Source organism: Armigeres subalbatus, chromosome 2 (genome assembly GCF_024139115.2).
Source record: "Armigeres subalbatus isolate Guangzhou_Male chromosome 2, GZ_Asu_2, whole genome shotgun sequence".
In the NCBI taxonomy this organism is placed as follows: domain Eukaryota; kingdom Metazoa; phylum Arthropoda; class Insecta; order Diptera; family Culicidae; genus Armigeres; species Armigeres subalbatus.
The window spans coordinates 220942447-221009016 of NC_085140.1; the positions used below are offsets into that span (position 1 = coordinate 220942447).

General features: G+C 39.2%; 2 protein-coding genes across 3 annotated transcripts; both read left to right on the forward strand.

The window, feature by feature from the left end:
• The first annotated feature begins 1139 nt into the window (after nt 1-1139).
• LOC134211692 (nuclear factor related to kappa-B-binding protein) lies at nt 1140-47521 on the forward strand. 2 transcript variants are annotated; one of them, XM_062688825.1, is made up of 11 exons: nt 1140-1428; nt 1491-2268; nt 9790-9960; nt 10091-12907; nt 27813-28833; nt 44583-44647; nt 44711-44811; nt 46045-46246; nt 46318-46596; nt 46960-47128; nt 47193-47521. In XM_062688825.1, the coding sequence occupies exons 2-11, from the start codon at nt 1507-1509 to the stop codon at nt 47390-47392; spliced, it is 5787 nt and encodes a 1928-aa protein (XP_062544809.1). In that variant the 5' UTR covers nt 1140-1428; nt 1491-1506; the 3' UTR covers nt 47393-47521. The 2 variants fall into 2 exon arrangements, with proteins under 2 accessions (XP_062544809.1, XP_062544808.1); XM_062688824.1 differs by having other exon boundaries at nt 1141-1428; nt 44583-44811.
• Nucleotides 47522-60937: 13416 nt separating this feature from the next.
• Nucleotides 60938-64636, forward strand: LOC134209562 (uncharacterized). The gene has a single exon (XM_062685559.1). It carries the CDS (start codon nt 60938-60940, stop codon nt 64634-64636), a length of 3699 nt encoding a protein of 1232 aa, XP_062541543.1.
• Nucleotides 64637-66570: the final 1934 nt, after the last annotated feature.

Genomic DNA, 66570 nt, shown 5'->3' on the forward strand with positions numbered 1-66570 from the left:
CTCACCCCTTGATGCATTATGTAATTTGTGAATGAGCCCTAACCTAATAAAAAGTGTTCTATACTTGGCGTTATCAATATTGTCGGCGTAGCACCAAGTTAGAATTCGGAAGTCGGGACTTCCGAACCGAACTTTCTTCCGAAGTTTTATTTGTCAAACTAATTGATGCGTTGTTTAGCGCATCTTTAGACGAATCCAGCGCACTACTTCCGAAGTTGGGAAAGTTGCCTGTATCTGGAGAAAAATCCAACTTCGGTATAAAAAGCGGTATAAATTTATTCCGGATAGACAATACTTTGTTCCGGATAGACAATAATCAAGTTCAGTCCCGGCAGTCCCGGATAAAAAATACAATAGAGTTGCAATAAAATATCATAAAATCATAATACATTTTATTTATGAACATTAAATTCTATTGTTTTTATATCATACCAATTAAAGTGCCATATTGTTGTTCCATTAGACGTACAATAGACTCAATTGCCAGTTAAAAGTTGGCAATAGAATCACAATAAATTCAATTGTAATCGAGATTGTAATGGCAAAAATTTGTTCGAGAAAAAATTAATTTTTTTATTGTAAAGATACATAACAACCCCTATTTTCTATTGTAAAACTGCCATTTACAATAGCCGTTATGGTGGAAAACAATATTCTTCAATGTTATTCTATTGTGAGCCACAATAGAGTTTACCGTAATTACTATTAGTTTCAGCGTAATGTTACAATAATTCAAGACAAAATTTTCAAAACGACTTATCTGCTTTTGTAAACAAAGATTCAAACGACGATTTGACGAATCTGATTGCTCTCCCACGCAAACCAGCACCACCAATAGGTAGATGAAGGTTTCCGCTACCTGGTGATGGTGTTGGTTTGCGTGGGAGTGCTATCAGATTCGTCAAATCGTTGTTTGAATTTTTGTTTACAAAAGCAGATAAGTCGTTTTGAAAATTTTGTCTTGAATTTCTGTTGTAATTTTTTTGGAATTTTTTATTAGGGGTGTCAAGGGCAGTGTCACATGAAAAGGCCTATTCGCACGATTCGTGCACCAGCCAGATTTGAACAGGACTTTTTTGATAATTTGCTTTAGTTGCATTTGCCGTGCATAGTATAAAACTCGACAACCTTTGCTCCTTGAAGATCTTGTTGTTTGATTTTGAAGTTTTCGATTTAAAAAAAAAAATAAATAAAAAGTTACTTCACTTTGTGCATAATAATTACAGTAAGTGCGGATTAAATGTAGATTTTTCGATATTTTCTGCCAGTAAATTTGCTTGATCATTACTTCATTACACTGTTGGTCATGGCGATGTGACTTTCCATCATAAAGCAAAAAGTTCTACTCAAATCATTTAGCGGACATCAAAACAGCGTTTTGTGGGCTGCTGGAGCTACTGATATCTGTTTTGTGAAGTAATCATTTAGGTATGTGTTATTTACTTGTATTATAATGACCTTTGTTAGTTAAAAAGCTCATTTCGCTCTAGTTGTTAGGATCCAAATATGGACCAAAGTGCTGTAGAGGATGACGAATATTCGAATCTTTCCGGAGATACATCGTCTTCACAAATGTCAACAAGCTCAGACTCCAGTGCCTCGGTCAAGGAATCCGCTCGAAGGCAATTTGAATCGACCAAGATAACAACCGAAATCATTAATCTTCCTAAGGAATTGTGCGAGGATAAAGAGGTTTTCAAGGAATTTTTCTCAATGGAAACATGGCACAGTCTGTCGGATCCGATACGAAAACATTTGGGCATGTATCTGCCCATGTTTACCGACAACATTGAGTTTGAAAAGAAAAGCATTATAGAGTCTCTATTCAATAATCGACTAACTCGATTTGACTCTTGTCCGCTGGAGCGACTCCAGCGAATGCTAGAAGAGGGCAACTGTAGACCAGAAATATCTACTTTGAACAAAAGCATTGCCAAAGCTGAAAGACGGGAGCAGCGTTTTCAGGAATGCGAGAGACTAACGGAAGTAGCCCGAAAAGTGTCTATGTCTCGAGAAAGGATTCTTCGAACTGTGTGCCAAAGCGCACCTCGAAGTTACTCCTCCGGCCAGCAGTTTGTGTACTCATCGAGGTCTCCGCTGTTTTCGTCGGCGAATGCAATGCGAGCCAAAAAGAGATATCTGCAGGAAGTCGGTTCCATCGCCGAGCAACTCAATCTACCGGACATCCTCTCCGACGATGAAAAGTGCACCGAAGCAACAATGAACTACATTCCTCGAAAGCAGCGTCGACTGTTTGGCACTGTACAGGTGCGTTATTTGTTTTTCCTTTGCTTAGTACTTTTAAGAGTCCTTTTGTCTGGAATATTTAAATTATCGGTGTAGGTCATGAGGTCAGAGAGTCCATTTCTTGACAATTTTTCTTGATTTGGGATTCTGTCGGAAATTTTCAGGATTTATATTTGCACATTTTCCCTAGCGTTTGTGCTGGGAATATAATTTGCGTCAAAACACGTTTGCGTCATTGTTATTGAGGTTTTATTTTTTTTAACATCCGGTAAACGGTGGATTCAATGTTTCAACTGGATCTTTAATGCTTAATATTTGATGGCCCGCTAGCAAGTGTGAATTTTAAAAATTGCCCGTGGCTTGAAAAGGTTGGGCAGGACTGCGTTAATCAATACTAAACGAGATAAACTGGAGTAATCAACGCTTCCGAAGCGTTTCCCAATGAAAACAAATCCTATCCTTCTCATGCGCTTGAAAGAGAAGGATGAGTAAACGTCAGCAAGCTCTATGGGGTTTCCCATAAGAGGGAAGAGCAGAATTTGCTTCGACTTCGCGAATTTGATTTCAAGCTTTGCTCAGGCTGGTAGCGGGTCACTTCTTTCGGATCAGTAACTAAAAAGTCTCTTCTTTCGGCCTCAAGTCACTATTTTCAATTATTTTGAAACTAAGTTTGGTTAAGAGCATCTTCGCGGAATGAAATAAAATAAACTGAAGTTTTATTTGTCGGAAGATGCTTTTCAACAACAATGAATTCAAGGCTAATAGCAGACCCAGATCCTACACAATTTTAGGTACATTTCCTGACAATTTAGACATCCGAAACTGCATAAACTTTGGATATTCTATCAAGAAAAATTGTTAATTTTTAAAGTTTTTATTATTTTGAGTTGATTTCACAGTTGGTAACTCTAACTTTTATTATTGTCTCTATTAACGAAACTTTCGGCCCTTGGCCGGCTCATCTCGTATCTCAAATTTCTTGTTTAGGCTTTTTGAAACCTAAACAAATTCTTTAGGTTTCGAAATGGTTCTTGGGTTTCAGATTTATAAACTTTATGAGCCAAAATCTATGTCGTTAAATCATTTAAATAAATTTCTATCATTGCAAGTGCCATTTTCACACACAAGCAAAGATTCCGAAAAAGTTTGAACCCATATTAAACATTATTGCATTTTATTCTGCATAACTTGCCTAAAAATTGTGTTTTTCACCACTGGAGCGGAAAATGCAAAAATAAATATAAACAACTTTGTTGTACGAGAAAGGCAAAAAGAATGAAATAAAACAAACTTATCAGATTCCACTTAAGTCACAATTGTCATAAGACGAACAATTCAATTTAATTCCATTCCACTTTGTAAACTTCGATCAGTGGATTTTTTGAAACATGTTGCAAAGATTTTGGTGGTAAGTTGAATTCACACGATCAAAAATACGTGCGAAAAAAAATCACGTAAAAACAGAATCCTGTGTACCTACTTGTAAAGATTATTTGTATCATATTTCATCTGACTGTGTTGTCTACATGAAAACTTAAAGCTAAACAGTATCAGTTGTTATAAAATCTTAACAGACGTTGCCGAAATTCGAATGAGCTGATGTCAAAATCGAATACAATGTAACCTTCGTTAAAACGGCGAATCATGACGAAGAAGCAGCTGTTAGCTGCATAGTTGGTGTTTTGTGCTGATTCAAACAGCAAAGCTCTAGGTCGAAGTGTTCTAGAAGGCGCATAAAGTTGAATCTTACCTAGCAAATCGGGCACGTCATACTCCGATAGCAGTAGTTTGGCAATGAAAGCTGCTTGCCCCACATTCCTCCGTTTGGCAAGGCTATCCAGTCCCAGCAAGCGACAGCGATCAGCGTATGGTGGCAAATTTAGCGGGTCACTCCAGGGTAGATGGCGCAGTGCATATCTGACGAACTTGTGTTGAACAGCTTCCAACCGAGCGATCCATACTGCTTGATAAGGATTCCAAACAGCAGAAGCAAATTCCAGTAATGTAATAAAAATAAATAATAGTGACGACATTCTACTAAATAAGCACACATATTTCTTTTCATCGGTTTTGTTGACACTTTTCAAATTTCAATATTGGCAATTTATAATTTTTGTGGAATTTATTGCTCCTTTGAAATTTTGAAAATTGAAATTCTCTACCAAGATATATTAGGAGACTTTTTTTGAAAATTAATTCTACCGGCCTTATTAACTTCATATAAAATTCAGTTTTTGTCACTGCAAATAAAATAAAAAGTCACTAGGGGAAAGTGGGGAAAGATCGCCAACAGCCAACGTTAATTACAACTTGAGTGAGCATCATATTCACATTACTATTACGAGGGATGGTTAACAATAACTGAAAAACGCACCTCGACAACCTCGCTTGTTCTTGAAATATTGATTTTAAGACGGTTTAATTGAAATTCGAGTTTCTTATAATTTTGTAGTTACATAATTTAAGGTTTAAAGCCTAAATGACTCATTTTTCACCATAAATTGATATTTAACAAAACTTTTATATAACTAAAGCCTATCTACATGAATAATTCCAGGAAATTTACAGTAATTATGATCGATAGGATATAAATCTTTGGATATATGTCGGCTTGGGACGGTATTGCCAACTGTATAAAGAACAAGTTCATCTCAAGGTTTAAGCATCGCCTAGCCCTTAAATGCATTTCCAAAATCATCGAAATAGTTTCAGCCTGAATCAGACGTGATTTGAAACAACGGATATGGTTTTAATCGTGGTTTGAATCGTGAACATTAGTTATAGGCAAATTCAGTTATTGCCGTAGATCCAGTGCTCAGCAAATCAACATAGAATACATTTTCAAGCGAAACAGCATTTGAGCATAATCCCTATAAGTGCAAGAAATGTGTCAACCGTTCTAAATAAACACAGCACACTTTTGACATATTTTTTGATCCATGCTCGTCTTGCCCCGAGCCATATCGCCATATCGCCCCATATGGTAAATATAGGCATCATAAAAAGACATTTTTTAAAACCAGTTTAGATACTGAAACACCATTAATCAATGTTTATTGATACTCATAAAGGTGTTTCATGGACAAATCAGCAGGATTCGAAGAATTTTCACTACTTTACAAGGGTTACCGCTTAGGGTGGCCATCTTGCCCCACTTTCCCCTATTTGTAACTTTTTCTGCAGCCGAAAGTCTCTATTTGGTCCCTTTATTCATCACTAAAGTCACTATTTTGAGCGGCATTGACCGCTAACTTATTTGTTTTTATTCATTATTTATTTATTACCAGACTAAGGCCGGAGTGGCCTGTGCAATACATAAAAGTCTTCTTCATTCAGCTCGGTCCATGGCTGCACTTCGCCAACCACGCAGTCTGCGGAGGGTCCGCAAATCGTCCTCCACCTGATCGATCCACCTTGCCCGCTGTGCACCTCGCCTTCTTGTTCCCGTCGGATCGTTGTCGAGTACCATTTTCACCGGATTACTGACCAACATTCTGGATACGTGCCCGGGCCCCCGCCGTCTTCCGCTGTGAACCATGGTGTGGACGATGGATGGTTCTCCCCAGAGACAATGGTATTATATAGAGACACGCGGAGAGAATAAAAGCAATTCTGGCTTCACGGCCAGCAGACAAAAAAATTCTGTGCGATCGGCAACATAAAAAATTGTGAGAACTTGAAGTGACTCTCAGTGTGAGCAGTTATTTCGTTTGCTCCAACTGCATATTTTCTCTTGTTTAGCACCATTTCCTTATATTCAACAGTAAATATGATTAAATACCATATATAAATTTGCTATGAGAACTCTGAAAACATCTTCATTCACTGAACTTTTCAAACTTTTTTATAATTTCTATAATGTTGATCACAATACCTATCTTGCATTTAGTACCGATTGGTAATGTTTGTTTACTTTGCTCGTTTGGTACCGCGTTTGACGGTTCGTTTGGTACTTTCGGCTTCACTGTTTGCGGGTCTCTATCTATAAACAACGTCTCTGGTTCTCCCAATAGCTGATGAACTGAACTCATGGTTCATTCGCCTCCTCCACGTACCGTCCGGCATCTGCACCCCACCATGGGTGGTACGCAGCACCATCCACGAGCATCGTCCAGGTCTCGTGTCCGTAGAGAACTACCGGTCTAATAAGCGTTTTGTAGATAGTCAGTTTGGTACGGCGGCGAACTCTATTCGATCGGAGTGTTTTGCGGAGTCCAAAGTACGTACGAGTTCCTGCCATGATGCGTCTCCGAATTTCTCTGCTGTTATCGTTATCGGCGGTCACCAGTGAGCACAAGTACACGAATTCTTCTACCACCTCGATTTCGTTACACCGATAGAAACTCGTGGTGGGTGGTCTTCATTGACCTCTTTTGAGCCTCTTACTATCATGTACTTCGTCTTCGACGTGTTGATGACTAGTCCAATCCGTTTAGCTTCGCTTTTCAGTCTGATGTAGGCTTCTTCCATCCTCTCAAAGTTACGTGCCATGATATCTATGTCGTTCGCGAAACAAAATACGAACTTCGACGAACTTCGTGAAAATCGTACGACTCATGTCAATCCCTGCCCTTCGTATTATTCCTTCCAAAGCGATGTTGAATAGCAGACACGAAAGACCATCACCTTGCCGTAACCCTCTGCACGTTTCGAGGGGACTCGAGAATGCCTCTGAAACTCAAACTACGCACATCACCCGATCCATCGTCGCCTTGATCAGCCGTATTCGTTCATTAGCTGCCATAGCTGATCCCGATCGATTGTATCATATGCGGCTTTGAAGTCGATAAATAGATCATGTGCGGGCACGTTGTATTCGCGGCATTTCTGCAATACCTAACATACAGCGAACACCTGGTCTGTAGTAGAGCGTTCACCCATAAATCCCGCCGGGTACTGCCCCACGAACTCTCTTGCAACTGGTGTTAGTCGGCGGCGGATTTCCTGGAGAGAGCCGGAAGTCGCATGTCCTACGCGCTTGCTCCTAGGTTCATTAACATACCGCCACCGTTGTCTGCCATATTACCATTCAGGTGCTCTTCGTAGTGCTGCGCCACCTTTGGATCACCTCACGCTCGTTTGTAGGGAGGTTCCCGTTTATGCTCTTATACATATCGGGCTGTGGCACGTGGCCATAGAACTTTCGTGCGTTATTAGCGCTTTTTCCTCCGAAAAATCGAGTTTTGTCGGTCGGTATTTTGCCCGTTTGTATCCTGCCTCGTTCGCCCTCGTGCGGTGTTGCAGCAATTCCTCAATTAACTGCTCACATTCGCCGTCATACCAGTCGTTTCTCTGATCCGGAGCCATCGAGGCCTAGTGCAGCGGTTGCGGTGCTTCCAATGGCGGATCGAATATCTCTCCAGCCTCTGCGCCTAGCTGCTCTTCCGTTGGGAGTGTCACTTAAAGCTGCTGTGCGTAGTCTTCGGCTATTCTACCGTCTTGTAGCCGCCCAATGTTTAGCCGCGGCGGACGACTCCGACGCGTGTTGTACATCGTAGAGTGTTTTGAGCGCAGACATACTGCAACGAGGTAGTGGTCGGATTCAATATTTGCACTGCGGTAAGTGCGTACGTTCGTGATGTCGGTGAAGAGTTTACCGTTGATTAGAACGTGGTCGATTTGGTTTTCCGTTACTTGATTATACTTGTGACACATATATGATACCAATATCACTGTACAGCATAAAATCATATGTCTGTCACCCAGAATCACGCTGGTATCACGATAGCACGATGATTTCCGTACCCTGCCCTTCGACCGTTGTATTGTACGAAACAGAACATAATTTGTTGTTTTGAAATGTCAAATACGCCGTTTGACATATGAAATAAAAACAAATATTTGCAAGCTGACTGAGTAAAATTCGTTTTTCCGCAATTCCGGATTATATTGGCAAAATAATTATTCGTAAGCCCATTATTTGCTACAATTACGCTCTGAAGATGTCTTCCTATTGATTTTGCCAGTTCTTGGGTTGTTTCCGGGAAGATCTACCGTCATTTTTGCATGATACTCAATGGTTTGAGTTCTGCATCGTGTGATTTCGAACATTTTGTGCAAGGATCCCATTGGTTCTAATTGGAATGATGTCTGGGGATTGGGAAGTATGCGGGATCTTTGATTTGCCATTAGTCAGCATCTACTTTTTTAGATGGGAAGAATGTTTTGTACAAATTCAAAATTGGATCTGTAGTGTTTGGAGAGGGAGGGAGGAGAGGAGAGGAGGATCTCGTGGAGATAAAAGTGGAGTGCAGAAATAAACGGTAGTCAGCGCGAAGTAAATAAGTGTTTGAAAAACCCGGAGTTCCGTGTCCGAATAAACCTGTTACAGGATTTATGACCCAATTGAACGGTGCTGGCTTTATCCTTCAAAATGTCCAAATGAATTAAACGATCAGTGCCGTTTGCACTGAGGGAAGATCCGTTAATTACATAACGCAAAAATTTGCCATTTTCAACCCCTCTAAAAGTTTTTTGTAATACTCATAAAAACTATATTGTGTAATACTCATAAAAACTATAATAACAGTTTATGATTTTTCAAAACAAACTGTCAAATAGATACTACAGTAGAAAGAAAAGATGTGTGTCATCTTTTCACTGTACGCGTACAGCGTGATACGAAAATCATTGTACGGAAATCATATGTCTATCAATAGTATTAGATGACTTCCATCCCGAGCAAAGTTTGAAATCAAATTGAAATCAAAATTTGCTGTTATGATGTCAATTATTTGATTACTTCAGTTGATCTCGTTTTGTATGGATTAACGGTTAACACAGCAGGAATGAGAGCATATTTTTACACTGTGAAATCATACTGAAAACACATTTTGCTATCAATGAAATCAACATGATTACTAAATTTGATATCATAAGATTTTTAATTTGATAACAAAATGAGTATTCAATTAGATTATGTTTATGAGCATTCATAACAACAACAGCATATTTTGTTTGCAGATTGCTTTTAATCTTCGTAAAACACATATTAGATAATCGACAGCATAATTTGATGTAAAGCTGCTATCATTATGATAACTGAGGAATGCATATTGAAAACATGTTGCGATACCAATTTGTATTAACTTACAAGTGACATCAAATTTTGTTTTCAATATAATCTCAACAGCAGAGCTTAATATCAATTTGATCTCATTTTGTTAACCGACTTTGCTCGGGATGTGGCCTTGTGGGTATTCTTGCGGGGGAAGAAAGTGCTTTGGACTACCATTCTGCGGAGGCTGCAAAGTTTATGCATCGTTGGCCGTTGTCGTTTGATCCAAACCGAAAATTGCCTAGTCCGGCACCGGGAATCGAACCCAGCCACCCTCAGCATGGTCTTGCTTTATAGCCGCGCATCTTACCGCTAGGCTAAGGAGGGCCCCTATATTAACATATTTTGATAAAAACCTCAGTCTACGGTTTTAGACGATGCACCGAATTAGGACAGGTCACTGCACAGACAACAGGACAAGAGAGAAAATTATATTTTTACGGTCTAGTACTAATTTACTGCCTTTGATTCTTTGTGCGAAATAGGGAGGAGCGGCTAGTCCAGGCGCTGATGTACGCATCGTGAACACGCTGGGTTACAAAGATGAACAAACAACAACGGGGTACTTAGTAGGCCCGAACGGTAAAATTTCCATCTCCGACAGCCACTATCGAGAGCTTTTAGTTCAACATAAAAGGCGAAAAATCACAGAACTGGTAAGTAGCTACTGTCCAATAGACGAACAACATGCTAGGGAGCATAGGCAAAAGAAATAATCATTCGATTTTAGTTGACATTGTCAAAACAATATAAAGTAATATTTTTTTTTAACTTGTACATTTGTAGGATCACCCCGAGTTGGATTGTCAGGAAATTAAACTCAAAGATGTAGTTTCGAGGACGCAAGCTTCTTCAGGGTATCGCCGTATTATGCCACTGCCGAAAGTGAATATAACCGAAGATGCTTTTGTACCGGAAGGAAAGCTGCAAAACCAATTGAATATAATGACTCCAACAGCTTATCCTGAGAGTTCCACTTCGAATGACGTAAAAGCACAAGTCGCTAATCCTTTAGCGCAGGACATGGTGAGCAGCGCAGACCAAAATACAATCGATGGCGGTAATTCTGACGAATCGCTCTCATTGAATAACACCGCTGAATCATCCCGAGCCACCAGCGAAACAGAAGTCTACATCAAAACAATTCGTTTCGATTCCGAAAAGAGTACTGACGAAGGCAACACAGAAGTCAACTTGACAACACCCCAGGATACTGGAAACAATAATGACGCATTGCGGTCGATGGCCTTAGTGGCAGATGAAGTGAATAGCAATGCGAGAATTCCTTATGAAACGATTAATGTTTTCAAGCCAATCAACGAGTCTACAATCTCAGAAAACATTGAATGCGAACAAGACGTGCCAATAGGACGTTCAACTCCCCATATGGATCGCATTAGCATTACAGAAGAGGAACGGAATCAATCTGTGTCGATGAATCCACAGTTTAATTCGGATGAGAATCCTCCATCAGTTAAAAGTATAATTGAACAGAGTAATGAGCAATTACATTCAATTTTGCCTGGCATTGAGAAATCATCATATGAAAAATCTATGCCAGAATTGATGCAGGAAACTCATAAATGCTTTCTTTCTCTTATACGGGATATGTTTTGTTCTACACCGGATCATCGATTGACGATCGATGAACTAAAAGTGAAGCTAAATGTATGGCTTAAGACTCCCATCGCTGCTCTCAATGACTGGTACTTGCAAGCAGACGACAAATGGGATGAGATGTTACATTCTGCAATTCTGTTTCTTTCTGGTGAATTTTCCGATCAGCCAGACGACTTTGTTCCATACATCGAGCATAAGATCCAGTTGAACATTTATCAATGGATAGGAGCTTCGCGGGATTCAGATCATCGTCTATTGGACTTGTGCCAGTATTGGCTCCGACGGAGGTATGAGATGGGTATTAGAATTCAGTCAAAACCGATGAAAGTAACTAGCACTAAGCAAAAGTATGCCTCACCAAATAGTAGCACAACTATTGAGGATGATGATGGATCGTCCGAGAGAACTATTTCGCCTCCCCCACCACGCTATCCAACCGACTGGTCGGTGAGGAAAGCAACTGAAGAAGAAATGCAATTGTTCCGTGAACAGGAAAGGCGACGGTACGAAAATCCACACATGGCTTTCACTTACAAACAGCATTCCTATAACAGCGTAGTTGGGCCCGTGAAAGGCATCTACACACAGGTACCGGGAATATCAAAAGCTCGGGGTCACAACATGTTGGTTGCAGAACGACCAAATTTTGTTACGATTCTAACATTAGTTCGAGATGCTACTGCTAGATTACCCAATGGAGAAGGCACCAGAGCCGATATTTGTGAATTACTGAAATCTTCTCAGTACATTTCGCCAACAGCAACAGATCAGGTGTTACAAACAATTGTTAGTGGAGCGCTGGATCGCATGCATACTGAACACGACCCATGTGTAAAATATGACACCAAGAGAAAGATATGGATTTATCTGCATCGGAATAGGACAGAGGAAGAATTCGAAAGACTGCATCATCAGTATCAGGGCGTCGCGAAACATAAAAAGCCAGTCTACAGAAAGACTAAATCCAAGGAAACACCAGGTACAACGCCCAAGAAAGCTATATCGGAGCCTCTAATCAAAAGCAACTCGCAATCATCTATGGAGAATGATAGCATACATAGTGAACCCACACTAGATATAGGCAGCATTTCAATGCCTTCTGTAGAATCTCCTGTTACGCTGGCCCCTACATCAATACTTGTCAAATCAAATGTAACAACGGTCCTAGCGAATGATAAGGCTACCAGCAGTACTTTACCTTCACTGATCTCACCTCAAAAAATTGGAATCCCACCTATTACTACAGTTGAACAGAATACACAGATTACGCAACCTGAAGCAACAGAGGGATCGTTTATAAAAATTCAAGCAATGGAAAATGTTTCTCCGAAAATAACTGTGTGTACCAATGCGCCACTTGTGTCACAAGCCAAAGAAGCTGTACCAATCAGAGTCGCCACACCATGCAAAATTCAAGCTGTTCATATCTCAACCACGCAACCACAAGTTATTGCAAGGCCAGTTAAAACGATATTACCTACGGATAAAACCGACCCAACTGCTGCCAAATCAATTCTCACAAAGAAAATTATAACCACAACGGTTCCCGCTAAGCCTTTAGTAATAACATCTGCACCCGCGACGACATCCAACATTTGCAATATTTCAGGTGCAATACCAGTACAAGTTTCGATGGCACCCGCAGATGCAGAACGTGGTGTTGCACACAGTTTTATTGTCCCAGTGTCACTTGGCGCCGAAAGTGCAAGTCCGGCACGGGCAAGATTGATTCCGGCCACCAGTAGTCATGTTAGCATTTCGAAACCACCGAATCGAGTACAAACTGTTCCTTCGAACACAGCACCCGTTAATGTCGTGAAAGCAGCAACTTCGCTGCTCCAGCCAAAGAATCCGATGTCGCTGCTAACGCAGGTTTCCAATGCAACCGTCAAATCAGTAGTTCAACAACAGGAATCGTTCGTAATGGCGACAAACAGACAGCAAAAAGTAACCTGCGTCAGTGCTAGTGCCAGCAGCTCTTTGGTAAGTGTCTGTTGATAGTTATAAGGTCATTTGCGATGATCGATTTAATTGCCGTTTCTCGAATAAATTGTTTTTGGTGTCAGTTACAATTTGGGTGTCGTACGAAAGCCAGAAACACAAAAGGCGGAATACGTGAGGCAGAATTAAAAAAAAATGTCCGGCTGACGTGAACCAACCTCAAGTGAATTCCGTCTAGCATACGGCATCTTCTTGTCTTAGATCGGTCAGATAAGTGATTAGACATATGACAATGCACACTTTGCCTAGGGCAGGGCTGGTAGCAAGTCACTTTTTAGTGACTTGGTCACTATTTTGAGCCTAGTCACTAACAAGTCACTATTTGCATCCAAAAGTCACTAAAGTCACTATTTTCCGGAAAATGGTCACTAAAGTCACTATTTTCGCACCACCGTTTGTAAAAAAAAAGTTCAAAATAAAAATCATTTGTATCTACCATTATCATCAACCAAATTAAAAGTAAATCTGTTAGCAAAATATATAAAGTTTGAAAAATTGCACAAGGCCGTCTTATGAAAGGCAGAGTGGGTTCGAACCATGGACTTCGGGATCGACAGACACACAGACAGACCACTCAGCGAAGCTTGGGCATACGTTTAGGCAGCGTAGGATTGTTACGACTACGAGGATTTAGTGATTTTCGCGGTTTTTGCTATTCTCGCGGATTTAGTTTTGGGTGAAAGTTTAATAAATAAGGAGCGTAGGGTTTTGTTTTCGATAGCAAAATGTCGTTGAGAACTCCACATTTGAAGTCTATGCTTACCCAATTTTTTTGGATATTTCCAAGCCATTATTGAATGCATTATACTCTCGAGCACTCGTTTAACAAGCATTTTAACGGTAAGAACTTCACTTGTTGTCGTTTTTATCGTTTCTGAATATCCATTTTTTGTCACGTAAATTTTGACATAATTCCAAGATATTTCTTAGTTTCTGATTACGACGAATCACACAGCATGATATTGTCGACGTAGCACCACATTAGAATTCGGACATCGGGACTTCCGAACCGAACTTTCTTCCGAAGTTTTATCTGTCAAACTAATTGATGCGTTGTCGATGACCACATACATCTTTATGTAAAATTCCGTAAAAAATCCGCCTTGAATTTGAGAAATAATTTTCGGAAGGTTTTTCTTAGGAATTCACCAAACAATATCTGAAGGAATTCTCAAAAAGATTTCTACCGGAATTCATGAAAAAATCCCCTTGTATTTGAAGGAGATTTTTTTTTCAGGGATTCGCGGAGAAGTTTTTATAGTAATTGACGTGCAGTTTCCGCGGAAATTCCTGAAAGACAGCAAGAATGTCTACAAAATATTCTGCCTTGAATTTATGGAATGAAAGAATTTCCGGAAGTTTTTGTGCTGACATTCACCATCGGATTTCTGTTGGAATTTCCGTTTGAACTCCTGGAGAAAGATTTCATAAGGATTGAAGTATTTTCTGCACAATATCAGAAAAAAATCCTAGAAATTTTCACAAGGTTTTCCACAGAAAATCAACTTGCGCTGAAATTTCTGAAAAAATTTCAGAGTTTTCCAAAGCAATTTCTGCATCAAATTCAAGATTTTGGATCACATTTTACGATGTGATCATGTTATATCGACACGGTTGTTTCATAAGGGCCAATGTCGCAAACGTAAACAATGCCTTTTCCTGCAAATTCCTCAACAACTAGGACCGCTCCCAGCTAACAACCACTTGGAACTGGTAGCGCTCCGCGCCTTCTATCGAACGGAAGTGGAAAATACCGCCAGAAGTCTCTAATCTTCCTGAAATCAAGTCAATGTTTACCTTTGCGACTTTCGCCCTTTTGAAACAACAATGTCGATATATGAGTTAATGTTTTTAATGAAACCGAGATCAGGGTCTCGGAAAAACAAATGGCAAATGGACTCTATATGTATTTAAATTTGTTTCAATTTTAGTTATTAAAAATCGTTTTTTAAAAATATCATCATTATTTTGGATTCTTTAATTTTTTTTTTAACAATTTTTCCTTATAAAGATTCATAAGCTTTGTGATTCCAAATAATTCTCTGTCTAGTAATTGATTAGATCATTTTATTTCTTTTTTGCCGGAAAACCGTGTTAATTTTTCAACGTGCCAACGAATGAAAACCCAATCCAAAACATCGTTCTAGCACTTTTTCATACTGTCTTGCAGCTGAATCATCTATATATGGTGAAACTTTTGGGAATATATTTTGACGAGACAATATTTTTGATCGATAGTAAAAGACAGCGCAAAATTTGTTATACTTCATTCTGCCTTTTTCATACACGAACTGCAGTTTCACGAAAAACTTCGAGCTCATGTTAAACTTTATTACCACAATGCTGTAGAACTTGCTTCAAAATCGTTGTTGAAATTATAAGCATGGTTTAGTGTAACAACTTGTAACTCGTTACCTGCTCCTGTGTATTACGGAATAAGGTTTACCACGGAGGCTAGCAATATGCCTCTGGATGTCCCAACGAATACCTTCCTCAATATCCAACTCTGTGGTCCTCTGTGGTCATCTGTGGTACTCTGTGGACAAGTCGGTTGTCCTCTGCTAAGATCTATCCTCTCCCTAGTTACGATGAAGATGCACTCGGCCAACAGTAGTAAACCTCATGATATTGTAATTTTTGTCTTCTCTTGATTTCTGATAGAATTCTAATAAGGATTTGAAAAAACATGATATCCCAAGTTTCCGATCTACTACGAGTTACACATGAACAATACAAATGCAACTCAGCTCACTACCTGGTTAGTACTTCATACAAAAGTCACTATTTGGTCACTTTGTCTGCTTCTGAAAGTCACTATTTGGTCACTTTTTTCGTCATCATTGGTCACTAAGTCACTATTTTGAACGGCATTTAACGCTACCAGCCCTGCTAGGGTGGCTGAATTCCTATTTTGATACGGTCTAACACTCGTTCAGGTATGAAAAAATCCAGACTTTTGTGATTCCGCCTTTCGTTAGGGGGCAAATTGATACATTCAGAAACGCTCTGCAATGTATTTTTTTTTGCCTTTCTCGTACACCAAGGTGTAACGAAAAGGCTATATATTATAGTGGGGCGCAGTTGTATGGAAAAACGCAAACTTCGTCCGATCAAGTGAGATCAAGGTTTTTCTGAAACGTTTTGAGACCCCAATCAACTGTGCAAAATATGGGCTCGATTGGTTGCAACCTCGCATGCCGCATCGCGTTTTAAATTTACATGGAGATTAGTATGGGAAAACGTACTTTTGTACATTTTTGCTCTTAGCGGCTTCAATTTATCATCAATCACGTGACTCAATACGTTGGCTTATAGTCTGAAAGATGCCGAAAGACTTTGCTGAAGAAGGTACGTAGCTTGAAGGTCTACAAAAATGTTATTACGTTTTGAAAATTGATTGTTCAAACCATATGCAAGAAATCAATGTTTCTGCCAGCACTACCGGACAACCTATGATTGTCGGAGGGCAAAACCCATCTTCCTTATAATCGGATTTTTTTTTCTTTGTGAAATAATTCCAAATAGCTCCCATTAGCTCAAAAGCCCTATAAGATCAATTATTTTGAAATAACACTCAGTTAAATTAATATATTAATGAATAAATTATTGGTCTACGTAGTACGGCAGTGCTGGCAGAAAAAACGATTTTTTGCATATGGTTTGAACACTAAATGTTCGAAGCGCTTTAACTTTTTTCGTGGACGTTCCAGCAACGTGCCTTCTTTAGCAAAAAAATTCGGTCCCGAATTCTGCACAGTCGTTCAGGACCTAGAAAAAAAAAACGGGAAAAAATGTTTCCAAGCTTCGTTTCGTATATTTAGTACTTGGCCGTACTCCTGTAGATGATCACGGATTACGGCATTCGACATCTGTGGGGGAAGATCGTGGATGTCCATGATAGCCAGGTTCTGATTTTTGATGAAAACCACGGTATTAGGTGATGCGCGGAATTAGGGCTGGTCACGGTAAACATTTAGCGGAACGAAAAATCTACTATTATAGGACGATTCAAAAATATGCAAATGGGTCGATAGATGGAAAATAACAATTATTCAGAAAAATTCAACAATATAAAATAAAACTAATAGAATGGAATAAACGACTGCTTTTTACGGCTCCCAATAACTGGTTTCTCGCTGCACGAATTCTCTAAAGAGTAAACTAAAAACGGTGAAGAAACGTGGTCTCCGAAGCCAACAAGCATGTTAACATTCATGCCTAGTTTGTCAAATTTGGCAACTGCAATTTCATGATTCATTTTATCAAATGCCGCTGATAAAACCGTGTAGATGGCATCAACCTGATGACCTATTTCAATTTGGCGAATCAAATATGAGGTGAAGCAAGTCTAATTGGTAGTTTTTGAGCGCTTAGGCATAAATCCATGCTATTCTGGTAAAATATAATTCGCGTAGCACTGAACTAGCTTATGAAGTACGATTAGCTCCAGCATCCTCGAGGTGGCACTCAACGCGGCCATACCACGATATTTAGAGACAGTTCGCCTACAGCCTATTATGAATACTGAAAAAAAAACAGCCTGGGAAAACTCCTGTGGTCAATGCTGTCATCGGACGCATAAATGTCACATGTTACAAACGAGAAAAAATGAGAAAAACGCATTTGAAGTTTCAAAATGCATTCATCCTATTATCGCAAAATTTTGACTCCAACGCAGTAAACTATAGAAATATATTCATTTTTGTGGGGTGTACTCAAACATTGCCAAAAACAACTATTTTTTCCACGATTTTTCAATCAAAACCCGAATGTGACATGCGAAATTCACTGGCCAGGCGAAACATGTACGCATATTTGTCACACCGTGACAAAACATCGTTTTTCATTGATCTTCCGACTCCTTTGTACTTGTTTCATACTTTGAATAAATTCTATTTGCTAAAAGGTTCCTCTTGATCACTTTTTTACAGGCCTTGAATATTTTGATTATGTCACAGTTTCATATCGCCTTCACCCAAGATGCTGTTCACGTTATACTTGGAGAAGTTCTAGACAATATAATACTCTCTCTCTCTCCCCCTCTTCTTTCATGGACAACCGTCCATATTAATTCTGAAAGTAGGGAAAGACCTTGCATACTTACCAGCCACCCTTCTGAACTATTCACGTGGATTGTAGATAACCCTAAAAGCATAATATATTTTATGGACGTTCCTCAGGACACATCACGCCGTGTTGTGTATCTTTTTGTGTGATTGTTATATGTCTTTTTTTTTTGTGGCAAATATGCGTCCATTTATCCCGGTGTGACAAATCTCCCTGTCCATGGATAAGGGGCTTGACGTTGATATTTCAAGTGTCTTAAAAAGATTTTTATTTTATTTTTATTTTTGTTGTTTAATAGAGTGCTTTTTTCAAACAAAGGTTAAGTTCAACACTAAATTTAAAAAATTAGGATATTTTTCCATTTTTTATATCTCTTTCACAAGAATATCGTTATTTTAATGGTAATGGTTTGAAAATAAGCTCCGTAGAGAAACTTTTATCACATCTTACTTAAATAAGGTCAACAGTTATACCAAACACTTGAGGTACCATGCCTCCAAGTTAACTAATGGTTAGTGTCGCACGATCTAACAACAACTGCCTATTGGTAAATTTGGAGGTGCCGGCAGGGCTAAGTAGGGGTCTAACTAACATAACTCTAATACTAACAAGACCCTGAAACAAACGCTTATCCAAATAGCATACATCTATTTATACTTGTAGTAGTAGCTAACAATAATTCATTTTGTACCCGTATAGCTGAAGTAGAATTTTAGTAGTGAAAAGTAGAATTTGTAGATTTACTAATTTGGCATTGGAGATAGTGAATGTATCTATTATATCTTCTCGATAATCTTTTTATTTTAGTCTCTCTAGCTGCATGGATCAACGCAAAAAAACTGTTTCTCTCTTCCTTCTATTAGGTTAGTTAGAAAAATTAGCGGATATATGGACATGACTTAGTGTTTCTCGTATTAAGACAAATTCGCTGACCTTTACCTTATAATAAAATAAATGACCGATAGTAAAATAAATGACTGAAATTTAAAGATATCAAATAAATAATAAAAAACGAAAATAAATACATGACCATCGGTGGACAGAAAGACAAGAGACAGAGTTCTGTTTAGAATAGTTAATTGAGACCATTGCACTCACAAAATAGAGAATAACTAGTACCACTATTATTGCTACAAGACTAATAACTTGACCACTTACGGAAATGAGGATAGACCATATGATGCGTTGAATATTGTATACCCTGAATCTGAATAACTGAATTTTAGACCTCATTATTTTAATAAATAATAAAGGTTTGAATATTAGAAAAGGGAATAGAACTTGACCAAAAAAGCAATTACGGAACAACTGGACAGAAATTTTGTATAATGATCACTATTAGACTACTGAAACTTTAACATATGACATTACTGTGACTGATAGGATACAATTAACTCGACGACGTATTGACAAACATCCGATACTCAACCGTGTTAAAATAAGGGAAGCTCTTCAATGTGTCCATTTATTACAATAGTACTTAAATTAATCTATTTTGAAACTACCCTACCAGAATGATATCATTACATCTTTATTCGAAATTGTTACTTGGAATTGGCAACAGTACCACCCGTTGTCAACATAGACTACTATTAGGTATTGAATGTCGGCTCCAAGTAACTAATAATTAAATTTACATGTTAACTACTTATTCAGAACATCTATGTACATGTTGAGCTTCCATTATTTGTTCGGTTTATAATTGACAGACTGTAGATAGAAAGAATAATGTATCGGTATGATCACAATACAAACCCAGGCCGCAGTGACCTAGTGAGCAACATAGCTTGAGTCGTCTGCTAGTATTGTGTATCACATGGGTAGCCCAGCCGAGATGCCGGTCTATTAAGACTACAGCTGGTCAGCTCTCGAAAAAAAAAAAATTTATCCCGGTGTGACAAATTTATTTATTTATTGACAAATTGACTTCAGATTTTTTTTCAAGTTTTCTAGAATAAAACCTCTGTTTTGACCAAATATTTCAAAAATAGGTACCAAATTATGACGTTAGACATCAAAACCTCAATATTCAGACCGGCGATTGACTGGTATGGAATGATTTGACTCGCCTTGCTCCAAGAACTGCCGCCATTAACTCCAAGCGAGGGATGGATTGTCTTTTCAACGGTGCTACTTTGGAGCGCGACATCACCAATGCACATTTACATCCCATTTACAACTGCTCTGAAGTACCCTACAGTTCCATAAGCATGCTCACTTGCATCAGTAAACACGTGTAGCTCCAGCGAATCGATTTCATCCGAACGAAGTTCGCCAAAATACGCGCGTGGGATGTGTATTTCTGCAACAACTGGCAATAACTCGGTCCAGCGCTTCCATTCTGACCAACTTCCGTCATAAATAGCTTCGTCCCATTCATAGCCCAGCCGCCAAAGGTTTTGAACAATAAGTTTTCCAAGTACCGTGAAGTGAGAAAGCATGCCTTGAGAGTCGAAAAGCCCCATAACACAACTCAGGACCACTCGCTTCGTTGGTCTTTCTGTACCACAGAGAAATCTTCCTAGATGAGGATGATTTGTAGAGAATGACAAGGTGTCGTTACAAGTGTTCCATATGATTCCCAAGACACGCTCTGATTCTGTGATTTTGTCCTGGCTCAGACTAACTTCCGTCAAGGACTTCTGCTCACCGAGACTTCGAAGCACTTCCTCTGCGTTGGAAACCCAATTCCTTATCTGAAATCCTCTTCTAGCATGTACGTATTTTTAGTTGGTGGTACATCTCGCGGATGTCTGCACCGAAAGCGATTTGGTCGCTCTAGAAAACGGCACACGAAAGCAGTTAGCGAAGTAAGCATGTCAGGTCCTTTGAGCAACTGTGAATTCAATGAAACGCCTTCTACTCGTGCGGCGGCGTCCCATACTAAACGAACTTTGCCGGGCTTTTTCGTGTTTAGAATCACATTTAGAGGCAAATACCACATTTTCCGACGATCCATTTTAGCCAATTCTTCCGCGGTTGCCACATGCGCATACTCCTTCTGGAGATACTCGACTACTTGTTGCTTAACATTCTCGTACAGATCGGGTGTTTTTTCTAAACGACGTTCCAGATGTTCCAGACGACGTAGAGCCATCGGTAGACTGTTAGGGAATTCGATGAGGTTGTTTGTTGTTTGTTCAAGTATATCACGGGCTCTTTTCTCTTCCTTGGATTCTTGAATAGTCGCCACCACAGATTCTTTTAGTGCGTAATGATCTTTTATGAGATCATAGATTTTCTGATTGCTTACTGCTTTGTGATGATACAGAAAAGATTCTCTCAATACTTCCCTTGATTGGGGACCATACACGGTCCAGCCCAGTCTTGACTTAACAGCGATTAGTTTGCCAGGTGAACCGAGCTTGGTTTCTACTGGAGCAATGACATGGATGTTGTTCAATCCGATTAGTAATCCGGGACGATCGCCTGCATATGAATGGAAAGGTACATCACGGAGAAAAGCGTATCTTTTCCCAATCTCCGTAGCTTCCAATGACTGCCAGGGGAGTAGTAATTCCTTCGCAGTCTGTACCGCCTTCAGCAGCATCTTGTCGCCCTCCCCAGGAGGTGAAATCCACAAGTTTGTACATACGGAGTCGTTCTCGCTTCTGGAAATATCCGACGTCCAGTTGATGGTCAGTGGTAGATTTATCCCTTTTGCGCCAATTTTATCCGCTAAATGCCTTTCGAGATCGAAGTATGTTGTGGTCGCGAATAGATGTGTAAATTTTTCATGGCCGTGTTCTGTCAATAATGATGAAAATAAATTATGAACAAAACTTTGTGAAGCGGAAGAAGAATTGAAAATTCATCAAAAATATCAAAATTAAATATCAAAAAAGAATCCATCGAGTGCACAAGTTAAATTAGTTCTATCAAAAATTGAGGTTGAAGCAGTAGATGAAACTGGATCGACAAAATAGATGCGCAGGAAATAATCGCCGCTTGAGATGTGTATTTTCCATCGAACACTCTGAGGCTGATCTGGAGAACTCGCTCATTACAGGCTACATACACAAAGTAAGAGCGGAAGTAAAAAGGTTTGGTACAGTCAACGCTTTTATAGAAGTAACTTTGGTAAGTTCGATCTTTATCATTCTATATTTGAGCAGGGCCAACACAACCGCGGAGTATATCTATATAGTACATAGTGTCGTTTACTAACCAGTGATCATACCAGAAAATAGTTCCCAGGTAAACAACCAAGTTTTATAAAAATAAGTTTTTTACTTAGTTCAATTGTGAATCAGTTTATTCATTACAATATTTATGTGAAACAAGTATTACCACCATTAAATTTGTCAGCATGTTGTTATTGTGCAGCGCTGTCATAAATTTATTTAAGACACACAAATGAGTGAAACATTCTGGAGATTATTTTACTTCCTGGAACTATTTAGTAGTGATATAAAAACTAGTATAGAGTATGACAGAAAATTGAAAGAATACGATGGAGTAGAACAAAATATGTTGTTGAGTGACTGATCTCCATCCAATGAATCAATATGTTGGCAAAAAACAATGTATATTTTGAACAGATGTTTTGTACAGTCCAGACGCACTTTTTTGATCAAGGTTTACGTGTGAATATAATAGACACACTTTGTCAGAATATACCTGGAACATCGCCACGTATAATCGCAATTGAGGGGGATAGAAGCAGAGGGATGTAAGTGACATTTTGGTCAAAATTGAGTTGAGTACAGCAAAAAATACTTTGGTTCTCGAGCTTTGCGGCAATATGTTGATATAGTTTGTATGATGTTTATAAAAAATGTGAAAATTCACAGAAAATAAGTATTTTTTGATCTTCCATACAATTTGTATTAAACAAAAAAATATTGAAAAACTTTGTACCCATTTTTCTCAAAACCAACTTTTTCTCACTTACACCCCTTTGCGTTTGACTCCCTTAATTCAAAATGTTTGGCCTGGAAGATGTTTGAAACCTATTTGTATTCGACAGGGTGTCTACTCATCTGTAAAAACAAAATTCCCTGATTTTTTCCAGGAGTTTTACATTAATTCCCAGGTAACGAAACGTGCCATATATAGATTTTAGCAGCAAAATAATCTACTCAAAAAAGTAAACATTGCGATTTTTTTTTTTTTTTTAAGATTTTTTGGTAGCCAAACAATGTTGTAAATTACTTAAGAAATTCCTCAAGGAATTCCTTCGCAAGTTCACCCAGAATTTGCTTCAGCCCATTAATCGAAATTCCTCCAGGAATCACATAGGAAATTCCTCCAGGTATTCTTTTGAAAATTTCTCCATAGATTCGGAAAATCCTCCGAATTTTAAGAATTGCTTCAGAACTTCCTCCAGGATTTTATTTGAAAATTTCTTTGCTAAAGCATCTCAAGGAATTGTTCCGGAGATTCCTTAGAGATGCATTTGCCGATTCTTTCACGATTTTTTTAAATTCCTTTAGGTGTTTGTTCGAAAATGTCTTGTGAAAATCCCTCGGAAATACCTTTATAAAATACGTTGCAGATTTCTTCAGATACTCTTCTAAGATTGTTTTAGAAATTTCTTTGGAAATTTGATTAAGAATTCTTTCGGAAATTTTTTTGAATTTTATTTCAGTTTTTTATTGAAGGAACTTAAGAAGAAAAATGTTCCGGAAATATGTTTGGGAATTTCTTCAGAACTTCTTGAACACTCATTTAGGAAATGTGTTGATGAAAAATTATGAGATTGCTGGGTCCATGACGTTAGGCATAATACCTTCTTTATACCGTTGGCTGTTTTTGGTGCATTTTGTGTTTACCATCCTTTATGCCTGAGGTCCTTATATCTGTTCGCGTGACCAACATCTAGTTTGTTCTAGTTTGTGACTAATATCTAGTTTGCTTGGACCTGTATGCCATGGTTAAAAGTGGAAGTGACTTTTTGTTTCGATGCGTCATTTTCCTTGATTTCTAGATTTCCAATATTTTCTCGATTTCAAGTTTTCCTAGTTTTCATTAAAGAGAAAATGATACCAAAAGATTATACAGTGTGACAGTGAAGTGCCTAGATACCTGAATAACGTAAAAAAGTGCCTAGAACCGTGTGGAATCGAAGAATTCTCCAAGAAATACACTATTTCCCCTTGAAAATTTTCACGCTAGCTTCCCTCACGAAGCGTCGTGCAGTAGTCGTCTCAACTAATCTGGCAATAGTTCGACTGCAACTCGAGCTTCTCCGCAAAATGGACAAGCCCCAGCAACATCAGCAGTACGTCCGGATCTAGCCATTCTACCAGCAGCAGATAGCATCTCGGAAAGGGCGTTAACAGCACTGGCAATTAATCTGGTAGCAGTTCCAAGTCCTCCATCGATTAGTTTACCGCTTGGGGACAAAAACGCACCAGCAACTGGATCTTATCACGCAAAATTGCAGCAAACCAAGTCGGACATATCACCCAAGTATCACTTTATTTTACTTAATTAATTTAGAATATCCAATTAGTTCGTTTTTTGGGCGTTTATGATTTTATCCTTACTTAATCTATAATATAATACAATTGCTTTGCTCTTACCACGTTTATGCATCATATAATTTCTAAAAACAATATTTTTAAAATTGGATGGGCAAAATCAGAGTACACAAAAATCTAGTGTTATAATTTTTGATACTGCTTTTATTCTTCAGGATTCAAGAACTCTATTCTAAATTTACAATTCAAAACGAAACATATTTAATGAATTCAACAAGGATATTCCTCGACGAATAATTGGCTTTTCCATCCTTGAAGACAACTACTTATATAAAGGCATGACGGTCGATCCGGGACAAACATGTGGAAATTCGGTGAGAGAATTCCATTATATATATTCCATTGTGTATATAACATCGCAACTATATGATTATATAAAAGTACCATCAGGGCACCCGATTGAAGCGATTTGGATAGGAAGAGTGGAATCGCCAACTTCCTATTGTTAACATCTCGTGGATAAAGGGCGGGCTCTTCTCCCCATCTATTGGGTCAATCTGGGAAACGAGGGCTAGATTATATTATTGTATGTACGAACTTTCTTCTGGAAGGAGATTCTCTATTCATCCCGTGGATTCGCATAAGTGTCTCTGCTTATGGAACCACCCCACCCATTTTTGGCCCTTCATACAGGAGTTTGATGAAATATAAACAATAATATAATCATGATCAAATCGTTTGTCAGATATGGCCAGTGCTATCGGCAGGTGCCTTGCTACAATAGATGGTAGTATCATCATCATCATCATCATCATTTTATCCGCTAAATGCCTTTCAATTAGCGTCACCGACGCCCCTTCGTCCAGGAATGCGAGTGTGTGCACTGATTTTTGTCCGCAGTGTAGAACGACAGGTAGAATCCGGAAAAGAATCGAGTTGTTTGAATGAACGTGCGTATTCATTGCGACGGTGGTACTTGTGGGATGCAAAAGTGGATTATGGCGTTGCTGGCATTCACCAACGCTGCAACGGAGCTTAAATTTGCATTCCGCATTCCCATGGTCAAACTCTACATAGCCTTCTCTGCTCTACCAGCTTGATGCGATCGCTCGACGATAGTTTTCTGAAATCTTCGCAGTATCTCAAACGATGGTCCATACGATGGCAGACTACACACGGCTTTTGGCGCCTCTCAGCACCCTCGTTCCTTCTTGAGTTTTCGGCAATGCTGTGGTTATAAACTCCGCCTTTCAATGCTCCTCTCGTGCATTTAGTTGACGCTACCGTTTTCTGATCAGATTTAGGGTCCAGGGACACGTTTGCCTCACACGCTTCGGCTACGATTCGCGAAAGAAATTTGGAAAGTGTACACAATGTGAATAGCTGCTTCTTCTTCTTATAACGCACCCACTCGCGCTTGTCGTTGGCCAGTAGCTTATCTACCAAATCTTGCAATAGAAGAGGGTTCATCATATGTTGCTTCAGACCAGCCATCTTTAGGTGCTCGCACAGTTGCTCCACCGCGTTGCCAAAGGGGACATAACTGGCAAGTTTTTCTGCTTTCGGTGCGTCCAGTTTTCTTATCCGATCAAGATGACACTGGAGTAGCTGTTCCGGTCTTCCGTACATCTGCCGCAGTTTCTTAATAACTCTTAATAACGCTGAACCTTTTAGGCTTTCTTGTAAGCATACAAGGTTCTCTACATCACTAAACCCACAGGCTTCCGTCGATGCTTCAAACGCTCCAATGAATAACGGCCATTCCTCTGGTCTGCCGGTGAACAAAGGTAGTTTTCTTGTGATTCCATTTCTTGCTGCTAACTGAGCTTTAGAAGGGCCGTGCTCTCTCGTTTCTCGCCGGTTGTGTACCATCGGATTCCGTTCCCTCCTCGTCTGACACATCCTCTGATGTCTCGTCTCCGGACGACCGATCGCTTCCATCTTCGTCGCTGGCGTAGCCATCTAGTGGCATCTTATTATGTAAGACAGGAATTTTCAACGTATCAATCTTAACTGATGGTGTTCGAGACGATTCTCCCAAAAATGTGGAGTTCACATTTTGACGTGCTGGTCTCGGCTGGTTTACATCATCAGACGTTTTTAGATGCTTTATTTCTTGTTGAACAACGTCGAACTGCGATTGATATTCTAGCATCATCTGCTTCAATCGATCCAAGTGGTCCTTCTCCCGCGCGAGTGAATCTTCCAGCAATTCTTTTTCCAATTAATAGTGGAATTAAATGGAAGAATAATAGTCTTTTAACCTTATATTTTTAGAATTTGTTCAGACAGATATCAGAAGCACTATATTTTTCCAAGCAGCTTTTCTAGCAGCTAAAACTAAATATATTTTTATTAGTTGTCGATTGTACATATAGTTATTATTCTAAATGTCACTTACAAGAAGTAGTTTTATTTGCCAACCTCGTGCTATGAACGGTGTCAATCTCTTGTGATTAGTTCCTGGCCTATTTAAGCTTTATTTTAATTTCAACATATTTTAATAACTTTTTAATTTTGTTTTACTTACTATAGTTCCGTTTTTTTTCTAGATAACGAACTATGCCAGACATAATAGTTTTATTACGATTAGATTCGACTCAAATGCGATCCACTAGCACTGTAGAGAATAAGTTCAGGATTTTAGATTTAATTTTATTCTAATTGAATGCTAGGCATAAGTTTCAATTGCATGACTTACGTGATTCACTTATTTGTTTCAATTCACTTTTATTTAATTTAGTTTTAGAGAAATATTTTTAAGAAATTCAATTATCCACAACAATTATCATTTTCTTTCATTTCATTTTGCTTTACCATTGTCCCTTTTGATTTGACAGATTTGTCATCTATTCCTCACACACCTAGATCCTAGTTCATACTTCAGTGTTGCCATCACACTCAAAATTGTTAAAATGTAACATGTGACATTTATGCGTCCAACAGCAGGTAGTACTTGCTTCAACATTTTTGATTAAATTATAAACATAATTTTGTGTAACAATGTATAACTCACTGCCTATTTACGTGGCGTTAGGTAGATACATTTACATGGTGTGTTACGGAATCAAATTTACCATTGTTTCCTATTGAAATTTGGCCAGATCGCGCTATGGGCTCAAAAGTTATGGTCAAAATACGATTTATTAAATGCACGAGAAAGGCACCAACACCGCTAGGTGAGTTATTCAGCTGCCATAAAACGAGTTAAGTACTTTCCATTGAATTCCAACCGCGTTTGTAATTGTTGCAGATACATATTTTGACCTCAACTGTGAGGTCGTCTTCAGTGTCTTGTACTTTACTTGAAGAAAACAGTCACTACACTAAGTTATTATTCAGGATTTTTTTGTTAAGTTAACTTATGGATTAATCTCTTTTTTTGTTTCTTGCAGCCCACTTCGTCGTCGTCTGTCTTACTCAAAGCAGAAAGTGCTACACCAACATCAGGGGTGGAAATTATCAACACGATTACCGTGCCTAAAGGACAGCAATCTGTGTTAACACCTGCGCAACAGAAACAAATTTTGCAAAATTTACTTGCCCAGCAAAACAAGCAAGTTTTCACTTCGAAACCAGTTATCCTGGGACAGTCTGTTAGTTCAGGTACCAACACTGCCTGTATAATAAATTCCGCCAATATTTCAACCAATGTACAAAATATACAACAAATAAAAGGAGCCCGACAGATACAAAAGATCCCTGCTCTTACTCTTTCATCGTCTAGTACCAGAGGCACGTCGACGGTGTTCCAAACGATTGGATCAAGCGTCGGAAGTCCTCACGTAATACAGATAAAATCAGCAGGCAACGTACTGAGCGGAGCTGGTGGTGCTAAAATACGTCCAATTGTTGCGACTGTCAAGGAGCAAGCTCAGATCAAACAATTGTCACAACAATCGTTAATTACCAAAGCTATAAATTTGCCATTGAAGAACGATGGCCAAGAAATTAATGTGGTCAAACCAACAACAAATATGAATGTACTGGTGGATGTGCCCAAGGCTTCTCCCAGTTTGGTCCACACTGCTATTCCAGGAACTTCGGTGACACAAATCATCAAATCATCAGCTCCTATCATTCACCCATCTTCTAATGTGATACGAACTGTGAACGTCAGTCAAGGCACCCCACAGGTTGTAGCTAAAGTGGTCAAAAACGTTGGAGAAAATCAAATTTTATCACTAGACAGCATAATACCCCGGCATCAGCAGATAACAGATGCAGCAATACGGTTGGCAGACCCTAAAACGATGAAGACGCAGCTAATCCACTTGTCAAGTAGTGGTCCCTCTGGTTCGCCCATCGCACAGTACGCAGTAGTGCCTCAGAACAGAAGCATTATTTCAGTTGCACAATCTTCGGCCCATTGCCACACGCCTACGATCTTAACGACCACAGCGAACAGGAGTGCAGGTATGTAGACATGTTTGAAATTCGATACTCCACCGGACTATTCTTTTCTTAAGCTTAATGTTCATTAGGCAGTTTTACAGTTAAGTTAATATATTCATGTGGGTAGCACGATCACCCTATGTGTCAATCAAAAATAACGTCAAAGGTTTTAGGAGGGGAACGGGTCTAAGATTTTGTGGCACTATATATACTAGGTATTCAATAAAGCGAGATAGAGGGGGAGGGAGGGTCTTGAAAGTAGCGGACGTCTTACTTGAATCACCCCCTAGATGTTCAAGCAAGTTTGGTAACGATTTGTGGTAGTCTTTTGAACTTCGTGATGTTTGAATTCTTCTTACGAATGTATTAGATAATTATCGTTTATACTGTGGTATTTAGGCTAAATATCAGGATTGGTTTCAGGCTATCCGCTTATACAGGTAAACTTCGATATAACGTACATATCGATTTCAAAGTTGTACGTTATATCGAACATGAGTAATCATACTTATTTTACACTACTTAAATGTTGTACTATTTTTATATATAAAGCTTAGCTAGCAGTGTGAAACAGCTTTTCTTGTGAACGTAGGAATTGTGGTTCGTTACTAAGAAAAAAGACCCGAAGAATTGAATTCTTCATTTTATATCTATATAAAGCGCAAGAGATAAGAGGCTAAGAGGCACATGAAACACATGAATATTCACTGACTATCCGCGATCTTTAGAGGATGTAAACTAGGGTACGATGGGGTACGTGACTCGCCTAATTGAATATTTTCACTGAAATTTAATTATATACGCCAACATTATTCCGAAAAAAAATTCTGATATCACGCCAATTTTGACCAAATTTATTCGAATTCCGATGGAATTTCTAGAGAAGTTCCTGAATAAAAGTGTGGAGAAATGTAGGATTTTTTCATTTTTTCAAAGGGATTTTCCAATACATTCCAAATGGTATTTCCATTGAGTTCCTAAAAAATCGAAAAAATTCTCCGAAGGATTTTTCGCTGGTATAACCGAAAAACATTATAAAGGAACTTCCTCAGAAATGTTTGAAGAAATTCTGAAGAAAATTCCAGAGGAATTTCCGAAGAAATTTCTGAAAGAGTTTCTGAAAAAACTGAGGAATATCCTAAGCAATTTCCTGCAGAAAGTTCTGAAAGATTTGCTGGAAATAGTTCTAAAGGAATCTCTGGAGGACTTTTTTGAAAATCCTGATTTTTTTGTAATTTTTATTAACGTCTTTTTTAATTTAGAAATTAAGTTAAACGCTAACAGGAATCTCTAACAAAATTTTTGAAAAAAAATCTTGAGGTATTTGCGAAAGAATCTCCAAAGGGATTTCCGGTGGAATTCCTGAGGCAACTTCCTCAGAAATTCTACGCGAATTTTCCCTAACCCCTAAACCAAGATGAATACACTACTAGGTGCTCCAATCTGGCAAGTTTATGGAAGAGAAAAAGGCGGGGGTGAAAAATTAATTTTCAGTGCAAAACGAAAACAAACCCGCTGGCTCTCCCATACTAAAATCCAAGATGGCTGAATAGTGTATTTGGCAGATTGGAACACCTAGTGGTGTATTCATCTTACCCTTTCATCTCTTTCTGGCTACCCATTTCTTTCATTCCTCTTTATTTCTTTGGAGCAGGGAAAAGCCCGTTTGAGTAGAGCACTTTGCGCTCTTTCTCAAATGGGCGCAAAACCTCCTCTTCTTTTCATATCAACAGAAAATACAATGTTTCCAAATGATACAATTTTAGCTTAATACTACTATTCTTAACTATTATATAACTACTTCTGTTTACAATTCCATCTACAATCTATTTCACCAGTTCATTTTGATGTTACGTGTGGCGAGGTGGGGATAATATTAGGAGAAAACTTCTTCGAAGTGCAGAACGAGAAAGAGAAAAGTCAAAAGCAGTATACTATAGAACATTGATTAAATATACGACACATGCTTATAAAGGGCTCATTTTATTTTTTTTTTTTTTTTTTTTTTAAACTATTTTTATTTGCTAATTATCTAATACATGCATTCATCTCTTAGACTAGGTGTTCCGTGTTTTCTTAACACTATCATCCTTATTTGCTATGTTACGCTTTTAGTTATTATTAATACATTTCAATTGCCTCTAGCAGTTAGAATTTTTTCCTCTGGTTGAATTGAACCATGTAGGAATTACAATGTTTTCTACTTAAACTAAACTTAACCTATTTTATACTAAGGGTACAAGAGTTAATCGTTGCAATAGAAGATTGCAACGATTTTTGTCTAAAATTGAAATTATTTTGTTGGACATTTGTTGCAATGTCTCAATATTAGAAATTCTATGAAGTTCATTGGTACTATACCACGGAGGCAACTTCAGAATCATTTTCAGAATTTTATTTTGAATCCTCTGAAGTGCCTTCTTTCTGGTATTGCAGCAACTAGTCCATATTGGCACAGCATACAACATGGCAGGTCTAAAAATTTGTTTGTAAATCAAAAGTTTGTTCTTAAGACAAAGTTTTGATTTTCTGTTTATAAGTGGATATAGACACTTAATATATTTGTTACATTTGGCTTGAAGGCCTTCAATGTGATTTTAAAAGTTAATTTTTGATCTAGCAGAAGTCCTAAATATTTAGCTTCGCTAGACCAATTAATTGGAACCCCATTCATAGTGACAATATGTCTGCTAGAAGGTTTCAAATAAGAAGCTCTCGGCTTATGTGGGAAAATTGTAAGCTGAGTTTTGGAAGCATTCAGGAAATTTTCCATTTTGCAAGTAAGTGGAGAAAATATCCAAACTTTTTGCAATCTACTACAAATGACACGAAGGCTTCGCCCTTTGGCTGAAAGGCCCGTGTCATCTGCAAACAAAGATTTTTGACACCCTGGTGGTAAATCAGGTAAGTCAGAAGTACCATGTTATACAAAATGGGCCCCAGTATGCTGCCTTGGGGGACACCAGCCCTTATAGGTAATCTATCAGATTTAGAATTCTGATAGTTTACCTGCAGTGAGCGATCTGATAAATAATTTTGGATCAGTTTAATGATGTACAGAGGAAAATTAAAATTCATCAATTTTACAATCAAACCTTCATGCCAAACACTGTCAAATGCTTTCTCTATATCAAGAAGAGCAACTCCAGTCGAATATCCTTCAGATTTGTTGAGCCGAATTAAGTTCGTAACTCTTAATAACTGATGAGTGGTTGAATGCCCATGTCGAAAACCAAATTGCTCATCAGCAAAAATAGAATTGTCATTAATATGAACCATCATTCTATTTAAAATAATCTTTTCAAACAGTTTGCTTATTGAAGAAAGCAAACTGATTGGGCGATAACTAGAAGCCTCAGCTGGATTTTTCCGGCTTCAAAATTGGAACAACTTTGGTTTTTTTTCATTTATCTGGAAAGTATGCCAATTGAAAACATTTGTTAAATAAATTAACCAAAAGGATAAAGAGCTCTCAGGAAGTTTTTGATAAGTATGTAGAAAATACCATCATCACCCAGGGCTTTCATATTTTTAAATTTTCTAGTAATAGATCTCACTTCATCCAAATTAGTTCCCAACGAAGGGTCAAAACATTCTCTTGATTGAGAATGTCTTCGAAGCCCGTGTAACCTGATCCTCAATTGGACTAGTGAGACCTAGACTAAAATTATGGGCACTCTCGAACTGCTGAGCAAGTTTTTGAGCCTTTTCGCCATTTGTTAATAAAATTTTATTTCCCTCTTTAAGCGCTGGAATTGGCTTTTGAGGTTTTTTAAGAATTTTGGTTAATTTCAAAAGGGTTTCGAACTGGGATCCAACTTCGAGACATTATTCTCAAAGTTGGTATTTCTCAGAATAGCGAAACGTTTTTAATTTCATTTTGCAAATCTCGCCAATAACTTTCAACGCGGGATCGCGAGTTCTTTGGTATTGCCTTCTTCTCACATTTTTAAGACGGATCAGTAGCTGAAGATCGTCGTCAATAATAATGGAGTTGAATTTAACTTCACATTTCGGAATTGCAATGCCTCTGGCTTCGACAATTAAATTTGTCAAAGATACGAGAGCATTATCAATATCACTTTTGGTATCGAGAGGAATATCAACATCAAAATTCCTATCGATATACGTTTTATATAAATCCCAATCAGCTCTATGATAATTAAAAGTAGAGCTGATTGGATTATAAATGGCTTCTTGTGAGATTTCAAATGTCACAGGAAGGTGATCAGAGTCAAAGTCAGCATGAGTTACCAATTGGCCACACAGCTGACTAACTAAACTAAATCAATTGTAGAAGGATTTCGACTGGAAGAAAAACAAGTTGGTCCATTGGGATATTGAATAGTATAATATCCCGCAGAACAATCTTCAAATAAAATTTTACCATTGGAATTGCTTTGAGCATTATTCCATGAACGGTGTTTGGCATTGAAGTCACCAATTATGAAGAATTTTGATTTGTTGCGAGTCAGAATTTGAAGATCAGCTTTCAACAAATTCTTTTGCTGCCCATTGCATTGAAAAGGCAAGTAGGCTGCAATGAAGGAAAATTGACCAAAATTTGTTTCAACAGAAACTCCCAAGGTTTCAAAACTTTGGTTTCAAACGAAGAAAATAATTTATGTTTGATACGTCTATTAATGACAATGGCGACCCCACCACAGGCGCTGTCAAGACGATCATTTCTGTAGATAAAATAGTTTGGATCTCTTTTAATGGAGAGTCCTGGTTTTAAATACGTTTCAGTTATAATGGCAATATGCACATTATGAACTGAAAGGAAGTTGAATAATTCATCTTCCTTACCCTTTAGAGAGCGGGCATTCCAATTTAGAACTTTCACACAATTATTTGGATCCATTGAAACGGAGTCCGATAGCAATTTTTTGTGTGTACTTTATACCAACCTGAACAGCTTCAGGAATGGTATTTGCTTTGAACATTGCATCAATCATGTTATGCAATTGTTCAGTTAAAAAATCAAAATCGGAAGCAGTCATGCTACCTGAATCGGCAACATGACCATTATTTTCCGTTGGGACATGGGTATAAACTTCATTTTGAGAAGAGAAATTTTGTCTACCAGCAGCGATGTTTGCATACGTAGGTACATTCGAAAAATTGGAATTTACTGAAGTGCTTGCTACCCGTTGACGAGCGGCAAAATTTGTTTGTGAATTGTGGTGGGTATGAATTGCTCGACCGGTAACCGGTTTCGAAATTTGAGCGTTTGAAAAATTTCTACCCGTCGAATCTGGGATCCGATTGGAATTTCCGTCATCAATTTTGCACGGGAATTCAAAACTTTTGCGTGAAGGGCATTCCCAGAAATTGGATTTATGATTGCCCCACAATTTGCGCACTTAAATTTATTGGAATCTTCTCTCACAGGACATGCGTCCTTGGCGTGAGAGGTTCCACCACAAATCATGCATTTAGCATCCATGTGACAATGTTTGGTTCCATGACCCCACTTTTGGCACTTACGGCACTGGGTAGGGTTTTGGAAATTTCCCCAGGCCTGCGGAAATGTTCCCATGTAACACGGACATGAGACATAATACAGGCCTTTTCCAAACTTTTCATATTATTTAGTTCACTTTTGTTAAAATGAACTAAATAAAATTCTTGAGAAATGCCCTCTGGGAAGTACCAGAATGGGATTTCTTTTCATCTTAATTACTTGGACTGGTGAAAATCCAAGTAGAAACCGCCAAATGTTGAACGGCTAATTTTGTCGCCTATTGTTGAACTCCCATAAGAAATGCACGTGGGTTCAACAATAGGCGAAGAAATTAGCCGTTCAACATTTGGCGAATTACCCTAATTGAGATATTTCAATTTTAATCTCATCCAGTGATTTGTCATCACTGGGGAGACCTTTCAAGACGACTTTGAACAATCGCTCAGTTTTGTCGTCGTATGTGAAGAATTTATGGCGCTTCTCAGTTAAATAGTGAAGAAGACGTTTGCGATCGTCAAAGGATCCCGGCAAAACGCGGCAGTCACCCTTCCTAGCAATCTGAAATGAAACCTTGATCCCCTGAAGGTTACTCAAAATCTCATTCCGGAAGCCAGAAAACTCGGCAACAGATACCACAATTGGCGGAATCCTTTGCTTTTTCGCATGAATCGAATCACCTGGGCTAGAGGTAGATTCGATTTGCTCAATTTCATCATTAATCAAATCGAACTGATTGCTCAGTTCGATTGGAGAAGAATTATTTCCGATATTAGAGTTAGAAGGAATATCTGAATTCTCCAGCTACCTTCTATTTTTTCCGCGCTTGGGCAGGACGGTCTTGAAACCTTGTTTCTTTGAAGGAAGTGGAGAATTCAGAGACTCCCCCTTCCTCTTGTTTTTGTTAATACTCATTGCTGAGCGTGGAGACGTGACCTTCTAAGAGGTTTTTTCCCAGAACGGTGTCCCTGCAGGATTACCACCGCTTGTCGGAATTTTACTTCCGCAAACGGGTCCAACGTAAAACGAAGGCACGGGTCCTTGCAAAGATCGTAACGGGATCAGTGGGTACAAATAGCGCTAAGAAGCACCGTTGAAATTAAAATAGCTTCGGGTAGTATTAAAAACTTCCTTCCGCAAAGAGAGAAAGAACCGCACAGCACGAAAGCACGATGCGGTCTGATAAAGGGCTCATTATGTGCGTAATTTGTTCGGGCACCCCTGATGAAAATAAAGGAGCTTGAACGAAGCTCTCGAGTAGGAATATGAATGCTTAAATTTGATAGCAAGGACGGACAGTCAATTTTAGATTGCAAAAGGTCAGAAATAAAAAGTTCTTTTGATATCTGACGACGTGTACTTAAGAGCTCTAAACCTATCAGTCCGCATCGTTCTTCGTAACTGGTCAAATTATTTGGGTCGTTCCAGGGAAGGCGACGCAGGGCGAAGCATACGAATTTGCGCTGAATGGATTCAATGCGCGATATACTATTTTGGTAATACGGAGCCCATACAACACACGAATATTCTAACAAAGACCTCACCAATGAGCAATATAATGATTTGAGACAATGAATATTATCGAAATTTTTTGCTATGCGAAAAATAAAACCTAGTGTTTTTGAAGCCTTGGATGATATGAAAGCGATATGATCCTTGAAAGATAGTTTAGAGTCTAAAAACACACCTAGGTCCTTAACGACAGATTCTCTCTTAAGACTTGTAGAACCAATTTTGTAATTGAAGTCGATTAACGTGCGCTTACGGGAAAATGAAATTATGGAGCATTTATCAGCATTGAGAACCATGCGATTTAATTCGCACCATTCAGTGAAAACTTTAAGCTGAGATTGTAAAACTAATGCATCACGGACGCCGTTGATGACCCAGTATAGTTTAAAGTCGTCAGCAAAGGAGAGCTTAAAAGATTTAAGTTGCATATTTACATCATTGAGATAAACCAGAAATATCAACGGCCCAAATGACTTCCTTGCGGTACACCTGAGGTGGCGGGAAAATAAACTGAAATGGAATCACCAATCTTAATGGCCATTTCACGGTTGCATAGGTACGAATCGAGCCAACGAAGAAATGATCCAGGAAATCCAAGGCGTTAGAATTTGGTAATAGCAATTTTATGATTAATTTTATCAAATGCTGCCGAGAAATCAGTATAGATGGCCGACGACCCGGCAGAGCCCGAGCAGGAGAAATTACCTCAAAAATACCTCATTCTGTTATTGATACCATACTCTGTTATGAACTAGCCTTGCATAAGAGGTAAAATACCAAAAATTCATATGCACAATACTTCGGCCTTTTGAAATTTGGCCTTTTGTATCATTCGGCCTTTCGTGGTTCGTACTGATCCCCAATACTTCAGGCATAACATACTCTGTTATTACAATACCAAACGCATCACAAATTATTATTTGTTTGGTATTGAAATACCTAAGTATGTTATGCCTAAAGTATTTTGGGATATACATTTTTGATATTATTTTTTGGTATTTTACCTCTTATGCAAGGTCGAGGTCGTCGCTCCTGCTCGGGAGAGCAACTCTGTTCACTGCGGGCTTACCAGTTAATCGTCGGGTGGCTTGGGGTGGCTCGCTCATTGCTTCGTTGCAACTCGACCAATAAGAAGGCCGATCGACTTTCAGCGGAAACAATGCCGGATTACGCCGACTACGGAACCAGTGAATGACGGCGGTTCTTGCTGGGGTTTTCAACCCAAAAACAGTGGGGTTGTCCTCAACGTATTCTCTTGTTCCATACACTTTTTTCTCTACTCTTCAACTTCCTACTTTGATAAATTTGTAACTTTGTAACATCCGTTCGCTTCAAAATACTTTGGAATAGTGACCGCATCCCAGGGTCATGACCTCCTTTTCCAGGTCAGTCACCTCGTCTCGTAGTATCGACCCAATTACGCCACCCCTGACTATTTAACGAAGGTGCTTCTGGCCCTCTGGTGTTGGGTTGGAGGACTATGGTGAAGGAAATCCAGGAGAAATTCCAGATGGAACAATTCCAGAAAGAATTCTGGAAGGAGCTCCTGAAGGAATTTCTGTAGACATCTAGAAATTTCTTCGCCAATTCTATTTGGAGTTCCTTCCTAAATTCCTTTAGGAATAGCTTAAAAATGCATTCAGGAAACTCCGTCGGAAATTCTTTCAGGAATTCCTTCAAAAATTCCATTGGAAATTCTTTAAAATATTCCTCCAGAAATTACTTAACGAATTCGTTTCGAAATTTTTTTTCAGATCTCTTTTAGAAATTTATCAGAAATTATTTTGGGAGCTCTTACAGGGACACATTTTAAGTCTGGATCTACAATACCAATACTTTACTCGACATTGGCTGACTTAGACCTGAAAACAACCCGTCAACAATTCTGACTTTGACTAATATCCACTAGACATTTGTCCACAGGATTCTATAACATTCCCCAGAAAACCATACCCCAGAAAACCATTCCCCAGAAAACCGTTCCCCAGAATGTACCATTCCCCAGAAAACCATTTCCCAGAATGAAACATTCCCCCGAAAACCATTCCCCAGAATGCACCATATCCCAGAATTTTTTTCATACCTTTAAAAAGATTCCTGCAATGGAGAAAAATGATTTTGGCAACTAAAAAACTGGAATAAAATGAACGGCTCGGAAAAAAAAATACAAAGGAGTACAGTTTAATCTGATATAATAGATTATGTTATACAAATATATTCCATTAGTCTTCAAACTTAAACTAATGAATATTAGCATATGGGGTCCATGGTTCGCCGTGCGGCGCAGCTTAGTCTTGCTGGTATGACATGACCGCTGGAAGGCTCTGCCACATCGAATTTTGAAATACTGCTTCTGATCCTGCTTATACAATGGAGCTTAGTTGACCAAAAAATGCTATGACAGTTTTCGAAACATTTTCACGCTTAAAATGTTCGACCGTGTACTTTTCTCATTGTCTTGGTTCACTTGATAAAGCACAATGCGCGCCGCAATACTTCCTGTTTCGACGGCATGTTTTAAGGATTTATTCACATAAAGTAATATTTCGGTGAAAGCATTTTATTGAAATAGAAATCCAATCATTCAATGTTTTAGTTGCCACCCGTTATAAGCCTAAATCACTCATTGAAAAAATGACCTTATTATATTCAAATGCGTGCTTTTCTAGAAGTGTTCAATTATGATTCACCTTATTTCCGGCAAATGCTTATAGTAAACGGGCATTCCTATGTACATGGGACATTTATGCGTGTAATGGCAGTATTTGTATTTTTTTAGTTTGTTCAATGCAACTGTAGATTTTTATAAGTGCGGGTAAATACATATTCCAAAAGAAGGCATCATCCACTTGTTTGATATACTCCGTGCAAACGAGTGATTTGAAAAAAGGGGTGTTTCAAGCAAATGTGTGAGTCTAAAAAATGTATCACTCATTTGCCTTTTTCCGAGCCAATGCGCATTTTAAAAGAAGGAATCATTCGTTAACCATATTTCGGGAAAATTCGTGCCTTTCAAGAAGGAATTATTCACTCATTTTTATATTCTTGTTCCTTATTATGAACAAACGCGTGTGAAGCACAAACATATTAAAGACGTTTTAAAAGTTTTTAAATCATCGACTTAATTGCCTTATTCCAGGCAAATGCGTGGGTTCCTATTTGATTCCTCAATCAAGGCATGCTTCAAAATAAGAAGAAATTTTTTTCTGTTTTGGGGTCAGAATAGACGTGACCATATGCTAAGCTAAGCCAGAATAGACGTGACTATGCTATGCGACGTGACGCGACAGTGCAGTTTGACAGTTCATTGATAATAATTGTTATTCCTTTGCGTGAGTCGCGTCGCGTCGCATCGCACATCGCGGTTAGGGTGTGGCCAGATAGACGCGAAATGCAATGCGAAGCGAAGCGTCCATGCGATTTGACAGTTCCTTATTATTGATTGTTATTCCTTTGCGTGCAATTTTCGCGCGACGTCGCGTAGGCGCGTCTACTCTGGCAGGAACTTCTCTTTGGCGTGCACCTTAAGGTCATTATACCAAAAGGCACATTGTATTTGAAACTATAGTTTCTAAAAATTACCTCGATGGCCTTTGCACATCCAACTCATCAACACAAATGATTATGGTGACTTATTATGAAATCATGTTTATCTATATATTATGTTTTCTGGGGAACGGTACATTCTGGGGATTGATTTTCTGGGGAATGGTACATTCTGGCGATTGGTTTTCTGGGGAATGGTACATTCTGGGAAATGGAATTCTGGGGTATGGTTTTCTGGGGAACGGTTTTCTGGGGAATAGTATAGAACCGTCCACAGAATATGCCTAAAACCTCGTGAAGGTGAATCGCGTTGGAGTCCAATTAAAAATCGACATAGCGCTTTAAAGGGCACATAACTCGAAAAGTAAACGACAGGCAAAAGCGGGAAGTAGTTTTTCACCTTTGCTCACTTGCAGCACACACGAAAAAATGGTTTACAGATGTGCTAACCGCCTAAATATTCACATTTGTGCGAGCAAAAACGCGAGGTGAGGGATAGCACGGCCATTGTGCCTGCCATTTTTGGACGCCGCCGTAACTCACCTTAACTCAATATCATCCAATACCTCGGGAGAATTCTGATGATAGTTCAAACTGGGGAAAACAGTAACTACCCAAGTAACAATTTCAAGACTTCATAGATTTATTTAAGTTTTTTAACGGCTTTATCGCTGCTTTGATCAATACCGCGAGATTAGCCTTATTGGAAGACTTGTTAGTAGCTATCTTCAAAATCATAATAAAACGTTCAATTTGAGCATCTTGAGAGGAGTCTTCTTAGACTTTCAATTCTTTTGAAAAGAGGCTTCCCAAAAGGAGGCCTCTTGTAAGGAGACTTCCAAGCATTTTGAAAGGAAGTTCCGAGCCCCATGAGAGAAGGCTTCCTAGCCTCTTGAGAAGAGGCTTCCTAGCGTGCTGAGAGGAGGCTTCTGAGACATTCGATATTTTATCAACGAAGCTACTGAGCTTTTCGGAAAAAGGCTTCATGTCTCTCAATCACAATCCTCTAGACTCTAGAATTCAGTCACTAGACTTTTTGTACATTAGAACTTTCGTTGCACACTATGCTTGTTGTAGTGGGCAGATTTCAACAGATTTTGATAACTCGAACCATCGATTTTTCTTATTATTCTTTTCCATCGCTTTCATATTTCATATTATTTTTGCGGCTCTTCGTCTATCTCTACCGAAGGCCAAACTGTTTCCTCTTTTTTTATTCATACATATCTCATACTCTTGCTCTCCGTCTATTTCCACCAGAGAGCAGGTTTTATTCGATTTTTTCCATATTTTTATCAGTGCTTTTCCTTTTCTTGCTTCATTCCTCTCTTAGAAATTTCCCCCTCCTGCACCTCTTTTACACATAAAAATATCACTGCATGGCTAGATTCTAACAGCGCCATGTCGCGTCCGAGCGAATATCCTTAGGACATCCGTCAAATATCCGGATAATAAAATAAAAAAAATGAAATTTTCGGCGAAAAGCATGAGTTATTTGAATCCAAATGAAACTGTCGATCAAAGCAATCGGTTTCTGAATGCATATGTGGCCATCATTATCTAAATGTGAGCTCGATTGACAGAACGGGATAAACAAAAAGACCATTCAGATACGAATTGATGATACTTTGCCTATGTATCACTAGAGTCACATGTTCTTGCTGGACATACTTGTGAGTACACAGCCCACGATAATTCAGATATTCGACGGATGTCCTAAGGATATTCGCTCGGCCGCGAATATCTGAACAAAAGCAAAAAGCAGTTTTTTTTAACTAAAGGCAAATATAACCAAATGAAGCATCCACCGGATATAATTATGTCTTCGTTATTTGGAGACTTTGCTAACTGGAGACTGTGTTTTCTCCTCGGTGGATGGTTTTATTACTGGGGGGTGGTACAAGCACGTGGCTGTATTTCTCGTCAATGACTGGATGACGGTAATTTGAGCCTTAATGAACACTAAGCTGCAAGGCGACTCTGTCCCAGTGTGGGGATGTAATGCCAATAAGAAGAAGATGGAACGGCAAAACCGCAATGTTTACATTTAATTTTTGTTGCCGGAGCTGTGTATAAGCTATTTGATTTCTGTAATGCAGCTGCAAAGGTATTCACCTTCTCGTATAGCAACTGACAAAGCGTTGTCATTGATGCTAGCAGATACTGTAAGAAAACAAGCCATTTAGGGCCAATTTCTTCACCTCCGCTTAACTGTTAAGCGATGCTTACCCATACGTTTAAGCCTGGTTTAGTGCCTAAGCGGAAGTGAAGAAATCGACCCTTAGGGCCAATTTCTTCACCTCCGCTTAACTCTTAAGCGGTGCTTACCCATACGCTTAAACCTGGTTTAAGCACTAAGCGGAGGTGAAGAAATCGGCCCTTAGAAGCAATATTCCTGTTGACTGTTAAACGATTTGCCGCGGATGCTACTAGGGGTAATGACGGCTTTGGCAGGTTTTGTTCTATTATTGGCAGGGGGGTTTTTTATGACTGATTATGCTCAAATTTGGCCCAAACATTCTTTGCATATCAAAGAATATTGTGGCCAAATTTCATAAAATTCGGTCGACAAAAACCCCCTGCCAATAATAGAACAAAACCTGCCAAAGCCGTCTGTTCCCCTATATGCAGGTCGAGAAAATGTTGCCTAAAAACAATTTCAGTGTTTGATGATGCATAAAATTTATTCAGCACAATATGCTGATAGATGTTTGAATAATAGTTGAAATAATGCTGAAAGTATAATTTTGAAGCTTATGTACTTAAAGCAGCATGTAAGACTCTTTCTAACTTTTATACAGCACAAAACTGAAAATAGCGTTAGTAAAACAACCTAAGAGGTATGCGAAGAAGCACATCCATAATTTTCTTTTTATTTATATATGTCAAAGTGACGATGTTGACAGAACAGCAGCTATTGAATCTAGAGATCAGGAGTTTGAATCTAGGTTAGCAACAAAATTGGTATTTCAGTTTCCACAAAAACACATTGAATAAACTCCGAAATTTACACTCTTCCCAAATAATTATTTTATCAAATTGAATTCAGTGGCTGTATAATGCTTATTGATAATACAACAAAGCCACAAATCGGCCATCTTAGAAACCACGTGCTTTTCAAAGATGTTTCAAGAGCACGAGCTGAGAGCACCGCAACGCGCATTGAAGTGAAACATTGGTAAAATTGTTTGCCTACTTATGCTGAACAATCGACTTCAATTTCAGCATTGTACGAAAACTATTACGTCAGATTTGGGCTTTTGAAAATGGGAATAGAAAAACATGTGGTGAATTCAAAATTCACCACTGGATTGATTGTGATTATTCAAGTTAATAACTGTGCTGACCTGCTGAAAAGTCACTAAACTGCGAGGCGGCAATGTTCCAATGGGGGATGTAATGCCAATAAGACGATAAAGTATATGTACTATCACCAAATCTTAGACACTTCCCCCTAAAACTTGTGACGTCATTTTTTAACAACCCCCCACTCTGATGTGAATCCAGCGCACTTACTTCCGAAGTTGGGTAATTTGCCTGTACCGAAGACAGATTTTTCTCGAGATACAGGCAAATTAATTATTATCTTGAAGATAACTCGTCCGGCTCAAACCTTTGCCCTCTAGTATGTGATGGGATCATCCTCATATGGTTTGGTAAGCACAAAGTAAAAGTATGATCTTTCAGGGAGATGTACGCTCTTTTGCGGCAGAATGGGACTACCCACGAGAAGAATAAAATTGATGCATTAAAGCAAGTTTTACACATGTTTCATGTTTTTATGCATTTAGAGGGTGCTTGGTGACCTTGTGTCACTGCTTCTGCCTCATAAGCAGGAGATTAAGGGTTTGATCCCTGGCCCTTTCCAATTTCCTATTAGATAATTTCGTTAATCATATAACTCAATCTCTTTGCAAATCAAATTCTCATTGCTAGCAAGTATGATTCTAAATATAGAATTGTTATAAAAAGCTGCCTGTTACTTAGTAGCAGTAAATAAAATGTAAAAATAGATTGGTATTCATTTGTACCCGCATACGAATGCTATATACGGTCGCTATGCTCGTGCAGGCCTCATACATGTAAGAATGTGTGATGTTAATGTGCGGGTAGCGATGGTGTGGTAGACGTGTGCGTGGTATTAGAATCCAATAGCATTCAAATTCTAATTGTAAAAATGAATCCCATTAGAATTCACTTTAATACTTTCTCATTACTCTAGTACTTCTAATTCTCATTCATATATTCCTATCCCATAGATCGCATCACTTACCAAAGTGAATCCAGATAATATATCCCTTCATACTAACACAATATCCTATCCTAAGACTATCGTGGAGATGCAGAGGTATACTCGGTCTCTAGTAGCAACGAGAGTTGAACTAATAATCCTTCCTTCCCTTGATGACCGTAAGGACGTGGCCGGCGCCGTGATTGACTTAGTAAAATGCATTGAATTTCCGAAATTTGCACATTGAGAATGATAGCTAAACCCAAGCTCCATTCAATTGGTTCCCTGTGCAATTTCGCAAGTTCTAGTCAATCACGGAGTAGCAACTACGAATTGTACGGTTATCCTGCTCATGCTCATGCTCATGTTTCATGTTTTTATGCATTGAAGTTAATCATTTGTGAATAAAAGATAGTCATAATAGACTACGTCGTTAGGTCTATTGGCGTCGGGAAGGTATCGATGATGCAATCACTCGCCCACTGAAAAACGAGAACTGCTCTGCACTTGCCACAAGCTCATGCGTAATTTTTTTGGAATCTAGGGATTAGGTTTTATGACAGAGTTTCGTTTTAATTAACGGCTTGCCAACCAATAATGTGATAGGAATAAAAGGATGGTGTATATTTTATATATGGTTACAGAAGCGAGATTTCAATTATTTCGAATTCTACCCGCTATCTGCTAGAATTGGTCAAATGGTAGGTATAGGATAGAAGTTATAAACGGTATGAAGTCCAGGTCCAGTCCTAAAGATTTCTAGGAACTGATAAATATATCGGAAATAAACTAAGTAGGAGGAATTGAACGGGCCAGGGATTGAATCCACAACCTCTTGCGTATGACCAGATGACCACCAAGTCGATTAGAAATTTAAATGAGCATAACTTAAGTTTTATCGAAAATCACTTTTTCGTTATTCCCTTACTAAAAAAAATCAAAGTGTTCAAAAATGGTTTATGTACCAATTTTCCTGGCTACGGTTGATATAACAATGTTTGAACTTGTTTTTTGTAGATCCCAAGTCAACCCATGTCCTCGCTACCAATCACGGTACGGTAACCAGCGTTAGTCACACACCGGTAACATCTGTTGCGCTGAGAAGTGGATCCGAATCTGGTTCTAATTTGTTGCATTCTGTACAGGCAACACAAGGACAGCTGCAACAACAGAGCATCCCACAAGTGATCACCAAAATAACCGGTTCACCGAAAATGCTCTCTGCAAAAGTACGCAATGGAACTAGGTAACTACTTCATATTTCTTTCTTTTTAATAATTTATTTTCCATTTATTAATTGCAAATTGAAATAGTGATTGGCTTATTAATAAAATATATTTCAAAATAGATTCTATATATGAAATACTCATCTCGCTTTTCCTATAAAACCAAGGAGCACGGACGGCTTCAATAATTTAGTAGGAATTTAACTCATATGCTGATAAATCATACCAGAAGCGAAAGGTGTTGTATGGTGGACTTTTAAAGCGAAGTTTGTTCAACAACTTCGTTTAATAATATATTATTCCAATTCTAATATACTACCAATTCTAATATACATTCTAATATATCATTTCATATAAGTTAGGATAACTAGTTTTTTAGATTCGTATCGAATGGAATTTAAACAACAAATTATATAACAAAGTTATAAGAAATATATAATAGTGATTAAAAGTTAAAAACCCATTGGTTGTGTCAAACTCTGACTAAATCATTGGAATCATCACTGCCAGCGAATATTGGTCCATGCATGTTTCAATCATGATTCAATATCGCGTAAAACATAATTCACGATAGCTGCGAAATTTTGTATAGGCATTGTAATATTTAGTAGGCGTTTAAGGTATTCAGCCAGGCATCTCTAGTGCTTTGTTTGCAGGTCGAAAAGCCAAAACTGTTCACATAGGCTTTTTATAATTTAGTTTTCTTATTTATAACTACAGTAATATCCCGATTTTATCACCCCCCTGGTGAATTTTGGGGTGATAAAACAGGGTATGTGACAAAATTAAAAAAAAAATATTTCCATTTTTTCAATTCATTCCACAAATATAAATCATTTTATGCCTTGGAAAGGCCAAATGCGTGAACGGTACCCGTTATTTCTTGTCGAAATTGCTTACAGAATATTTCCAAGGTACTCAGAAGTCGTTCATAATAAACAACAGGCGGTGAAAGTTATTTCATGAAAATCAATGTTGTTTGTGGTATTATTTACGAAAATAAAAAGAATGACAAAATTTTTGGGGTGACAAAATCGGGTCGAAAACGTGATAAAATCGGGACGTGATAAAATCGGGTCGAAAACGTGATAAAATCGGGGGTAGACAAAATCGGGGAGTGACAAAATCGGGTCAACACTGTACAACAAATTTATATGCAGGCGGTCCGAAAATTATTTTCAACTTCTTGGGCCTATTTCAATTGTTTGTTCTGTAATCATGCTCTCGATGACGTATTTTATCCTTTTTCAAAGCTTCATCAATTCGTCTTCAATCAACTTTGCGACTATCGGAGGTAACCCACTTATAATAGCTAGCAAGCCAGCAATTAGACCTGAAACTATCCAACACAATGGAGCAAATGCTGTTTTTCAAAGCACCCCGGTCTCTACTGAATCCGCCAACATCGTGTATGGAAGGCAGGCCGTCAAAGTCCAAGGCAATATTGTGTCCCAGGTAAAACATAGTTCTTACTCAAATCGAAGGAAAACATTACATAATCATACAAAATTATTTTTCATCATCAGGGACACGTAAATATAGTCAATGCTCAACAAAGTGGAAATGCTTCCACTCAGAAACTGCTGCTAAACAATCAACTCGTGAAAGTAAGAACTGTCCCCCGGCAGCCCCATCAAATGCAAATTTCCTTCGCACAGCAACCAGGTGTTACCACTGGATTGGGTGCCAATACAGGCATTAGTGTGGTAAAAACCCCTAGCGCTGGCATTGCTTTAGAACAGCAGGATAAGCCCACGATGAGTAACGTTGTGCAAAAGCCAACTGTTGTGGCAACACCTATTAAGGTTAGTAGTTTAATTTTATAAAATGTTAACGAACAGAGAATTATTTAAGCTCGTTTAGTGGAATGTCGTCACTTGCCGTAAGACGAGTTGGCTTAGTACTCTTCCAATTTGTTCAACACTTTGCTAATTGATATGTATTTCGACCTCAACTGTAAAACCGTCTTCAGTGTATCGAACTTGACTCGACTTGCCGCCAAGTACGAATCACCAAAGATGCTCTTTCCGTTGAGGTCGAAATATGTATCTGTAAAGATTACTAAGTGATGGAATCAAATGGAATAGTACTAACTCGTCTTACCACAAAAGAAACGGAAAACGTTTATGTTTATTTTATTTAAAAAATATTTCATTATGTCATTTAAGGCCACCCAAAAGGTTGGAATCCGTTTAAACCAGCCTACCCAACGGGTAGTACTAGCCACACAAGGAGGGCAGCTAGTGACACAGCAAATAATTGTGCCCCAAGGATTTCAAGGAGGTGCTTTTAATATCAAAAGGTTAAAAGTTATTCCAGTCAATAATCAACAAAAAGGTAAGTAAAATAAGACACAAATGAGGTTGATGTTCTCAAGCAATTGGCAATGGTTTATTTTTAGGTTCAATATTACGGCCCCAAATTATTACGACGCAAAGTAAACCTGCAGCATCCTCAAATAATACAGCAACATCATTGAACGTTAGCGATACTGCTATTGATGGCAGTAGTAAATTATATCATGTTTTCAATGCCAGTTCAAGTAGTACCAGTAATCCTAATGACAGTGTTGACATAAACCTAGACCCGAACACAAAATAAATTATTTTATAAGTATACATAAAATGATCATGATTGTCAAAGTGTACATTGTATATTATTTATTGATTCTTGTATAGTTTTGCTTGTCAAAGTTTTATATTGTTCAAATAAAGCCGTTTGAATCATCAATGTTTGTTTGCTTGTTTATTAGAGACACTTCACACCACCAGGGATACATTCGTATCAGAGAGTATATATATCTAAAATGTTGCTTTGCAAATTTTGGAACTTGATTTGAATTTCAGACATTTTCCTCCTTTTTTTTCAAGAGAGAGAAAACTATCTCATAATCATCATCTTCCATCTCATCAGCTTCATCTTCTCCTTCTCCTGTCCAAACGAATAAACTGTCAGTTCTGTGCGCACAAAATAGATGACCATTGTTCGTATAGTTCTTAAGCCCTCCAACCATTCAGAGTTGCTCGTATAATAGCGTTTAGTCTCAAAACACCATCAGTTTCTTTGTGCTTACTTCACCATTATTCAAGGCATCTCGCAGACTGGTAGTGCTAATGTAGTTCTCCTGCCGTTCTTTCACATATTTTCGGCAATGCAGAATAAGATGCCGTTGACCTGTGGAATTTGGTCGAAAGTAGCTGTTGGACGACTGGACAAACTCTATCTGGTGGGTCGCTGGCTCGGACACTGTTTTTTGCATCCCATACTATCGACGGCCTACGTGCATATTTGCAGTTATGTTATAAAAACCCTAAGTGAAGAAAGCGAAACGTATGTAGCAACATTCTAACATCGATTTTGGTGCAATGCAGTTGAAGTTTGAAGTTGCAGTTTGGGAAAATTCAATACTCATGAGGCGTTTAAGGTGATTATACAATAAAGCCAGAAATCGGCCATTTTTGTAAACCACGTGCTTTTCCAATATTTTTTTCAAGAGCACGAGATGAAAGAACCATATCGCGTATGGGGCTGAAATAATGGTAGATCGTTTGCTTAGTTATGCTGAACAATCATAATTTGAGCTTCGGCACTGTACGAAAACTATTACGCCAGATTTGGTCTTTTGGCAATGTATGTAGATAAACGTGTGGTGAATTTGAAATTCACCACGGGCTTCATTCTATAATCATCTTAAAGCATTTAACCGTCGTTAACCTTCTGTCTGTGCTCAAAAAAACTTACGTTGTCTGTGCTCTGGGGTCAAATTGACCCCAATTGAAATTGCTATAACTTTTTTAATGTTTGGCCGATTTTAGATTTTTGGGGCTGTTTCGAATGATAATTTAATCATCTTTCAGGTCGTAACCAAAGATTGACTATTGGTGGGCGTGTACATCGCGGGGAGGGGTTTTAGTGAACAAGGGTACAAAAACAGTGATTTTTCATGATTATTTTATTTATATCCGAAAATCCTACCCATTTTGAACTGCACTTTTTTTAAAAAAGGTTATGTAGGAAGTCGTGTGCTTTGGCATGAGGCGTTGATAAGTTTAGAACTTGGCCGCCAGGTGGTGGTATATTTGAATTCATTATTTTAGACTATTCAAGATATTCCGATATATAGAATTCTCCTCAGTGTAAATATTCTTATCGCACAAATTTAAAATTTGTTAAAATGGCGTCTTGATCAAAGGTCGTCTAGTGGGAATGGACTGTCTTGTAACGGAAGTAATAATTGGGAATTTAGGCGGCAAATTGGCTGATCTTTGGTTACGCATGTAGACCCAAAGGCCTTAGTTCCAGGGTTTTCTTGCATGACCTAAAACATATTCTGTGAACACATTCTATTATTTGCAGCATCGCTGGAGTAGGTTGAATACAAAGAAAACTTTTGATGAAATGCTACAAACCAAAATACATCAGATCTCACATGGAACAATATACTCAAATATAACAGCTCACTAGCGCCGCATCTTGGAAGAAGTACTCATTATATTGAGCACCGTTTTGTAGTCCTTGACATCCTGAACAATGTTGCCGAATACAAATTCGGGTGTAGGTATGAGCGATCTCAAGCTAAAGCAATATTTCAAACATGCAAGAATATTGCAAGTACATTAGCGCTGCCTATTTGTAAATTTCCAAATTATTTATTCCGTCACATGACAGTCCATTGTTGCGATAAGAATATTTATAATAAGAAAAATTCCATATATCGAAATTACTTGTGCAGTCTAAAATAATGAATTCATATATTGCGCCACCTAGCAACCAAGCTCTAAACTAATCAATGCCTCATGCCAAAGCACACGCCTTCCTGCATAACCTTTTTGAAAAGGTGCAATTCAAAATGGGTAGGATTTTCAGATATAAGTAAAATAAGCATAAAAAATCACTGTTTTTGTATCCTTTTTTACAAAAACTCCTCCCCGCGATGTACCCGCCCTCCTATAGTCAATCTTTGGTAACGATCTGAAAGATGATTACATTATCTTTCGAAACAGCCCCAAAAATACAAAATTGGCCGAACATTAAAAAAGTTATAGCAATTTCAATTTGGGGTCAATTAGACTCCAGAGCACAGAGAACGTAAGTTTTTTGAAAAAAGTACACTGTAGCGCATATTTTCAGGATTTTTCAGGAGACAGATCTCGGCGAGTTTTACCAAGCTACCAAAAAATTAGGATAATTGGTTGAAAACTAAAAAAATGGTAGCCACTCAAAGTGGCCTGGGGTCATATTGACCCCAGAGCACAGACAAAAGGTTAAAGCAAGCTATACCCCGCATTTCTGGCAACCCGAATGATATTCTGTTCTGGTACATCCTTTTTTAGGTGTAGCCTTCTGGTGGCCCGCATCAATTTCTTCCCTTTAGGTGCTGTCCACAAACCAAGTACATACACCAAATTTTCACATTTTGAAACCCCTGCTGGTGGTTTACAACGGCTAAGTAGCGGCAGGAAGTAGAGATGCCATTTTGGCTAATTCGAGTTGAACACGCAGAAAAAACTACGTTAAAAACAAACATATTCTAGGTAAATCCAAACACAAATTCTGTTTTTTCTTTCATCAAAAATAAATATGTTTGGATCAAACATATTGTTGCATTTAAAACGAACGAAAACTTTTTATTGAATCAAATGTGCGTTTCAAGTTGTTTCAACCAGCTAAATGTTTGAAGCAAACATGGATATTATTGTTTTGGTTCGACCACTCATAATATTTTCTTATCGATTCTACCTATTTTCATATTCTGGTAGCATTTGACTACCAGATTTCACAATTCCAGGCGTTCATATTCCATTTACTTACCTTACTGTACCTGAAAAACATGCTTATAATCAATTTGGAAGCAAGAAAACATATAATTCCATTCTTGCTCCTGATCCTCTGCTGACTTCCGATTGGGTCCGATCCGAACTGGAGTTTTTGTTTACTTTTGCAAGAGCGAGCGAGGGCTACCCTAGGAATGGGCGATACCGATACGATATATCGGGAATCGATATTTTCGCTCCGATTAATCGATTTTTTGAATCGATTTTACTATGTTCGATATTGAACCGTATCGATTTTTTGTTACTGATATCGGATTTCGATTTTTTTAGGGTGAAAATATAGCACATTAGGCACAATCTGTTGAAAACAGCGAATCTTCGATGTGTGATTCGATGATCTGAAATAGGAAATCGAAGTTTCCATTTTTATTTTTTATTTTTTTTATTTTTTATTTTTGCTCGTGCTTTTAAGTTTTTGGGCGTATCGATATATCGGAATATCGGTGTTTCAACGCCGATATTTTTCGGCATCGATAATTCGAAAATAAAAAAATCGATTCGGCAGTATCGATATTTTTCCGAAAAACGCCCATTCCTAGGCTACCCACTAGTGTATGCATGAAACAAACAGGGATTTAATTTGGTTTTAAGGTTCCCCCAAACACACGCGACGCGACAGTCGCGACGCGATTCTATCGCTTGGCGACAGCGATTCTGTCGCCGTTGGTATGGAAGCGTAAATATAACATTGCCTGCAGCGACCCAACGATAGAATCGCGGCGACTAGTTGTCGCCGTCGCGGCGGTGAAATCGCTTAGGTCTGGGGGAGCCTTTAATTTAGTTTTGAATATAAATATGTTTGATTCAAACATATTACCATTTTGGAAATAAACATGTATATTTTTGAAGCAAATGGATGAAATTTGTATCCGTGAACCTAACATAACACCGGAAGCTTTGTCATCCTGCCTGTCTGTCTGCCCTTGTTTTTTGGTACGCACATGCTCGTATGCTCTTTGCGTTATGACCGTCTACGAGGTACAAATATTAATAATTATTATTATTTAGAATGTTTGTGATTAGGAATATGAATTTATTCAATAAAGGTCACTTGTCATAAGAAGAGTTTGTACAATTCCATTTCTAGACCAACATTTGAAAAGGGCGTTACTGCCGAAATTTATTTCTCCTGATTTTTTGTTCACATATATAGCTTTATATGTAGACGAAGAATAAGAAGGAATAAATTTTGGCTATTACGCCCTTGCAAATGTTGGTCTAGATTTAATTCCACCACTTAATTGTATCTTGACAGATACGTATTTCGACCTCAACAGTAAGGCCGTCTTCAGTGTCTCGTACTTGACTCGACTCGACTTCGAAAGTCGAGTCAAGTACGAGACACTGAAGACGGCCTTACTGTTGAGGTCGAAATACGTATCTGTCAAGATACAATTAAGTGGTGGAATTAAATGGGATTGTACAAACTCGTCTTATGACAAGTGAAGACATTCCACTAAAAAGCTCAAAATAATTTTCTTATCAATAAAGGTGTTTATTTGAATATCAGATAACATAAATTCCATGAAAACTCAAGAAAGTTATAGCTTGTTTTGTCAAACAGTTTATGCGTGTAATTTACATAATTTGGAGTTTAGCTTCTAGTGTTACCACAGATTTTTGAATCTCACAAAAGCAAAAGAAGAAAGAAGTGATGAGAAAGACTGTGAAGTGAAGTGGGACAAAAATTGCAAAGAGTATACCCGATTCTTTTTTTACACGGGGGATGCGTTCCGTGTAAAAAAAGTTTTCAGTTCAAAATTTGAAAATCCGTGTAAAAAAAAGTTTTATGATTTCTCGACAAATCATGCAAAATGGAGCAAATTTGCAAAAATTTCATATGGGATTTTTTTTTACAAGGCCGTGTAAAATAAATACGTGTAAAAACAGAATCGGGTGTACATGTAGCACCCGCGATGAATCCAGATGGGCCGAATCTAAGTATTATCTGCCGATACAACTGAATACCATAGAAGATGGGTTCGCTAATGGCCCGTTTACATATTCGCTAGTTCTAGCGGACAATGCACTATCCGACAATACTAGCGCGATATTAGCATAATGTAAACACTATTAGCAGATGACAATTTCTGTTTACATTATGCTAATATCGTGCTAGTATTGTCGGATAGTGCATTGTCCGCTAGAACTAGCGAATATGTAAACGGGCCATAAGTATATAACCAATTGCCAGTTTACATTTTCGCTAATTCTTGTGGACACTGCACTATCCGATTATACTAGCGTGACAATAGCATAATGTAAATGGCCCGTTTACATATGAGCTAGTTCTAGCGGACAATGCACTATCCGACAATACTAGCACGAAATTAGCATAATGTAAACGCTTATTAGCGAGGACAATTCCTGTTTACATGATGCTAATATCGGGCTAGTATTGTCGGACAGTGCATTGTCCGCTAGAACTAGCTCATATGTAAACGGGCCATTATGACTCGTTTACATATTCGCTAGTTCTAACGGACAATGCACTATCCGACAATAGTAGCGCGATATTAGCACAATGTAAACAGGAATTCGCATCGCTAATGGCCCGTTTACATATTCGCTAGTTCTAGCGGACAATGCACTATCCGACAATACTAGCGCGAAATTAGCATAATGTAAACGCTTATTAGCGACGATAATTCCTGTTTACATTATGCTAATATCGCGCTAGTATTGTCGGATAGTGCATTGTCCGCTAGAATTAGCGAATATTATGGCCCGTTTACATATGAGCTAGTTCTAGCTGACAATGCACTGTCCGACAATACTAGCGCGAAATTAGCATAAGGTACACTGGGGGAAGTGGAAAAGGAAAAATCGATAGTGCATGTTTGATATAGTGTAAAACCAGTTTAAATGATCTAAATGCGTTCAATCAAAATGGGCTATCAAAACCAGTTAATTTTGCACCAACTGCGCGGTAATTCATACCATTTTGGTCGCTTGAAATTTATGGAAATAGATTTTAAAATTAGGAGTTGTTTTTCCACTTACCCTAGTGGGATGGGGTAAGTGGAAATTTCCATATTACCTTGACCTTCAATAGTGATGATTAGTTACATATAACTAAGATCAATACGATAATTGCTCTGAGTATCTTTTGTGGAATAATTTCATTACCTTAACTGAATAGATCCTCAAGAAATTCTCGTAATAGCTAGGGGAGGGCTTGTTTTGCCTTCTCGAACACTAAGTGTACGTAAAATTTATAGGTTCGCCCCAAAAATCAACTTTTTAAAGGAAAAATGGGTTATGAACTAATCAACTTAGTTTAAGGAATTGAGATGATGTCTGTATGTGCGTATTTGTATGTATGTGTGTGCGCAAACCACGTACACAATTATCAGCTATTCTTAAGCACTTGTCCTTAACCAATTTGCTCGCAAAAAAATTGCTTTCAACGGCGAAACTTGTTATGAATAAAAATTAATGCGAATTATACATTATATTTACCTATCAGTGCTATTTTTAACTTTCTTATACATTTTTTTCATATGTAAAACATGTGAAAAGCATCAATACCGAAGGGGTGGATTAATCAGGCATTTTCTCATTTATATTAGTCCAATCACCACTGGCATCACAATGATAACAAAGAAGGAACATATTAAGATTCATAGCTATCGAAATAAAGCCTGGAGGGAAGAAACAATTGCGTAATTGGAACATTATCCACTTCCCCCGCAGTGTTTTATACCTGGGGTAAGTGTAAAATCTTTGAATTAATTGCTTTCTTGGTGCAAACCACTACCAATTGAATGGGATTAGTTAAATTGCATTATAATGGTCACCTGAGATGTAAATTCGCTTGAAAAAATGACAATTGCTGCAAATAAGAATTGATTTTATGAATGCAAAAATCAACTTTTCGCGAAACCTAAAATTACAGTTCAAGCGTTAACCGTGTTAGTGTATGTATTATACAAATTTCAACATAGTATTAGTGTGAGCATCAAAGTATATTCTTGCATAATGTTATGATGTGGTAAAAACTGTAAGGTATGTACAATTTCAATTTTTCGAGTCGATTTTTACACTTCCCCCTTTTTCCACTTCCCCCAGTGTACCTTAATGTAAACAGGATTTGTCATGTGCTAATAGTGTTTACATTATGCTAATATCGAGCTAGTATTGGCGGACAGTGCATTGTCCGCTAGAACTAGCCTATATGTAAACGGGCCATTAGCGGACAATGCACTATACGATAATACTAGCGTGATATTAGCACAATGTAAACAGGAATTGTCATCGCTAATAAGCGTTTACATTATGCTAATTTCGTGCTAGTATTTTCGGATAGTGCATTGTCCGCTAGAACTAGCGAATATGTAAACGGGCCATTAGCCATGAATGAGTCACAAAAACTCACCTATGACGTGCTGCTCGAGCAGGACATACGTCTTCCGGCTCAGGATCTCCAGGAAATCTAAGAGACGATTGGTCTGCTGAAAAACAACAAAGACCCTGGGGTTGGCCAACTACCAACTCCCCATTTGTATGCCGTCGACTAACACCAATTGCTAGAGAGTTCGTGGGAAAGTACCAGGCGGGATTTATGGCTCTACCACGGATCAGGTGATCGCCGTACGTCAGGTATTGCAAAAATGCCGCGAAAATAACGTGCCCAGCCACACATCATCTATTTATCACTTTGGAAGCTGCATATGATACAATCGATCGAGACCATTTTATTCAAACTCCAGAACAATTTTTAGACCATAGAAAATCATAGTTTATTATCATACATGTATTCTATATCTATATCACATCTTAATTAAAAAGTTTCCAGAAGACAGTTTGCTTTTCAATATTTTCTGTAGTTTCATACTGGCTATAGAATTATTATCGTATGCATAGTAGTGATGGAGAGAGGCGCCGCAACCGGGGACATTCGCCTCCTCTACGATATCTCACGACGCTTAAGCGGGGCGAAGATGAATGCAACGATGCCAAGGTGAAGCCAGGCCATCACCACCTTGGCATGATCTGTCTAGGATTCGACGTAAGCATGAAATCGAATAAAGCCCCAGGGGTCGATCGCATATCAGCCGAGATGCTCAAAGCTGACATCCGCTCAACTACTGCATCGTTTATTACGTAATATCTGGGACACCGCAACTTTCCCGGTCGACTGTATGCAAGGTATCTTAGTGAAGGTGCCCAAAAAGGGTGACCTGACTGTATGCGATAACTGGCGAAGCGGGTGTCCTACGAAAGGCTGAAACACATAAGGCTGAACTCAAAAGGCTGAAAGTCTCAAAAGGCTGAACGTATTAGAAGGCTGAAATATATCGAAAGGCTGAACAAGGCTGAAGAAGATAGAAGGAAAAAAGGGAAAAGGAAGGAAAATTAAGGAAGAAAATAGGACGAAAGAAGAAAGAAAGATGAAAAACCAAGGGACAAGCAAGAAGGAAAATGAAAGAAAAAGAAGGGAAGAAAAAAAAACGGATAAAAAGGTTGAAATAAGTAAGAAGAAAGAAGAAGGTAGAATGAATAAAGAATAGACAAAAAGGTATAAGGAAGAATAAATTTGGAAAAGGAAGAAGGTAGAGGAAAAAAGACAGAAAGGAAGGAAAAACAAGGTAATGAAAGAAGGAAGAAAGAAGAAAAAGAAAAAGCAAGGAAAAGGAAGAAAAGAGAAATAAGAAAGTAAAAGGAATGAAGAAAGAAGAAGAAGAAGAACAAAGAAAAATGAAGGTAGAAGAAGAACAAAGGAAAATGAAGAAAGAAGAGACCAGAAAAAATGAAGAAGCAAGAAGAAACAAGAAAGGCAGAAGAAGGAAGAAGGAAATAGGAACAAGGAAGGAGGAATTAAGAAGGCAGAACTATGGAGGAAGATCTAAGAAGAAAGGTAGAACGAAGAAGCAAGAAAGAAACAGAAAGAAGGAACTAGGAAGGGTTTAAGACGAAAGAAAGAAAAAAAATGAAAATATGTCAGTAGGAGTAGGAAGTAGGAAGAAAGAAGGGAGAATAAAGAAGCAAAAAGAAGAAGGGAGAAGAATAAAGAATAAAAAATAAGAAAGTAATCTTGGCAAGAATCAAAAACCAAATATGTACAAGAACCAAGAACAAAAAAGTCTTGTTCCTTTCTATGTTACTTCAACATTTTTTGAGCTGTGTAGACTAAAAAATTAGAATTCCGTATATAAATTGAAAGACAACAAGAAGGTTGCGGATCATTTTGGTTTGTGCTCCTATTAACGTCAAATGTGAATTCTTCCACTAAAATTGGTTTCTCACGAATTTTCAGCCTTTCGAGCTTCAGCCTTCTGTTATTTCAGCCTTATGTGAGATTTTTACTTTTCAGCCTTTCGTGTTCAGCCTTATGAGTTTTCAGCCTTTCGTGGAAGACCCGGCGAAGCATTATGTTGCTGTGTACCGTTCTCAAAGTTCTATGCAAAATTATCCTAGCCTGGATTCAGGAGAAGATCGATGCAACTCTCCGGCGGCAGCGGGCCGGATTTTGTGCCGGAAGATCCTGTGTGGACCATATTGTCACCAATCACCATATGTGTCCATATGTGTCTCAATCACGAGAATATGTGGGGCGCCCTGAAACGCAAGGGGGTTCCTGAGAAAATCATCGGCCTTATCGAGGCCTTTTCGTGCAGTGTGCTGCACAATGGGGTCTTGTCCGACCCTATCCGGGTCGTAGCTGGTGTGAGGCAAGGATGTATTCTATCACCGTTACTATTCCTCATCGTAATCGACGAGATTCTGGCAGATGCGATTGACCGTGAACCAAACCGCGGGCTTTTATGGCAGCCTATAACTTTAAATTGGTTGATGACGTTGCATTTCTCGCGCAACGGCGCTCTGATATGCAGAGTAAGCTCAACGACCTTGCCGAGCGCTCCTCTTCGGCAGGCTTAGTCATCAACGTCAACAAAACCAAATCGTTGGACTCCTCCTTGGTATATGGACAGCCCCTTATTTGAAACCTTCTAGCGGACATATTGTCACTATGAATGGGATTCCAATTATTTGGTCCATAGCAAAGCTAAATATTTAAGACTTCTGCTAGATCAAAAATTAACTTTTAAAAGTTACATTGAAGGCATTTAAGCCAAATGTAACAAATATATTAAGTGTCTATATCCACTTATAAACAAAAAATCAAAACTTTGTCTTAAGGTCACTCCTGACAGAATCCAAGTTTCAAAGTGCTTGAGCTTTCGGGGGCATACAACTCGATACGGAAGCAACGCACAACTGTCATTCTTATTTTTTCACGCATGCTGCGATGCAGCAAAGCTGAATCAACAAAAATGACAGTTGTCCGCCGACTCCGTATCGAGTGGTGTGCCCCCGAAAACGCGAGCTTAAGAACCTTAAGAACAGACTATTGATCCAAAAAATTTTTTTTAGACCAGCTGTTTACGTTTTTATCCTTGCTCTATACTCTTCGCATGGACATTAGTTCAACTGTATCGTTGCTACCAAACTGCTCGAGTCATTAGCGCAATAGTGAGCGGACTGTAGAATCCGTGAGTCGCAAGTAGGGTATCAGATTGTCACGCGTGGAGTCACTAAGCGCTAGAGCTAGTGACTTTTATGATTGAAATTAATTATCATTCCGTGTCCAGCCACCGGCCAGTAAGGTTCGTTATATAACCGCTCAAAACTCCAATTTTATTATGTAGTGTATAAGTGAATAAATGTATAGTCTGTAGTTCAAATAAATGTTTGATGTAGAGTGTAATAAATGTAGTGTAGTATCAGTGTAATAAAGTGTTTTAAACCTACGATACGGTGAATTACTTACCTGGAACCTGGAAATACCTACCTGCATACGGGAATCCTACATACTTACCTGGGGAGCTACAGACTGCCGGAAATAACTAGACGATCACAGGAAACACGGTGGAACACTTGGTAAAGGCCACAACATTGGTGCCGTGACCAGGATCAGTGTTCCAAGGATTCAGGCGGCGTCGGTAAGGCTAACGGACAAAGGACCTACGCCATTATACTATCTTTGCAACTTGGTGCATTGATTGGAGGACAAAGGACCTACGCCATCATTGCAAATTGGTGCATTGATTGGAGTAGAAACTAGCTATTACTAGCTATGTTCGCGCCAACTTGGTTGCGCAATTGGGATTCATTGGAGTAACCAGTAGATTATCAGCGTACAAGGTCTGTTAGACAGGCTCACAAGGTGAGTACCTGTCCAACAACTCCTAATAAGGTTTCCAATCTACCTGGTTCCTTTTTCTGTCCCAATCGGTATTTCTTGTGGCGAGGACTTGACGGTTAAGTGCGGTTGGACAGAACATCTTTATTCTGGATCGGAAACTACCATCGACGGCTCGACGGTGGTCTTTGGCAGGAGCTTGGCCACTCTTTTGGTACTAGGAGGACCTTATCGGACAAGGTTCAACCGTTTGCGGAAGTTGCTGTTAAATCTAAAATACAAGGCCTATATAGACAGGCTCACAAGGTGAGTACCTGTCCGACTTCCTTTTGTTGTATCGTGAGGTGCTTCGCTTGTGCTATATTCGCAGTAATTACCCGGAACGGATCGTGGGTCGGTACCAGTGTCGAGGAGTTGGATTTGGATCACGCTCTGAATCGCCATTTTGAATTGGTCATCCAGTTGATGAATGCAGGTGGTGCAGGTTCCAGAGAGATAATCAATACAAGGCCTTGTTGACAGGCTCACCAGGTGAGTACCTGTCCAACCCCAATACTCTCTCTTGGAAAGGTTCCCCGCTTTGCCATACATTCACAGGACCCTCCTGGCCGATATTATCATCATCTCGAGGCAGCATGGGTGGAAAGAAGCTGAAGGCCATGATTCACGTTAGGGACAGCGTCGTGGATTTCCTGACCCGAGCGGAGAAGTTCCTGAAAAGCACGCAGGCAGTGGATGAGAACCAAATACGGTTTCGGCTAGAGAAGTTGGAGGCCAAATGGGAGGAATTTGAGGGAATTCAAGCAGACATCGAATCAGCGGAGGACTATGAGGACAACCTCGAGATGCATCATCAAGTCAGGGCGAGTTTCGAGGAAAAATATTTCGAGGTAAGGGCAGGGTTGGTTGGCAAGTTACCGCAACAGACGCAAACTCAATCGTCACAAGGGTCTTCTTTCGTTCCTCATTTGCAATCGACTAACGTAAATGCTTACGTACGACTTCCTCAAATAAACCTTCCTGAATTTGATGGAAGTTTTGAAAAATGGCTACCTTTCCACGACACATTCAAGGCCCTGATTGATTCCGCCAGGAGCTGAGTGGTGTCCAAAAATTCCACTACTTGAGGGCTTCTCTGAGGGGTGAAACATTGAAGTTGATCGATTCTTATCCGATGTGCGAGGCAAATTACGTAGTTGTGTGGAATGGTTTGGTTGCACGGTTCTCCAATGGCTACTTGCTGAAAAAAAAAAACGGCATTTGAATGCGATGTTTGAGTTCCCGAAAATTCGGAAAGAGTCTGCGACATGTATCCACGATGTCATCGACTGCTTCGAACGTAACACCAAAATCTTGGACCAGTTAGGAGAGCAAACCACCGGCTGGGGTGCGATGCTAACGCATCTGATGGTATCGAAGTTGGATGAGTCTACACAGAAGCGCTGGGAAGAACATGTGTCAGACGAGGTCGAGCCATGTTTCGTCGTCCTGGTGGAGTTTCTAAAAAGGCAAACAAGGGTTCTTGATGCTGTGCTAGTCGACCAAAAGGTACCTCTTACTCAAGCTCAATATCCCTCAATCGGACTGAAGTCACGTCCTTCGAAGATCTCGGTCAACTCGGCGACCGAGCGGAAACCTTCAAACTGCGTTTCATGCGGAGAGCAGCATTTTATCTCGCAATGTTCCTCCTTCACTCAACTTCCGGTCGACCAACGACTGCTTCTGACCAATTCTAAAAGGTTGTGCAGTAACTGCTTGGGTCGAAATCATCTAGCGCGTGATTGCCCCTCCAAATATAGGTGCAGAACTTGCTCCAAGAAGCATCATACCTTACTACATCCGGGGTTCCCTGGTTCAGGTTCTACTTCCAGTCCTGTTTCGGAAGCTTCAAGGATTCAGGGACAGACTTCAACTGCTTTGGAAGGTACGAATTCCGGAGGGTCGATTACTAGTTCTGTGGCATCCGTTTCAACAAACGCAGCAGTTGGGCATCCGGGAAACCACGTCTTCTTGCAGACGGTGTTGCTCAAGATCAAGGATAACTGGGGTAGGACTGGGGTAGGATAACTGGGGTAGGAAATTCATGGTATTGGTCAAGCGCGAAGGACAACGACACACGAGGTATCATCTTTCATTTCGTCACGTATTCGGAACTTTTCAACGTCAATGGACTTTCTGGTACTGGGGCAGGTCACAGCTGATCAGCCATCCTCTTCTCTTCCATTGGCAAATTGGGCACCGCCATCCGGCATGCAATTGGCAGATCCCGAATTCAACGTGTCAGGACCGATAGATCTGGTACTTGGGTCGCAATACTTCTACGATTTCCATATACTCGATGGTGGCCGGATTCAAATTCGCAAGCTCGACAGTGCTCTTCCAGCTTTCGTCAATACCGTCTTTGGTTGGGTAGCTGCTGGAGAATCCGAATGGCCTGAAAACAAAACGGTGGTTAATTGTCATCTAGCAACTACAGAAACTCTCGACTCGACAATGCAGAAATTTTGGGCGATCGAAGAGATGATGGAAAAACCAATACGATCCCAAGAGGAAGAAGACTGCGAGCAACACTTCCAAGCAACAATCGATCGTGACTCTACCGGTCGATACATAGCACAGTATCCGAAGAAGATTGGTTTCCACGAGAAGATTGGCGATTCCAGGAACACGGCTTTGCGACGATTCGATCAACTAGAGAGGAGGTTAGGAAAGGATCCAAATTTGCATCGACAGTATAGCGATTTTCTTCAAGAGTACCTCGATATGGGCCACATGAAACTTATCGGGACATTGCAAGATATAAAGGATGAAGGACGAACCGTTTGTTACCTCCCCCACCATCCCGTCTTTAAAGAGACCAGTTCAACAACAAAGGTCAGGGTGGTATTCGATGGTTCCGCAAAGACAAGTACTGGTTCATCGCTCAATGATTCGCTCCTCACAGGTCCGGTCATCCAAGACGATTTGTTGGACCTCATGATCCGATTTCGCAAGCACACCGTAGCATTGGTGGCGGATGTGGCTAAAATGTATCGCCAAGTGCGTATTCATCCGGACGATACACCCCTCCAACGTATTTTGTGGCGGTCTGCGCCAACCAGTCCAATTCAAATTTTCGAGCTGCAAACCGTTACGTACGGCTTATCTCCGTCGTCGTTTATTGCCACGCGTGTACTAAAACAGCTCGCATCTGATGTTGGTAGCAAATATGATCACGCTGGCACAGTGGTGTCGAATGACTTTTATATGGATGATTTTCTCTCAGGAGCAGATACGGTAGAAGAGGCAAAAAGGTTGAGAAATGATGTACAGTCTCTCATGGCAGAGGGAGGGTTTGAACTGCGGAAATGGAGCTCAAATTCATCAGATGTGTTGAGTGGCTTGCCTCCTGATGCACTTGAGGATCAATCGACGCTATATCTTGATGCAGAGCAGAAGGTGAAGACGCTAGGAGTGGCATGGGAGACGGGAACGGACTGTTTACGCGTCGACATACCAACACCAAGGGAGGAAAAGCACTGGACGAAGAGACTAATCTTTTCAACGATCGCTCAACTGTACGACCCTCTCGGATTAGTTTCTCCGGTTGTGGCATGGGCGAAAATACAGATGCAACATCTTTGGTTGGTGTATATTGACTGGGACGATAAGATCCCCTACGAGATTTGTGGAAACTGGAAGAATTTCTATGAGCAGCTTCCACTGCTGCAAAGCTTCAAGGTCCCACGTTGCGTTTTCGTCCCACAATCAACAAATTCCCACTTCCATGTATTCTGTGATGCATCGGAAGCCGGATACGGGGCGTGCATCTACGCGCGATCTACCAATGGGGAAGGTGAACACATCTTGCAGCTAATCGCTTCCAAATCGCGGGTAGCACCAATCAAACGGCTCAGTTTGCCACGTCTCGAGCTGTGTGCAGCATTATTAGGGGCAAAACTCTACGCCAGGGTCTCCGCAGCATTAAGGATGGAAGGCACTCCTTGTCATTTCTGGTCAGATTCTACGGTCACTTTGCACTGGATTCAATCTCCCCCGAATACTTGGCAAACCTTTGTTGGTAACCGTACATCTGAAATTCAGCTCCTAACACACGGACATAAATGGGCACACGTAAAAGGGACTGATAACCCAGCCGATCTTGTGTCACGCGGCATGCTACCAAACGAATTCATCAGCAACACGCTTTGGGTGCATGGTCCACCCTGGTTGAGAGAAGATGAAGAAGACTGGCCAAAACAATCCCATCAGCTTCCACCCCAAGAAGACGTTCTCGAGCGAAGAAAAACGGTTTTGGTATCACAAGTATCGTCCGAATTGAACCCACTTTTTGAACGATATTCTTCCTATTGGCGCTTGATAAGGATTACTGCATACCTGCGCCGGTTTATCAGTCGATGTCGTTCAAACAATCAGCAACAGGAAACATTCCTAACCACACATGAACTGACAGAAGCGAAGGAAACCCTAGTGAAACTGGTGCAGCAGGAAACATTCGCTGAAGAAATGAAGCAACTAAATCAAAAAGGTCCGTTACCGAAGAAGTTCCCCTTCAAAAATGGTCACCCTATCATCGATGAGAAAGGCATCCTCCGTCTTGGTGGCCGGCTTCACCATTCCAACGAAAGCTACCAGACCAAACACCCAATAGTTCTCCCGAACAAGCACCCGTTCACTCGCCTCGTTGCCGCTCATTTTCACTCCCTCTGTTTTCATGCTGGTCCTCGCATGACTTTGGCGACTATCCGTCGTGAATTCTGGCCAATTAGCGGTAAAACTCTTGCCAACCATGTGTGTCGAAAATGCGTCAAATGTTTTCGACAAAACCCTGTCCCTGTAGCCCAACCTCTTGGCCAACTCCCACAAGCACGAACCGTTCCTAGTCGCCCATTCTCTACAACTGGTGTAGATTTTTGCGGGCCTGTATACCTGAAACCAGTTCACCGTAAAGCAGCCCCACAGAAAGTATTCATCGCGGTCTACATCTGTTTTGCCACCAAGGCAGTTCACCTAGAACTGGTGTGCGATCTATCGACCGATGCCTTCATCGCCTCCCTTCGACGATTCATCGCCCGACGTGGAATTCCGGAAGAGATCCAGTCTGATAACGGCACAAACTTCCAAGGCGCGAAGACCAAGCTCAACGAAATGTACCGCATCTTCAACAGCAAGCACGACCAGCAAGCAATCTTCAACGAATGCAGCAGCAAAGGTATCACTTGGCGATTCATCCCCCCACGAGCGCCAAACTTCGGTGGGTTATGGGAAGCGGCGGTGAAAACTGCGAAAACCTCCCTATCGAAGACAATTGGAGGACACCAGCTATCATACGAAGACATGGTCACCGTACTGTACCAAATCGAGGCAAATATGAACAGTCGACCATTGACACCGCTATCCGAAGATCCAGCAGAACTTGATGTCCTTACACCTGGACACTTCCTCGTTGGTGCCCCATTGAACAGCCTACAGGATCCTGATTATACGACAGTTCCATCCAACCGTCTGCGACACTACCAACAGCTGCAACAAGTCATCCAAAACCACTGGAAGCGATGGAGAAAGGAGTACCTCACCGAGCTTAATCAACAGTGGCAAGCATCTCGCCCAGCAGCGGACATTCATGTTGGCCAGATGGTACTTCTTAAGGAGGATGGGAAATCATCGATCACTTGGCCACTCGCACGAATCATAGCAGTTCAACCCGGCAGCGACGGTGTCGTTCGTGTGGCAGTCATCAGGACCAAATCTGGCACATACACGCGAGCCGTCAACAAACTATTTCCACTGCCTATTGACGAGGACATCACTCATCAGTACAACAGCAAATCAGCAACAGCAATAGCTAAAAATAGAGAGAGTTAGAACTATATAATTACCATTATTGTGCAGGCATAGAAAAGCAAAATTAGCTGTAAATTAACTATCGTAAATTGTAGGTGGCCGGCAATGTTTACGTTTTTATCCTTGCTCTATACTCTTCGCATGGACATTAGTTCAACTGTATCGTTGCTACCAAACTGCTCGAGTCATTAGCGCAATAGTGAGCGGACTGTAGAATCCGTGAGTCGCAAGTAGGGTATCAGATTGTCACGCGTGGAGTCACTAAGCGCTAGAGCTAGTGACTTTTATGATTGAAATTAATTATCATTCCGTGTCCAGCCACCGGCCAGTAAGGTTCGTTATATAACCGCTCAAAACTCCAATTTTATTATGTAGTGTATAAGTGAATAAATGTATAGTCTGTAGTTCAAATAAATGTTTGATGTAGAGTGTAATAAATGTAGTGTAGTATCAGTGTAATAAAGTGTTTTAAACCTACGATACGGTGAATTACTTACCTGGAACCTGGGAATACCTACCTGCATACGGGAATCCTACATACTTACCTGGGGAGCTACAGACTGCCGGAAATAACTAGACGATCACAGGAAACACGGTGGAACACTTGGTAAAGGCCACAACACCAGCCATGTTGTATGCTGTGCCAATGTGGACTAGTTGCTGCAATACCAAAAAGAAAGCACTTCAGAGGATTCAAAATAAAATTTTGAAAATGATTCTGAAGTTGCCTACGTGGTATAGTACCAATGAACTTCATAGAATTTCTAATGTTGGGACATTGCAACAAATGTCCAATAAAATAATTTCCAATTTAAGACAAAAATCAGTGCAATCTTCTATTGCAACGATTAGCTCCTTGTACTCTTAGTATAAATTAGGTTAAGTTTAGTTTAAGTTGAAAACAATGTAATTCCTACATGGTTCAATTCAATCAGAGGAAAAATCCTAACTGCCAGAGGCTATTGAAATGTATTAAACATTAATAAAAATGTAACATAGCAAATAATGATGATAGTGTTAAGAAAACACGGAACACCTATTGTAAAAGAAGAATGCTTGTATTAGATAATTAACAAACAAAATTAGTGAAAAAAAGTTTGAAAGATACCGAAAGGCTTTGCCGAAGAAGGTACGTAGCTGGAAAGTTATTTTTATTATTATAATGTTATAACGCTTCGAAAATTTATTGTTCAAATCTTATGCAAGAAACCAATGTTTCTGCCAGCACTACCGGACAACATATGTGTACGGTTTCGGAATGGAACCGGAGTAAATGGACTGTATTTTCTTGTTAAAAGACTGAAATTTATTTTGCTCTTGTGTTTTCACGTGGTTTATTCGCGACGGACTTTGAATAACAACATTCCCTTCCGACTAGGGTTGCCAAAAAAAAACAAAAACCAAAAAATATCATTACATTGTGAAAAGGAAATATGCAGAAACGAGTGAATTGCATTTTTCAATATAGCGTAACTTCCGAACAATATGGTTATCAGAGGGCAAACCCCACCTTCCTTCTTGTCGGAGTTTTTACTTTGTAAAATGATTCCGAATAACTCTCATTAGCTTCAAAGTCCTATATAAGATCAATAATTTTGAAATAACACTCAATAAATTATTGGTCCACGTAGTTCGGCAGTGCTGGTAGAATAAACGATTTTTTGCATATGGTTTAAACAATCAATCTTCGAAGGAGTTATAACTTTTTTCGTGGACATTCCAGCAACGTACGTTCTTCAGCAAAGTTTTTTTTTGAATTGGTTTACACTTTAACGCTTGGTTTACGATGCGGAAAGCGAGGAAGTAACCAATCGCCAAAATTCTGCACAGTTGTTTGAGACCTAGAATGGTTTCAAAAAACCATTGATTTGAAAAAATGACCATGATACTCTAGTAGGTATATTAGCATTCTTATACTGCAAATAATTAAAATTTGTTCGAACTGCAAAAAAACT

Excerpts from the sequence above, each read along its gene's own strand:
- LOC134211692 (XM_062688824.1), top strand. The coding sequence starts at position 1,507 with ATGGACCAAAGTGCTGTAGAGGATGACGAATATTCGAATCTTTCCGGA. Across the intron at positions 9,961-10,090 it reads GGCGAAAAATCACAGAACTG|GATCACCCCGAGTTGGATTG; the intron begins GTAAGTAGCTAC and ends GTACATTTGTAG. Across the intron at positions 44,812-46,044 it reads AAAGTACGCAATGGAACTAG|CTTCATCAATTCGTCTTCAA; the intron begins GTAACTACTTCA and ends CCTTTTTCAAAG.
- LOC134209562 (XM_062685559.1), top strand. The coding sequence starts at position 60,938 with ATGGACTTTCTGGTACTGGGGCAGGTCACAGCTGATCAGCCATCCTCT.